At 36.6% G+C, this 72,089-nt stretch overlaps 1 protein-coding gene and 2 long non-coding RNA genes across 3 annotated transcripts; 2 read left to right on the plus strand and 1 right to left on the minus strand.

The window, feature by feature from the left end:
* Positions 1 to 5,086: 5,086 nt before the first annotated feature.
* LOC131164649 (uncharacterized) lies at positions 5,087 to 47,675 on the plus strand. Its single transcript, XR_009139308.1, has 2 exons — positions 5,087 to 5,499; positions 47,191 to 47,675. It is a non-coding gene; the product is annotated as an uncharacterized LOC131164649 (long non-coding RNA).
* Positions 22,789 to 24,416, plus strand: LOC131164650 (uncharacterized). Its single transcript, XR_009139309.1, has 3 exons — positions 22,789 to 22,915; positions 22,995 to 23,058; positions 24,130 to 24,416. It is a non-coding gene; the product is annotated as an uncharacterized LOC131164650 (long non-coding RNA).
* Positions 47,676 to 62,536: 14,861 nt separating the features above from the next.
* Positions 62,537 to 66,047, minus strand: LOC131164651 (MDIS1-interacting receptor like kinase 2). The gene is made up of 2 exons (XM_058122001.1): positions 63,061 to 66,047; positions 62,537 to 62,992 (listed from the first exon to the last, which is right to left on the minus strand). The coding sequence occupies exons 1-2, from the start codon at positions 65,858 to 65,860 to the stop codon at positions 62,691 to 62,693; spliced, it is 3,102 nt and encodes a 1,033-aa protein (XP_057977984.1). The 5' UTR covers positions 65,861 to 66,047; the 3' UTR covers positions 62,537 to 62,690.
* Positions 66,048 to 72,089: the final 6,042 nt, after the last annotated feature.

A 72,089-nucleotide genomic window follows, 5' to 3' on the forward strand; every position in this document is an offset into this window, starting at 1 on the left:
CTCCTGAACCTTCAACAAGCTTCAGGAGGATAAATATAATAATAATAATAATATTTAATTAATATTAATAAAAATATTTTTTAATAAAATAAAAATTAATTTTAATTAATTAATTTTTTTCTTTTTTTAAAAATTCGTTTAATTAATTAATTAATTTTTTTTAATTATTTTTTTTAATTTTAATTTATTTTTTTAAAATTTTTATTTTTTTTTAGAATCATTCTATTAATCTTTTATATCTCTTTTTGGGGTTTTTACAGATTTGAACGAGATATAATATAAAGTTATATTAAAATGTGTCCAAATTCACTCAAATTAAAATCCAATGACTAAAATCCATACTTTCGAATGCAACAACAATTATTTTCATCACTTGCACAAAAAAAATGTTTTGCCCCAGCTCTATATTATTATAGAGGGGAAGCTACCATCATTTGTTTGCATGTTGCCTTCTTTTGTGTAATATTTATATAATATTTTAAATGTTTGTTGAGAATTAGTATTTCTAAAAAGGCATAATCATAGGACTCCTGCATTAAAGATTTCTAATTTAAATCATAAGAGGAGCAAAAAGGAGTATGAGATAAGAGATGAACTAACTCCCATTCTATATATATATATAGTCTTGGCCTAGTTTAGGTCGCCAAGCAATCAAAAAAACATATTTTGGAAGATTATTGGGTGTCTTCTTTTTTTAGAGGCCAACTGTTTGCCTTTATATATATGTTGTGTTTAATAACATAGAGTCAATGTCTTCTTCTTTTAGAAACCATTTGTTTGCCTTCATATTTACCTTATGTTTAATAACATGGAATTGAAAGTATAGATTTGAATTTGCGTGGATTCAAGTAAAACACTGCTTAGAATTAATTAAATTAAGTTTCATACACAAATTCAAATACAAGCCTTAAAAGTTCATGTTTTTAAACTAAAAATTAAGATTTTGATAAACAATTATAGAAGTTAAACTCTTAAGAGGTGTACTGCCTTAGAGCATACTTCTAAAATCTCAAGAGGTCTCTCAATGATTTTGGATCATTTAGTACTTTTAAGCATAAGTAAATAAATTATCCACCATATTTATATATCATGCATGATCTTGGTGTTATTACCCTTGAACTACATATATGTGAGGTAATCTGATGCACAAAGGTTTTGCATATAAAAGATATCTTTTTACATATTTATTGAAAATAAAATTGTGTGCTCTCTTGAAACATTTATCTGTTAGAGATGAAGCTAGGAGACACAGCTGGAGACGCGTTATAAGCTAGGAGCTAAGTTAGAAGCACGGTGCATTTATCTACCATTAACCTCTCTGTTGTAACTTCCATTCATGATTGATTTTATTTTAATTGTGATTTAAATTCCAAGCCCTATAAATAGAGGGCTGTGGAAGTTGTAATATTGCGTGTAGAGAGTGTGCAGATAGATTGAGAAGCTAAGAGAGAGTAGAGAGGAAGAAAGGAGGAAGAGAGAGAGAGAGAGCGTGTGAGAGTTGTAATTTTTTCGGTGATAGTGAATATTTGGTGTATGCTCTGTGGACGTAGGTCGTTATTGACCGAATAATGTTAAAATTTTGGTGTCACTTTGATCTGGATGCTCACAGGTTCCTAACAAGTGGTATCAAAGCCCGGTTGAAGCAGAAAAACCAGATCGAAAGTGATCTTGGAATCAAAGCTCTATCTAGTTGATCAAAATTGTGTTTTGAGGTCACCATCGCATTCAGCTCGCCGAGACGAAGAGAACCGTGCAAGCCGGAGCTCCATTGGAGTTCAGATGAAGGCTCAACGCCATCACGCGCCCTGCCGGAGCAGTATGCTTCACCACGCGCCGGTGAGCAGTCCCTCACGCGCTGCGTGCGCTGCATGCATCTTCCACGCCCGATCCGCCTCGACCCGACCTAGAATCTGACTCGTACCGAATCAACCCAAGATCTGGTTCCTGACCCGGGTCTGACCCTCCACCTCAGCGCCATGTCAGCCGCCACGTTAGCAGGTGAGTGCCACGTTAGTAGAGGTGCCACATTAGCAGGTGGACCCCACTGCCATGTTAGCAGATGGGCCCACCCTGTAACATCAACTGCCACATCATCAGGGGCCCACATTGCCACGGAAACACCACGCCAGCAGGTGCCACGTCAGCACACCACGTCAGCCTGCCACGTTAGCAAGTTTGACCAATTTTGACCAAACTTTGACTGAACTTTTCAAAGTCATTTTGGGTCTGTTTTTCAAGCGATTTAAACCATTTCTAGGGTTTTCGATTGTTCTGGATCCAACCGCGCTATCCATTTGAGCTAATTCTATCTCTAGATCAGAAAATTGAGATATTGAACCAAAACAGCTCAAAAATCAAAATGTTCAATGGAAACAATTTTGGTTTCTTGAAGATGCAGATAGAAGATTATTTGTTTAGGAAGGAATTGTACTTACCATTGAAAGGTAAGCTAGCATCCATGAACAAGGATGAGTTGGAGTTGCTTGATTGAAAAGCCCTCAGAGCCATTAGAATGACGTTGTCGAAATCTGTGACGTTCAATATCAAGTATATAACATCCATCAAGTCTCTGATGGATGCACTCTCTAATATGTACGAGCAGCCTTCAGCCATAAACAAGGTATATCTCATGAAAATATTATTTACGATGAACATGTCTGCAGGTGAAAGTTTCAGTAGGCATTTGAATAACTTCAATGAGTTGTCTGATCAACTGGCCTCAGTCGAGATAACTTTTGATAATGAGATTTGGGCCATACTGATTCTCAGTTAGTTGCCTGAAAGTTGGAATGATGTCGTTACTTCCATCAGTAGCTTCACAAGAAAATCGAAGCTTGTATACGATGAGGTCATCAGTATGATTTTGACGGAGGAAATGAGAATGCAGTCGAACCATGGATCCACTTCGAGTTCAACCTTGAACATGGAGAGTCGAGGTAGAGGAACACAGGCATGGACGATCAAACAATCGTGGCAGATCTAGGCCCAGACGGTCTAAATCTGGAAATCCCAGAGGTACTCAGGACACAGGTTCCTATAGCACAAAAGTTATTAAGTGCTGGAACTGTGGAAAGACTGGTCATCACAAGAACGAGTGCAGGAGTCAGAAGAAAAAATTCTAGACGAGAGCAAAGACAGAAACAAATATTGCTTCTGAAAATGATGAGATGTTGATCTGCTCTTTAGAAAGCAAGCAGGAGTTTTGGGTCTTAGGCTCCAGAGCCTCATTTCATGCCACATGCTGCAGAGAATGCCTAGAGGAATACACACCAGGTAATTTTGGTAAGGTGTACTTTGGCAACGATCAATCTTGTGACATAACCGGCAAGGGAGTTGTGAAGATCAATATAAATGGGTCAGTATGGAAGCTGAAAGATGTCAGGTATATTCCAGACCTGAGAAATAATTTGATCTCAGTTGGTCAGTTGGTAGATGAGGGATACACGACAAAATTCATTGGCGATAAATGGAAAGTTTCAAAGGGTGTACTAACGATTGCGCGAGGTAAGAAAAGTAGAACAATTTTTTTAACCTCCAATGCCTCCATGTCTATTTTAGTTGCTGCAAGAAATGACAACAGCAACATTTGACACCAACGACTTGGTCACATGAGCGAGAAGAGACTCAAGGTGATGTACTCAAAGGAAAAATTGAGTGGTCTACAATCAGTGTAGATTGACATGTGTGAGGATTGTATAGTTAGGAAACAGAAGAGGGTTAGCTTCTAAATAAACACCCGTGGCCCAAAGAAGAAGGGACTAGAACTGGTCCATTTAGAATGTGTCGAGACACAACAGCAGAATACCGAGAATCCTCAGTTGGAGGAACTAGTGGAGCTGATCGTCGCACCACCATCTCCTACTCCAGCTCCGGAGCTTAGGAAATCTACTCGATCTCATATACTAAACAGAAGGTATATTGATTACTTACTTCCTACAGATGGAGGAGAGCCAAAATGCTATGATGAAGCATGTTAGGTGGCGGATATGAGCAAGTGGGAGCTTGCGATGAAGGATGAGATGAAGTCCCTCACCTCCAACAGAATGTGGAAGTTGCCCAAATGCCTTCACAACAAGTGGGTGTACATAATCGAAGAGGAGCATGACGGCTCCAGAAGGTACAAGCCTCGGTTGGTAGTTAAAGAATTCGAGCAGAAGGAAGGGATTGACTACACCAGCATCTTTACACTAGTTGTGAAACTGACAGCTATCAAATTAGTCCACAAAAATCGAGCAGACAGAAAGGTGGCAACTATAGAGAAGCTGAACTTGTGTTCAACTTCAGTTGGTCTTCATGCTTGAAGACATATTTTGAGCACATCACTTATTCATGATACTGATTGTCTCTGTCTCCAAGTGGGAGATTGTTACAGATGGAGTTAGAAGACACAGTTGGAGATGCGTTGCAAGTTAGGAGCTGAGTCAGAAACGCGGTGCATTTATCCACCATTAACCTCTCCGTTGTAACTTCCATTCATGATTGATTTTATTTTAATTGTAATTTAAATTCCAAGCCCTATAAATAGAGGGCTGTGGAAGTTGTAATATTGTGTGCAGATAGATTGAGAAGCTCCGAAGGAGCAGAGAGGAAGAGAGAGAGAGTGTGTGTGGGAGTTGTAATTTTTCCGGCGATAATGAATATTTGGTGTGTGCTCTGTGGACGTAGGTTGTTATTGACCGAATCACTTTAAAATTTTGGTGTCACTTTGATCTAAATGCTTACAGGTTCCTAACATTATCTAAATTTTAAAAATTAAACTACACCAAATGTATTTTCATATTAAGGAACCTCCTTAAAATGTTTTTTTTTAGAATTAAAATTAAACAACTAAGGGATCAAAAGATATATGCTTTTAGAAGGGTGCCTCTTTGTACACATCAAAAATCACATTAAACATCTTTTCTTTATAGCTATATAAATAATGTAATTTTTCTTTTGGATTGACCAAGAAGTGAATATGAAATAACTGAATTAACAAAAAAATGAGTTTGGGTAAAAATCAAATTCAAGTTGGAAAATAAAAATAAAAATTCAGTAAAGATAAAAATGGAACCAAACTGAATAAATTATTAATGGAAGAAAGGTTATCGAATTTATTCAATTAATTGGATTTCGGCAATTATGCTCACCTCTACCACTATTTTTCTCTCCCGGCCCGACAGCAAACACTAGCACTTCCATCATCGACCTGAACTCTTCCTAACAATTCTTCTCTACTCCCCAACAACACTGCTGTCGTCGACCACCATTCCGGGGAAACCGTCGCCATCTCCAATCTCTCCCACGCCCTCTTATGCATCGGTTTTTGCGAAGACGATATTCTCCTCACCATCGCCCCCAAATCCATCTACATCCCCTTGCGCTTCGTTGCAATCATCACTCTTGAATCGCGATCGCCGTTAATTCCTCTTATTCCGTTCGCGAGATTTCGCGACTCTGAATCTGAAGGTCGTCAATAGCATATTTACAAAACCATTCCCACTGATTTTGCCGTAGCAGGTATCACTATCTATTTAATTAATGTCTACTTTCAATTCATGCTTATATTTTAAATATAATAAAAATATGATTAATATTCTTTTATTGTTCATGTATTTATAATAGTGGCTCATTCAACTACAAAATGAAAGCTCTCTTTAATCCGATTTCGGTTTTTTTTTTAACCTATCGTTTATTTTACTCGCCATTTGATTTGAATCAGAAAAACTTCTCTCCCCTACATTATAGATAGATAGATAGATACTAATGTAAAATTTAGAACTAAAATATTATAAATAATGTTTATCACAGATATTTATATCCCCAATTGGTGCACAAAATGGAATGGAATACATAATTTGCGTATAAAGTGCAATGTTAATTATAATATAAAAATCATAAACAGCAAAGGCAACAATAACAATCCTAAGTCTCAGGAAGTAGGGTCGGTTATATGAATTTCTTTTCACCAATTCACTTGAACTAGGGCATTTTCTTCGGTTTACTCAAAAGCTGTTAAATTTTTTCTCACCACCTCACTCTAGGCTATTTTAAGTTTGCCCCTCCCTCTTCTTGTATAGTGATTTGCACGCTCCTCCTCACTGGTGCATTACTTGGCCTATGTTTTTAAGAGCCCAAACCACCTAGGTGGCCTCTTCCTTATCTTATCTTTTACTAGTGCTATGTGTCACGGACCCCCAAAATGGGACTCAAGTAAGGGCCGTGTGGCACTCGTTGAGAGCTCTCGCTCGACAAGTCAGCCAAGTCTCACACGTTCAAGCCTGCAATCACGAGCACCTGGTGAGTCTTAATACTCAAGAAAACGAAGGAACAATAGGATATCACACGAGCAATATATTCTTATACACCGAATAAGACTATAACAATCAGAGACATCACAATCAAAGGCAACAAAACACCTCAATAAAAGGGACTACTTATATTATTCAACAACAAGAGAATAATCATACAAATGATAACATAGATACTCATATATTCATTCCAAATCCCTGAAGAATACAATTATAGCAGTATCTCACTCCCCTTTTTCCCCATTACATTGTCACACCCTAACACTATGCCTAACTTATTGCAAACATGTTCATTTTTTAATTTATCTTTTAATATTTCACCACTCATCCACCTTATCATGTGCATTTTAACTGCTTTTACTTTTTGAACAGTTGTTTCTTAGTTGTTCAGCATTCTGATCCATATAGCATGACTGATCTTATAGCCATAACATAAAACTTCCCTTTTAATTTTAGTAGTATTGTGTGATTGCAAATCACACCTACAACACTCCTCTATTTTACCCAGCTTGCCCTACCTCATCAATTTCTCCCTCCACTTGCATAATAGATCCAGGATATCGAGATCTACTGGTTGTATTGAGTTCTTGATCATCAAGTTGATGTAAAACAACAAGCAGGTATTTAGATGGATCATTTCGACCCAATGAGGAGGCCTATGTCAAAGAATAGGGTGAATGGTTTATTGGGTCCGAAGCCCAAATTTAGTTAGTTAGTTAGTTGTTTAAGTATCTGTGTGTAGTTTGCTTGTGTTAGGATTATTTATTTGGGGGCTTGTTTGTATTCTAGGGGTATATTTGTAATGCAATGTAGTTTTAGGGGTATGTCTGTTGTTTCATGTGTTTAGAGGCTTTCTTATAAATAGTGTATGAAAGCCATGATATAGGCAGTTTTTTTTTTGTTTATAAAAATGTGGTGTTATCTGCATGTGCATGCATGCGAGGCATACACTATAATATATACTATAGTGTATATATATTATAGGTATTGGATTATAGATTGAAAAGAGGAATAAAAGGGATACCAAAGTAATTATATATTATAAATTAGAAAATGGAACAGAAAGGGACACTGGCAGTTCATGTGCATGTTCAATTATTTAAATAATAAGTAAAAACAATCATGTGCACTCTACGTTGTCTTCTTACTAGTTAACTGACCAACTCTCATAACTCATTTCTGAGCATCACCTAGAATAGGAAGCACTACTGCATGCTGGGGCTAAATCACCCACACTTACTAAACACCTTATCGCTTGGAAATCATCCATTGGTGTAACTGTGAAACTCGCATGTCTTTCCAATTGTCTAAGCTTTATAGTCAATTGCTTGGCTACTCCTAGAGTTGGCTAAGCTATAGAGTTAATCGCTTTCATGCGTCTTGAGTGCTTATCTAAGTTCAAGTTGAGTCTTTGCACTTTTTCTTGTGAAAAAAAGTTATAGGTAGCCCAAGTTTCAACCATAGTATGGGTGCTCTTCCTATTGTTCCCTAAGTCTACAAACATTAACCTTTTCGCTTGGGTAACTTTTGTCTCTTTTTTCTGCCTCTCCAATGCGCTGAGTAACCAAATTGCATCGGGTTCCTCCTCAACCTCATATCTTCTAGTGCCTTCTTTGCAATGGAAGCTTGTAAGGCAATAAGTGATGACTTGTGAGGGAAATCAACAACTTTGTGAGTGCCTTGATAGGAGAAGCATGTTAACTTACCCTTGGTGTGTTAAACGATCAAGACGATGAAGCTTCTTTTGAAGTTGATGCCTTGATATCAACTCCCCCACTTTTAGGTTTGCCTTTCTTAAAATATTTTTCATTGTTTCCACCTATGCTACTCTATTTGGACATGGTTGAACTCTCTCCAACGTAGTCAATTAAGCATTCTACGGAAGCATGTGCAGTAGGCAAGTCTTTAACTCTTTGTCGATGAAGTTCTGAACTTGCCCATGATTTTAACCCCTAAAGAAAATAGAAGAACTCGCCTTCCTCCAACATGTCTCGTATATCTAACATCAAAGCAGAGAACTATTTCATATACTCCTTCATTGTACCGGTGTGCTTAAAGTTTCGCAATTTATGTTGAGCATTGTACTCAATATTTTTATGAAAGAATAGTTCGTTGAGCTCTCTCTTTAAATTTGCCCAAAAATCAACTACACAAGGTCCATTTTCTATCTCATCATACTTGGTACGCCACCACAAATTAGTATCACCACTCAAGTACCCATGGATACTTTCGCCTGCTCTAAGCTAGTCTTCGCTACGCAAAAGTGTTGCTCCATGTCAAATATGAATTTCTCTGACTCCCTAGCGTTCAGGGCACTCCCACACGTTTTGGGTTTTGACACCTTTGTTCTTCCATACTCCATAATGTTGGAATTTTTCATAACAAGAATCATCTGGTTCATCTTGACATTCGCTATATGAGCCTATAGAGATTCTACCTTGCGTGGAGGTCTTTTTGACTTCTCCACCGAAGAACCCTGTTGATGTTTTTGTGATCCCTCCAATGCATCAACATGTTCAGCAAGTTTGACCATCTCCCATGGCCACATTTTTGGTTGTCTCTGCTTGAGCCTCTATTGCCTCAATTCTCTCGATATTGGTTGGCATTGTCTCTTACAAATGCTTCACGTAATGCCACTACGATGGCAACTGAATTCACACAGCAATAAATCAAGCTCTGATACCAAATTCCACGGGCCAAATACTTCATACCTTGTGAAGAGTTGTAGGACACTAGCTAAAGCACTCTCGCTTTAACTATTCAAATAAAGTATATCACAGTTTACCATGAGAACAAATTCACAGCAGTTGAACGAAAAGTAAGTGGAAGCAGGAGGCAATTCATGTAAGCACATGACAATCATGTGGTAAACTGGAAGCAATGTATTCCATTAACAACACCTTCGTAAGCAACACGTGTTTAGCGAGGGAGGCAAGTTGGCTAAGCATTTTTTAAAAAGCTAGTGAGTTTTATGAGATTGATGAATGCTCACCTTCCTCTAAAGAGCTTTATATGATATTTTTGCTTTGGCACTAGGAAACATCAAAATGTCGAGGAGTCATCCCATTCTACACCAAGGCATTGACATACTCAATTAACAAAACCTATACTATTATTTACATGATGGTAACACGTCCTATGCACACAAGACAAGCTGTCTCAGGAAAGCATGCCTTGGACATGCTTGGCTTGTGACACATGGGTATGGATGGCTCCAACGTTTCTCTAGAATCAATGGCAGCATTGGCAGGAGCACATGGTGGGTTTGGATCTACTTGATGAAATCAAATCATCTCCATCTTTTTGGTATCAATTAGTATGGGTGTGGTGGTGTGATCTTGAAGGGATTTTTGTAAGACGGTGCGTGTTGTGCCCGTGTTTGCATTCTAGAAATTTTAGTGAGATTTTTGTAGGTGAAGCCATGAAGGGAATGAAATTTGATGGTTGTGTATGTGATAGTAGTGTAATGGCGTAGAGCGGAGTGCGCAAAAGAACCATGATGTGCTTTTCTTGCTTCTGAATTTCTTGTGTATGTGTGTCTGCGCACGGTGATCCTTAATAGCTAGTTATGGCATTATTTTATATATTAATTTTTCTTATTACCCTATTTTGTGATGTGTTTGTCATTAGCTTCCTATCTTTATAATTCCTCAGATCTCTCCTTGTGATTTGTTTTTGATATTGGACTCTCATAAAAGTTTAGACCCATCTGTTCAAAATCATTATGGCATAATCAATACTTGGATTTCTGCCATGAATTTTGTAGACCGTGCATGTGTGATGTGTTTGTGAAAATATTTAAGTGAATGTCAACCGTGCATGTTTTTGATAAAGTTCTTTATAATTTTTTGCCTTGCATAAGTAAATATCTCATGATGTTTTTGTAAACATTAACTACCTATAAATATTCCCACCAAAAGTCTATTTATTCCATTAAATAAGGGAAAAAGGTTTTCTCTTCTATTTGATGCATCTTCCCTTTTCCCTTCCTACGACTGTACTGCCTATCAACTGGGCGTGTTTCTCTTTGTGGACCCTCATCTTCTAGTTGGGGAGTGCGTGTATATTCCACTTTTGGTCTATAATCTTGCCATCCCTCATTTCCTCCATAGTCCGCACCATCACCTCCTTGCCCACTACTATCGTCGGGGTTAGATCCGTCATCACCAGCATCGTCGTTGTCATTATCATCATCACCACTAGAGGGCATAGTGGATGAAGTTCCATATCTAGACCGAAGATTTATTAGTGAGTCATTACTACTAGATATTACTTCTTCCACCATCACCTGATTAACATCAATGCCAAAGTCATCTCGTATGAGAGCACATTCATAGCATGAAAGGTAAGCGAAAGTAGTAAGCAATTCACTGCATGGGAGCGCATTCACAGCATGAAAAGTAAGTGGAAGCAGTAAACAATCCTTGTTAGCAAATGACAAGCACGCGGTGTACATTGAATTAATGTAATTCATTAACAACACCTCTGTAAGCAATGAGCTTGGTAAAGGAAGCAAGTAGGCTGAACACGTTTACAAGAGTTAGTGAGTTTTACAAGGTTGATGAATAATCACTGTCCCTTAAAGAGCTATATATGCTATTTTAGCTCTGACATTAGGAAACATCAAAATATTTGAGGAGTCATACTCCTATTCTACACTATGGCATTGAAATAATCAATTAGCAAAACCTATACTACTATTTACATGATAGTAACTCATTTTATGCACACAAGGCAAGCAGTCACAGGCAAGTATAATGCCTTGAACACGCTTGACACGTGACATTCTCCCCTATTTATGTAGTTGACATCCTTATAGACTTTCATGGTAGGTACTTATCAACTTTGTCCACAAACAATTGCAAGTCTTCTAGTGAAATCCATCTGATTTCTTTGTCTTCGAGGCCTTTCCACTTCACTAAGTCCAAGGCCTTTCCACCTCACTAAGGACTCATGCCACTTCTTCCTTGATGATGTGAACTCTTTGTCTATAAGGATGACTTCAAATTCTCTTCTGTCAAGTTACCCTGTCTGCAGTGTGCTTTGGTTGATTGAATTTTGCTTGGATCTTTAATGTCGGTGTTAAATGGCTTGAAGCAGTTGATGTATAAAGGATACACTTTCATCCAAGTTGGAGGATCAACCTTGTAAGAGGTCTTTTCGTCTTTAGCCAACATGAGGATCAGTTCTTCATATTTACGAAGTAATCTCCTATCTTGACCTTGTTGTGACTTATTTGTTCTGGATGGAGCTTAATAAGCATCAAGTCGCCCATGTTGAAGTGCAACAGTCTTCTCCCTTGATCTGTCCACTCTTCATCCTCTTCGAAGCTTTCTCTAGGTAGTCTTGGGCGATCTCTGCACTTGATCTCCATTCTTTGGTGAAGATATATGCTTTTGGACTCTTTCCTCTATACGACTCGTCCACTACGTGAGATAACAATTGCTGTAAGCTTCTAACAAGTTCAAAAGGATTCTTGTTGTTTGATGAGATCTTTGGGTGTTGTAACAGAATTGAGTCACATTGAGTAGCTGCATCCAATTCTTCTGATTGGCGGTAATGAAATGACATAAGTATTCCTCTAGCAACTTGTTGAATTTATTTATTTGTCCATTTGTTTGCGGGTGGTAACTTGAAGAGATGTTAAGTTGTGAATCGGGGATTTTGAAAAGTTCCGTCTAAAGGATGCGTATGAATCTTGAGTTTCGATCACTGACGATGTCATAAGGAACACCTTGATATTTTACAATCTATTTTAAAAGCACTTATGTTGTCTTCCCCGTTGAACAATACTTGAAGAGGCTCTAGAAGCCTTGCAATGTTCTTCTACTCCACCGTGTCCTGTTGGCATGTGAGACAAGTTTGGTTATACTCATTCTTCATCATACATGTGTAACTAGTAGTACTCTACTTCAAACAAAGTGCGATGCCATCCTAGATGACTGCCCACATGGTGTCATGACACTCTTTAAGAAGTTTCTTCCTTAGTTCTTCAGCTCACATGGGTTCCTTTGAGTTGTGAAAGGATCCTAAGCATTTTTATATCGAGTTCCACCTATGACCCTTCTTCAGTAATCTATTAATGGGGCAGTTCTCCTCGAGTACCCCCTCCTTGAATTTTCGGCAATAGTTGGCAAATCCCAGAAAGGAATGCAACTACTTCTCTATTGTAGGGGTCTTCCAGTCTTAAATAGCTCTTACCTTCTCCATATCTATCTGGATATGACCTTGCTCAATCACATGACCAAGGAATTTGATGTTGCGCTGAGCGAAAAAGCACTTCTCTCTCTTTAGTAAAGGTTGTTCTCCTTCAGTCTTTTGAGCACCTTTCGTAGATGCTCTTTATGTTTCTCTAGAGTGGAACTATAGGCAACAATGTCGTCTAGGCATACCATGAGATACTTGTTGAGGTGCTCATGAAATACCTAGTTCATCAAGGTGCGTGATGTCACCAGTACATTCGTCAACTCGAACAACAGCACCAAGAGTTCACATGCACCATACAATGTCACACAGGTCATCTTCCATTCATCACCATCAGCTATCCTCACCTGATAGTAGCCTAATTGCAAGCCAAGTTTGGTGATGTACTTTGCAATAGGTGGAATGAGATACTTGCTGTGCAAGTCACCTGTTGAACGTGTGATAATCCACACATATTCGCATACTCCCATGATGTTTCCTTCAAAACAATAGCGGTTATCTTTTTTAACTTTGTGAGATATTGTGTCTAGCCTCACAACTTTATACTCATCCTTACATAGCTTGGATGGTAGTAGGGAATAAGGATCCGCTGTTGGCCTATGTCTTCGTCTAACACCAGTGTGGCAAGATATGTCCGTTATTGATGAATTTGAATAGAAGTGAGCGTGAGTTTCCCCTTTGTATTTCCTCTCTCCTCCCTTCTCCTTCCTTCTTCTCTTCTAATTTCTCCATGGCTGCAGAATCTTGTTGCTGCCCCTGCATCACAAGTTTAATCTTATCTTCAATATACTACTTACATGGTTGAAATTGCATTTCATATATTTCTTCTTGTTTCTACTTGTCCTAAATCTTGCATACTCAAACACTGTTCTCCAATGTTCTAATTTAGATTCTACCTTACTGTTGCTTTCAGCAATCAAAACAATATCACCTGAAAACAGCAGACACCATGGTATCTCATTTTGGATATTCATTGTAAGTTCATCAATTACTAAAGAAAACAGAGTGGGGCTTAAAGTGGAGTCTTGATGTACACCTATTGTGATTGGGAATTCTCTAGATTCTCCTCTTACAGTTTTAACGCTAGTTGTTAATCTATCATACATATCCTTAATAGCATCCGTATATCTGCTGCATGCTCCCTTCTTTTCTAAAACCACCAAAGAACTTCTTAAGATGCTCTGTCATATACTTTCCCTAAGTTAATAAAGCCGATATGCAAGTCCTGCTTCTTTTTGTGAACTTCTTCCTTAATCTCCTTAGTAAATTGATAGCTTATGTTGTCAATGTCTTAGGCATAAAACCAAATTGATTCTTTAAGAAAAACGTTTGTATCCTTATTTTCTGTTCATTTACTCATTCCTATAGCTTTATCATATGAATCATAAGTTTAATCCTGTGATAGTTATTTTTGTTTTGTATATCCCCTTTCTTTTTTGTATATTGGTATTAATTTGTTTTTCCTCCATTCATTCGCTATTTTCTTGGTTTCTATAGTAGTGTTAAATAGATTAGTTAACAATATAATTCCTTTACCCCTTGGATATTTCCAAACTTCAATTAGGATGTTGCGCCTAGTTGAACTATGAATTTTGAAATTGGATGATTTCTTTCATTTTCTTGAAATTTGGGGCTTTGGTTTGAAAAGTGAGGGCCCACTTGATGCAATGTGTTAAGGCTCGATAGTGTGACCTCGGTTAAATGGGGAGGAGAGATGTCTTCACTTGCCCTCGCTAGGGATTTTTATACTGGATGTCGAATTATTCGGATGATGGCCTGTGTGGTTGTCTTGTTGATTGAATATAACAAGAAGTTTCACGTACATTGAGTGTGAAAGTCGTTTGTCTTCATGAATTCATTATTGTTGGAACTGATATTTCATGACTATGAATGGCTTCCGAAAACCTTTCAAGTGTTCATGACATCTTGATTGAATGTGTGTTATTGACCGACTCTGTCGAGGGAGAGCCTCGACAAGTGCTGCTTGGCCTGTTAATTGAGTCTAAATTGGGGATCCGTGACAGTTGGTATCAGAGCACGATGTGTGTGAGCTCAGTGTTTGGAGCACTATGAGTTGAAACATGAGATTTAAAATTTTGCAAAATTAAACAATGCGGAGGCATGTAAGACAAGGGATGACTCGAGAATGGTGTGCCCATATAGTTTGAGGCTGCCAAAGAGAAAATTGATTTTGAAAACAGAATTGTGGAACTTGAGTAAGTCACTCTGTGTATAAGAATCCCTGGTAGGGAGTAGTTGAAAGCCTCGAGAATATGTTGAAATACATTGAGGGCATGATGCCATCTCCCATCTCATGAAGGAGAAAGACAAACAGAGCTTGCGGTATTCGAAAGGAGGATTGAGCAGTCGCATACTCATTGAGTGTGCGATGACATACATAATCCCAAGGGGTAGTGCCAATAGAGCTTGAGGCCTCCCTACGGGAAGCGGACCAATAAAGCTTGAGGTCTGCTAGAAAGTATTGAGTTGTCGCTTTGAGTAGGCTGAAACACATCGAGGGCGTGATGCCGTCCATCATCCCAAGGGGTAGTTCCAATAGAGCTTGAGGCCTCCCTACGGGAAGTAGACCCATAGAGCTTGAGGTTTACCAAAGAATATTGAATTATTGGAAGCCTTGAGTAGGCTGAATCACATCACCGATGTGATGCCATCCAGAATCCCAAGGGGTAGTGCCAATGGAGCTTGAGGCCTCCCTACAGGAATCATACCAATAGAGCTTGAGGCTTTTCAGAGAGTTTTGAGTTGTTGGAAACCTTGAATAGGTTGAAAGACATCGAGGTCGAATGCAATCCATAATCCCAAGGGGTTGAGTCAATAGAGTTTGAGGCCTCCCTACGGGAGTGAATTGAGATCATTACTTGTGTTACGCGTATAGAGGATGGGAAAAGAATCCATGACAATTTGATGGGTAAGTGAGCAGAGGACTTCCAGTAGGACTACAGAGAGATGGTAATGGTTCCCGCCAAGCACCTAGGAAAGTAGGCAAGGTGTCATGCCAGGTGCTAAAGGGGTTGGCCGAGCGAACGTTGCAAGCTTGGTAAGTCAAAATGGTAGAGAAAGGGTAATGGTTCACAACAAGCGCCTAGGAAAGTAGGTAGGTTGTCACACCATGCGCTAAAGGATTGGCAAGGTGAACGATACTTGCTTCGGTTCGTATGGCAGGGAAAGGATAATAGTTCACGTCAAGTACCTAGGAAAGTAGGCAGGGTAGGCAGGGTCAACACTGCACGCTTTGACCAAGTTAATATAGAGACTTGGAAGCCTCTGATGATTTGAACGATGGTATGATGCGAGATTTGGTAGATTTCAATGCCCAAAAGACAACCAACTGGAATGGATGAGTCGTATATCTTTTGGTTGTTAACCTGTTTGTTGTCGTAGTTACCTCACATAGTCGATGAGTCATACCCTTTTTTAGATCCTTAACTGTTAGTTGTCATAGTTAGCTCACACAGTCGATGAGTCATATCCTTTTTAGCCCTTTACCAGTTAGTAGTCGTAGTTAACTCACATTGTGGATGAGTCATTTATCTTTTCAGTCCTTTATAAGTCAGTGATTATATTTCTCTCATATCGTGGATGAGTCATATAGAGTAGAGACTAAATATGTAGAGTATAACTTGGTAGACATGTAGTCAATGATGAAGGTCATCAACAACAAGAGTGGGAAGTCTTCTTACAAATACATTAACAATATAATTCCTTTACCCCCTAGATGTTTCCAAACTTCAATTAGGATGTTGCCCCAAGTTGAACTATGAAGGCCCAACATCCTCGAATTTTGAAATTGGATGATTTCTTTCATTTTCTTGAAATTTTGGGGCTTTGGTTTGAAAATCGAGGGTCCACTTGATGCAATGTGTTAGGGCTTGACAGTGTGACCCCGGTTAAATGGGGAGGAGAGATGTCTTCACTTGCCCTTGCTAGGGATTTTTAAACCTAATGTCGAATTATTCGGATGATGGCCTGTGTGGTTGTCTTGTTGATTGAATATAACAACTAGTTCCACATACATTGAGTATGAAGGTCTCTTGTCTTCATGAATTCATTATTTTTGGAACTGATATTTCATGACTATGAATGGCTTCCGAAAACCTTTCGAGTGTTCATGACAGTCGAATTGAACGTGTGTAGGTTGACTCTGTTGAGGGAGAGGCTTGATGAGTGCCGCGCGGCCCGTTAGTTGAGTTTAAATTGGGGGTCCGTGACACAATGCACGTATGTTGACCTTTGAGGCCGTACCCAGTGCACAAGGCTACCACTTTGAGTGGGGTCTGGGTGAGGTGGATGTCGGCAAGCCTTACCCCCATTTTTGGAGAGGCTGCTCTCAAGTCTTGAACCCGAGACCACCCGTACTGAGGCGGAGGCACTTGCCATCGCACCAAGGCACGACCTCTATGTTGACCTTTGAGGATTGAATGAAAATTCCCATAAGTTTGAGTTTCCTGGCTCAAGACATAGGAGGTGACCTAGTAGCACAAACTGAATCTGAGGTGCTTTTCCTATGAGTCTCTTTTCATGAAGAAGGCAATGGTGTGATTGATCATCAAGCAATTTCATTCCGCTTTTTTCTTAGCTTCCTTTTATGAATTTGTGAGCATCATGGACTTCCAAAGAAGTTGAAATAAGCAACGTGCTAAACCTTGACTTTGATGCACTTGACTTGGCCTTTGAAATCTTGACTCTACTGGATCCATTGATGAACATCCTAGTCTAGTTTGCCCTAGTATACATGGTTATGCTCATCGTGTTTAAGTCGCATATTTCCAAAGAGATTGCTTGGATCTCTTCTGCCCTAGTGTGAGGGTTGAGCCACAATGCTTTAAATATGCCATCTCAGAATGGCTTGATGCTCGAAATTCAAACTCATTCTGCCCTAATGTATATCTTCTTGCATCATTATGACAAAAGGGTCTATGCAACTAGATTCCTAAATCAAAACTTTCCCTATCTTGGCAAGACTTGTGTCCTCGTGCAGTTGGACATCTTCTTGTGTCTTGGAGGAGCTTAAGGAGCCAGCCTAAAATGCTCATGATTGCCTTCAATCTTTCAAATGAATTCATGATTTTCTAAGGAAAAAATATATATATATATATATATATAATTTTTTATTTTCTTACCCAAATTTTAGAATCACAAGAAAGTAGAACATGAATAATATGATGAAGTGTCCCAATGATTTTGTATTATCAGACTTGCACTTAGCTATGTTAGCATAATAGTTGGTCTATTGGACAATGGCTTTACCCAAGGTTGAGTAGCATTACCAATGTTTTGATTCTAAAACTTAGTCCATCGAACACTTTTCCCCTATCCTGTTCAAAGTAATGATTTCTTCTGATGAGATTCATAAAGTTGCTAAGCCGCCCTTTCGGGTTTTGAACTCAACTTTTCTTTTCTTTTGTTTGCTCATTTCATTGTGCTTTTAACTTTTCATTCTTCCTTTGACTTTTTCATTTTGCTCCTTTTCTCATCAATACCCTCAAAAGTACCCTATTGTGTGTGTGTGTGTTTTTTTTGGGGGGGGGGGGGGGGATCTTGTGACAAGTCATGAAGAAATAAGTGCAAGATTCAGTTGGGTTCAACAAAGGATTATATTCATATTCGACAAAATAGTTGAGAGATGGTCTGCCATAATCTTGCCATTTGCCATTGCGTCAATTGAATTGTCATTTACTAGGGGCCCCAAACCCAAGGTTATTCTAGTTAACTAACTTTGGAAGAAATTGGTTTACTTGTTTAGGCTCAATGGACTAACAAGAAAAAGCATAATTCAACAAGGTTCTGTAGGGATTCACTGATTGGCCAAACGATCATCCCTTATCTTTAGTCCAAATATTAGCAATTTATCTAAGACAAATTATCGCACATAAAAATTAAATATAACAAGGCTTTATTTATTTCACATGTAGTTCTGTAGAGCTTGAGCGTACATGATTAAACACATCATTCTTGTCCATACTTGTGAGCGGCAGTGCTCCCAAGAAAATTCCCTCTTGACTTTCTGCATTTCTTCATCTTTGGAACTTCATCAATTCCCAGCAATAGTTTGAATGGGTGAAGCCTTCTACAATATTGGGTATTCCTCTGGTAATGTTGTTAAAGAGGCAGAATTATAGTTCCCCATCTCAAACACTTTTCCTTTTCAACAAGTTCGATTGGATCCTTCCTATAGACTATGTATCCTTTCTTTCCATGATCTTTGCATTTGGTGATCTATTTCTCTGCCATTGAACTCTTCTTTTGTCCAACAAATAGAGTTCTTAGAATCAAAACTCAGATTGGCCTCCTTGACCTAAGTAAAGCCATTGCCCTCAAATCTAGGAGTGAGCATAATTCGGCAAAAACAGAATTAATTGAATTAGCCAAGTAAATTTGGTTTGTTTGGTTCAGTTGTTAAAAATTTATTTAGTTCAGTTTGTTTTTCATTTTCATTGAATTTTTGTTTTTGATATTTTTCTTGTCTAAAGAGTTTAGCATGTTTGAGTTTGGATCGGTTTTGTTTTGGACTAAGCTCTTGGAGATTAAAGGCCATTGGGATGCACCTTAGGTTATTGGAGGAGACTTCAACATGGTTTTTTTACCCGCATGAAAGAAGTGGGGGCGGAGCAGAAATCAAATGTATGAGAGAGTTCTTAGACTTAACTAGTTTGGATGCCCTCATTGATCTCCCTCTTGTTGGTGGTATTTTCATTTGGTCCAACTCTTGGGACCCACCTTCCTTCTCTAGTATTGACAGATTCCTTATCTCAGTGCATTGGGATACCCACTTTCCCAAAACCACTCAGGAGCCCTTTTTACTAGGTCCATGTTAGATCATCCCTCTCATCATTGAAATGGGTGGAGTCAAATGGGGAGCACCCCCATTCTGCTTCGAAAAATTGTGGTTAAAGCACAATGGTGTCGGGGACCTCATTAAGCTCTAATGGTCCACACCATGGTGTTAAATTTCCACGAAATTGTCAAAATTTTTAGTTTCTATCACCCTTGAAATCGAAATGGTAGTCAATTTCCATCTTGCATAATTTCCATCGAAATCTGAACGAATGATTCAAAATTTATCGAAATCTCAGAGAAACTTGTTGAAATATTAACTTTGCAATGAAATTTCCTCGAATTGAAAGGAGAGATTTAGAAGTGAAGTGAAATTTCTCTCTTAACTTATTTTATTTATTTTTTATCAAAACAAAAGATTATTACAAGTGCTTTTGAAATTATATCAAAAAATAAACTTACAACAACATTTCATTTAACCATTTATGTCTAAATTATCATTATTTGTATAATAAATAATACTTAAATGATTTATGAATTTCATTTGAATTAACTAAATTTGTTTAATGCACATTATCTTACAAATACTTTTGATGCACATACAATATTGTAACTTTTCCACCTTATACACAACATAGATGTATTTAACTTGTAATGTATTAGTCCTAAAACTTGCATTATTATGTTTGTAACCATTTCTAAAGTTTCACCAAGAAGTCCATGCTTTACTACTAATTTCGGTTATTATTTCAAATCGAAATCGAAAATAAATTTTCGTTGAAATTTCTGTACTTTCAGAGCTTCAAATTTTGAGTTGAAATCAAAATTTAAGACCTTGGTCCACATTGCAAGTTAAAGGGAAACAACAGTAAGGGATTTTGTTCAATTAGTCTAGTGGGAAGTATCTACAAAATTCTTGCTAAAGTCCTTTCTATGAGGCTTAAAAAAGCTATTTTGGAAGTCATCAGGAAATATCTGCACGCCTTTGTGGTGTGAAGACAAATAATGGATACAACCCTCGTAGCAAACGAGGTAGTGGATACTTGTTGAAGGGAAAAGAAAAATGGAGTGGTGTGCAAACTCGATATGGAGAAAGCTTTTGATCATGTCAACTAGAACTTCCTTATCATTACTCTCAAGAAAATGGGTTTTCGGGAGCATTGGTATTACTGGATCGCTTATTGCATCAACACACCAAATTTCTATGTGTTATTCAACAGGAAACCCCTTGGTTTCTTCTGCTTCTCTAGAGATCTAAGACAAGGTGACCCTCTATCCCCTTTTTTGTTCATTGTGGTGATGGAGGTATTGAGCCTCATTTTGATTAAAGCTACAGCAGAAGGGCTACTCCAAGGCTATAGAGTTGGCAGACATTATAGGTTTATGAAGGTCACGCATTTCTTGTTCACTAATGACACTATCCTTTTTTGTGAGGATGACCCTCTCCACATTCTAAATTTGAGATGTATCTTGGCAAGGTTTGAGGTGGTTTTGAGAAAAAGTGAAATCATCCCGATGGGAGAAACTGTAGATTGGCCTCTCCTTGCTGGTCTTTAGTGCTGCAAAATGGGTGCTTTCCCTATTAACTGCCTTGGGCTACCTCTTGGCACCAAATTCAAAGACAAAGAAGTGTGGGATCCCATCATTGAGAAATTCAAAAAAAGGTTGGCTAGATGGAAGAGGAATTTCTTATCAAAAGGTGGCAGCCTTGCTCTTATCAAAAGCACCTTGAAAAATCTCCCTGTTTACTTCATCTCTCTCCTTCCCCTTCCAACTTTAGTTGCCAAGAGACTTGAAGGAATTCAATGTAGGTTTCTTTGGGGAAGCTTCGGGGGAGAATTCCAATTTCACCTTGTCAAATAGGGCATGGTGAAACAACCCTTGCATTTAGGAGGCTTGGGTTTGAAGCCCCTCCACACTTTCAATAAAGCGCTATTAAGGAAATGGTTATGGAGATTCATGGTTGGGTAAGATCACCTTTGGGGGGGAATCATTGCTGTGAAATATGGGCTTGATTATAACTGCTAGATCTCTCAGTCTTATAAAGGACCATATGGTGTAGGGGTGTAGAATTTCATTAGGAAATGCTGGAACGATTTCGCTTCTTGTATCAAGTTTAAGGTGGGGACATTGGAGAGGGGGGACAACATTTATTTTTGGCATGACTTGTGGTGCCATCATAAAGCTCTTAGTGTCCTATTTCAAGCCATCTTTAACTTGGCATGTGATAAAGATGCATGGGTCAGTCAACACCTTTTAACCTTATATCAGGGGCTCTTTTGAAATGTGGATGATTGGGAACTCAACCAGCTCATGGATTTCTATAGCTTTTTGATTTTTCTATAGCTATCAACCCCATAATAGCATCGATATCCTTATTTGGACCTTAGATGTGAAGGGGCCCTTCACTATTAGATCCTTCTACAGGAAGCTTTTCCATTTGGTGTCAAACGACTTTATTTTCCCTTGCACTCAAATTTGGAAGACTTCATCCACCACAAAAGTTGCCTTGTTTGCTTGGGAGGCAACCCATGGTAAGATTTTGACCATGGATAACTTGTAGAGAGGGGTCTGTTAGTTGTCAATAGATGTCCTATTTACATGATTGACCTAGAATCAATTGAGCACATCCTCCTTCACTATGCTTGGGCAAGGAATCTCTAGAATAAGGTGTCGACTCTGATCGGATAAAGTGTGGGTTATCTCTAATTCTATGGGAAGGGAACTTTGGGCCTAGAAAGGGATTCGAGCGACAAAGGCGAAGAGAATGGCTTTGCCCTCATTCCCTTGCAATTTTCTAGTGTCTTTGGAAAGATAGGAATAGGCGAGTGTTCAAAAATTCATCCTCAACAATCCAAATCAGCAGAATACACTGGTTTACTGTGGTCAATAACAGGCATGGTAGGACTATTATTTATGATTTTGATGTAATCTTTGATTTGTGCGACACCCTTTAGGGTGCTTGATTCTATGATGGCATTCCTTTGATGCCTCTTCAATATAGTTTCCTTTACTAATAAAACAAATTATATATTATGTATATTTTATATATTAAAATATTAAATAGGTTAATCGATTTAACCAAAACTCAATTCAGTTGGTTTTGGGTTTGGTTAATATGAAATTTCGGTCTGGTTCAGCTAACAGGATTCTTTAATAAATTTTTTTTCGATTAATCCAGTTAATTAACAAAATTAACCGTAGTAACTGAATGCTCACCCCTACTCAAACTTACAGAAGAAACTAAACACAATATATGTAGTAACCCGACCCCAAAAAAAAAAATAAATAAATAAATTTTTTTAGAAGATATTTTGAAAAGAGATATTTTGAGATATTTATATATAAATATCTTGGAGGAGATATTTATTTAGATTACTTAAGGGTTAAGTTAGGATTTATTCTATAAATTCTCTTATTCTCTTTCATTCTCTCATTCTCTCTCTTTCTCTCTCTCTCATTTTCTCTCTCTCTCATTTTCTCTCTCTCTCTCTCTAAGATCCTTCGCCGTTCGTCATCCGTTTCCAAAAAACGGAGGGTACTGCGTGGATCAGAAGAGAAAACTCTACACTTTTAGTGGATCGGATCGTCATTTCGGAGAGTTTCGGGTTTTCCCAAGAATCGAGGTAGGAATCTGATTCTAATTTTGATTGGATATTTGGATTGCAGTAGAAAACATAGTAAGGTTATGTTCTGTGGTTTTAGGTTTTCGGGATCTCGGGTTGTCGTTTTGGACCGTTTTCGTACGAAGTTTCATTTCGAATATAAGGTAAAGGGAATTTGATTACAACAGTTATTTTGGAAAACTAAACCGCTAAAAAGCTAGTTTATGTTATTATGTATGATTTAACTGCTTATTTGTGAAATTCTACCAAGTAGAAATGTTGGTTTGACGATTTTACGGTTTTTGGTAAAAACGAGGATTTCGACGTGTGATCTCCAAATTTTACAAATATTGTTTATTTTTGTTTATACTATAGTAGGAGAGGCTCGAATCCTTTATTTATTTAGTTAAACTATGTATAATGAATTTCTATCATTTAGCGGGTTTTTGTATTAAACTTGTGTGATATATGTTGAAATAGAAATGAATGTATTTTCTATACTACTGATATAGAATATGGGAATGAAATTCCAATTTGTTATACTGACAATGTGATAAACAGAGGCTGGTGATACACCGAGCCGCATCAGTAAACAAAGAGGGGTAAACCAGGTGGAAAGACGCCGGTTTGAACCTGCTGGAGTTATTTCTATACTATTGATATAGATTATGGGAAATAAAATCTTATCATATTTGTATAAATTGAATTTATGATACACGGAACCATAGCTTGAGAGTCCCGGAAGGGTTGAAAAATACTTTCTTTGCAGAGTTGAAATAAACTACTGTTATATGATACGGCACGATATCGTAGCTAGATGTACACGTGCAACCACACGTACTAAACGATGTGGGTACCAAGATGGTCGGCTAGTAGGGTGAAACCATTGGCTGATATTGGGCCAATGGGGGCAGTCGATCGTATGTAGGTACTCGGCAGTGTCTGCACGAACAGGGCATTGGACGAGTACTAGTGCACAACCCGAGCCACGGGTAAAACTGGTTATAGGGATATTTTGCTGTTGGTCATCTGATAAATCATTAAATGGTCGAAAGACAAATGTGGGAATTTTGTAATATGAATGATGATATACCTGATGCATTACTGTATTGAAAATATTTGATTTATATTCCAGATGTTGAATGAAAATATGCATGTATGCAGTCACACACTGTTGTAACTCCTTCTTCCTTACTGAGAGGTGTCTCACCCTATCTTACAACCTTTGTTTTCAGGTCCGTCCGTGCGTCGGTCCCTGTAGATAAAGGGACTAGGGTGGTTATTTTGGTTAGCTTACGTAAGCATCTAAATTTTGTATTAAACTTGATGAAAGTCCTTTTTGGAGGGTTGTAATATGACGATTACTCTAAGTCCAAATGTATGTAAATTATGGACGTATTAGTGAACTCTGGTATAAGGCTAGTAGTAATCCCAATGGATGTTTATGTTTTTCCGCGACATTTACATCATGATTATGTATTATTTACACCCGTATGTCCCTGTTTAGGGCGGGTTGTTTCCATATCTTGAACAGGTATAGGTATTTGATGTATGTGAGTGACACCTGAGTCCGTGTAAAGGGCCGGGTCGTTACAATATAAGTAGGATAATACTTATTGATGCAACATGGGATGAAATGATGCATTGTGCATTGAGAATTTTTATGAAAAGCTTATTATTAATAATAAAAACTTAACTTTTAACCTAGGCGATGCCCCCCCACCCTTTTCTGTTTCACATGTTTTTTAAAAGGAAGAAAACAATTACTAAATCATGAATTCATCTAAAATAAATCAACATCACATTTGCCCCCTCTGGTCCCTAACAACACAATCAACTGACCTTTAGTTAGAGAATTTGTATTAGTGTAGTGTATCCAAATTCTTGTCTTTGCCTCCACGACATCACAAGATCAAGTCATTCTGCAAGCCAACTACTATTTGCCTAGGATATCTCTGTCTGAGTTTGGTAGGACAAAACCTTCACTTGTGTGATCATCCAACAAAATTCACCCTTCAAAACCTATTATGCAAGTCGTTTCAACAAAACCTTTTGTATTGATCATAACTTGATTTGAAATAATTTGGGGGAGGGCTCCTTATGAACTCATCTATGCCCTTGGTTGGACTAAGCATTTCTCCTTGAGTTGGCTTCAAACATATCTTAACTATACCAAAATCCAACAACCCTTGCGAAATCTTTTAAAAGTAGTACAATACTCCATTGAAAACTCTAGTCCTTGGTTCAGAAAACGCCATGGTGATCCTCGAGGACATAGCATTTTATGTGAAACCATTCCTCTAGAGCATAATTTTGAATGAGCCCAAGTGCCCAACTAAGTGGGTTCTTGATCTGTTCCACTAAGAATTTTTTACATCTTGTGAAATTGAGTTAATAGTCAATCCATCATGATGCAGCAAAGGGTTTCCCCGTCTCCCTTCTTCATTTTCCTTTTTTCTTTCCTTTCATTTTTTTACGTTTTTTTTCTTTTCATTCTCTCTTTCTTTTCTCTTTTCACACGTCTTTCTTTCCTTCTCTCTTTCTTTTTCCTTTTCACTCTTCTTTCTTTTTAGGGTTTATTCCTCTCTGTTTAGCTCACTCTCTTCTCCCCTCCAAACTCTCTCCTCCTCCTATTTATAAGCAAAAAGGCGAGGCTAGGGTTTCTCTTAAAAATAGAAGGACAAGAGTGTCCCTAGGGGCAAGGTTAATTACATCATTGCCCCTAGGGCTTAATAAGCATGTTCTTGGGCCCTTGGGGGCTTAATTGAGCTTCGTAAGGCTGCAAGGAGTCCCTTTGAAGCCTCAGAGGGGCCTAGAGAGGCTCAAAGAAGCCTATAGAGGCCCTGTGAACCAACTAGGCCTAATAAAGCTGCAAAGGACCTTACAAAATACTTAGAGGGACCCTGAGAGGCTCCCTAAAACCCTAAGGGGGGTCTTTTAAGATCCTCAAAACACTAATAATTATGTGGGAGATCTTTGAGAGGTCCCTAAGCTGCAAATAAGGCCTCTAGAGGGGCTTAGATCTCTCCTAAGCCCACTGACCCAAAGTAAGAAACCTCTGGGTCAAAATGGGCATTGACATTACCAAGTTTCTAGTTCGACATGAAACGACTAGAATCCCAAACATCAAAATGTATGAGGAGGAAAGGACTATCTGCCTGTTGTTGATTCGGGAAGCAAAGGGAACTGGATGATGTTTTGCCAACTGACAAGACTCACACTCAAGATTAGACATAAAACAGAAGGTAGGAACTAGCTGTTTTAATTTGTCTGAGGATGGATGACCAAGGTGACAATGGATTTAAAGAGGTGTAGCAGTTGCTGTGTAGGTGAGTGTCACGTCCTGTGCCAATTGTCTTCGTCGTTTTCAGATATTGAATAATCACAAAATCAGCAAAGAAGATTACAAAACAATTTAGTTCCTTCGTAAGCTTACTAACTGATATGAGATTGAAAGGGAACTTAGGAATGTAAAAAACAGAAGAAAGAGGGATGAAGGGAGTAGGATTTACTGTTCCTAGCCCCTTAACTGTATTTGTAGACCCATTAGTAACAGTAACTTGAGGTAGATTTTTAGGATATTGGAGGATAGAAAATAAGTTGGTTACATCTGTCATATGGTTAGTAGCAGTAAAGTCAATAATCCTAGGACTAGTGGGAGAGATACCGGAAGAGATACAAATTGTACTATTACTTCTATGAGCGAAAGATGCAATGTGATGAGATGCTTGTTGGGATGTTTGATACTGTAGGAACCTTGAATACTATTCCTTCGAGATAGTTATGGTACGTTGTTCAACTTAACAAATGCCTGATGATGGAAACACAGTTTTGGGATTTGAGGACACCATCCCCCCCCCCCCCCCCCGAACCAACACACACACAACCTCGATACAACAGCAAATCAGAAATACACAGCGAACGAAAGGCTCTTGGGATTCCAAAAGTGACTTCTAGACCAACTGAAACAACCACAAGTGAACTTCTAGACCAACCAAACCAAACACAAACGAGTCAACTGCTGATTCAACGACGAACGAGTTACCAACAATTGGACATAGCAGTGCCACAACCTACAAAATCAATGTATGAATGCTGCCACTGCTCCAAGAGACTTGGACACAGCCTCAAGAAACCAACACACAGCTCTACAGTACCAAACAACCTCTATACAGTAGAAAATCAGAAGTACACAGCAAACAACATCCTCCTGGAATTCATGGACACCATCCCAACACACAATGTTTGACTACCGGAGCAAACCTCAAGCACACAATGAACAAGAAAGATAAAAATGAATCAAGAATACAGCAATACCACTATCTCAGGCCTTAGTGAACTCTATAAACATTGAACAACAGATTCAGGCATTAACAAGCAATCATTCCCAGAATGCCACACATGAGCAACTAAAAAAGGTGATATCTTTGGACCAAAAAGATAACTAACAACTTGGTATTATGGTGTGAGGAAGGATTCAATACGTCAAGGAGGAAACAAGGGCAAAATGGCTGCTCAAAAGTGTCTAATGCACCGGCATGGGGGTTGGCACTACTGGATTTCAACTGGCATGCGGTGGCGTTTGGAGGCTCCTCTGGCTGTGAAATTTTGAGGGCTGGCAGATCAGCAGGTTCTGTGGCTTGCTATGTGGTTATTGCAAACTGTGAGGTTCTTGAGGTGTTGAAGAGTGTCAGTGTCCAGGATTTTTCTGGTGACTGGAGCTTTTTCCGGCAGCTGCTGAACCTGCTCCTAGACTATGGCGATGCTGGTGACCCTTCTACAGCAGCAGGTTGCTTGGTATTGTGGTGTTTAGGATTTGATGTAGCAGTGGTCATGCAATTAGGGTTTAAATCGGATCTTGCTTTGATACTATGTTGAATAATTGGGTATAATGGAAGACCTTATCACAATGATAGGTCTTTCCCTCTATTTATAATATATGTCAAAGTACATGCCATTGACCATAATGCCCTTACTAACTCTCACTTGTTAACATGACACTCACACGCTAAAAATGCTAAATGACTAAGATAACCATCAACAGACTAAGACCTTTTGAAGTTTTTTTTGACAGCTTGAGAATCAAAACAAGTCATGAAAATACTTGATTTTGCTATATGATGCCTGGACAAAATGGGGTGTCTGCAGGCCAGAAATCCATCTTAGGCACTGTCATCTGAAGGGGAATTGCTGCCATGACCTTCGGTTGGGGGCCTTGGGGCTGAACTTAAAATCAAAACATTGCAGCATCGATCGAGGAAGTGAGGCCATTCATCTTCAGGGTTTAGAAAGATCAGGGTCCCCATCAATGTACATCTTCTTTGGAACTCATACTCGATTAAAATTGCTCTTTCTGCTCCATGATAACTTCCAACAATATATTCTAGTTTTTCCAGGAGATCCTCATAGTTTCTGACCTCTTCTTTGACAATACGGTCTATACCTTCATCATTTCCATTTGCCATTCTATGCATCACAGTGATATAAGCATTATCATCATCACTGTTGCTGCCGCTTGTACCATTATCATCAGTTCCATTGCTCTCAGTTCCCTGATCTGCTTCTTCTTCACCGTGTCCGTCTTCCTCACTGCATCCTTCTTCCTCATTCGCCCCTAGTGAAATAACAACAAATTGATCACAATGTTCATGGAGCACTCAATGATATAAGTTAGAACATAAAAATACTTGAATTAGAACATGAAAAGTTTTAATATCCTCTTAATTGAATTTTGTGTCATGAAAAGTTCTATGTTATTAAGAACTTCATGGAAGCTGATAGAAGAAATTGAGGATGGTCAACATATATGAAGAACAAACGCTAAGAGCAATATTGAAAAAGAAAAATGGAAAAAAAACCTTGCCAAGAAAAATAACCTTTCTAGTTATTTTTATTATTAGCATTGACAGATTAGATTGTAAAAGTCATGCAAATTTGACTGCATTTTGCCTAGAATGCGGTTCTGCCGCCTTAGCACAGCAACGAAAAACAAAGATTCTTATTTTTCCAGCATATATAAATCCAAGTACTCTTACGTTGCTAGCCATTGGTTCCTATTAAAAAATTATATTTTTTTGCAGAACGTGGGAGATCAATCTCTTTTGGTTTATATATCTATGTAATCAATGTTTGAAATAAAACCTATAAGATAATATTCTGTGTGAATTCCAACACCAGTGTAATATTCACGTAATCATGTATTTCTTACGGTGAGTTTAGTAAGGTTTCTTTGCACCTAAAGATTCCTTCACTCAAATGCCGGGTAATGAAATGCACTGGTATTCTTTTGGGGATAAAGAGGAAGCCTAATTACTAGTTGTTAATTGCAGTAAAAGTAAAGTGCAAAAGCATGAATTCCTTTATATAAATATAAGGGCAGAAGCTCTAGGTGGTACATCCCATAATGTAGCCAGGCATTTTAGTCTTCCTAGTTTGGCTAGGCTGTTTGCTGTAGGAGTCTTGCTATTCATTATAAGAAATTTATCACAAGATTTTTTCATAAGTGATGCATTGACATGCATATTAAGATCGTTATGTTCATTTTTCCCAGCATGCTATAGTGCCAGAGTGTACACAAATACCTCCAGAGCACAGGCTGGGCTTTTCACTTCTAAAGAATTTGAATTCTAATTGAAGTTCCAATTTGCATGGATAGACATAGCCTGCTAGACATCATTTGCTATAATTTTTCATCATCTGAATAAGAAATTAAGACTTGCTATAATTTTCTTTGTACTATTATTTTGTAGCATACGTGTTTTGTGGTTGCAAAGATCTTATGTTAAAGGCAAGGCAACTCCTCACAACATCTAGATTTGCCATGCTGTTGAGGGTACAGCAAATAGAATTGGATTTGTATGTTTCTTAATAGTGATAATAATTTTTTAAAAATCATTTTTCTGTAATTTTAAAGATTTGCTACTATGTTTTGGTTGGTTGAGCTGAAATTCTAAATAAGAAGCATCGTCCTTTAGAATGAAGACAAAACAATCAAAATCAAAATGAAAAAGAAAAAGTTGGCTCAGTCAAATCCTAATCACCTTGTTTCCTCTTCTTGAATCAACAGTATAGTCAAACACTTCTTGGGACCCTGACAGATAATTCTCAAAATCTCTTCCCACCAGGGACTCCAGGTGCCAGTGGTGGAAAACCAAAACCAGTTCTTTTATTTCTGTTTTTTTTTTTAGTTCCAAGTTCCTGTACTATTAAGGGGGAACTGAATTGCTAACTTCCATTTCGAGTTTCACAGTATTCATTTCTACAAACTGGTGTCACCATCCTGCAACAAGATTCATCTTTGAACTTGTGATATGGAACTTGACTCCTCGCAACAATTTCCTGATCATAAATCTCTGCAATGAAGTTTATTAAAAAAAAAAAAAATCGCTGCAATAAACTTAATTTCAACATGACTATCCCCACCATGGTTTTAAATAAAGGCTGCGACCGTTACATAACACCATTACGTAAAGGTTTTTTGGGTTACTGATACCGTTACACACTGCGAAATCGGTGGGAAGAAAAATCACGGCCGTAGCGGCCGTTATGGACCGCGACTATTACGTAAAGGCTGCTACGGCCGTTACGTAACTGCTACAAGACTGTTACACCAAAATAATATTTTATTTTTTACATTTTCTTCTCACTTTTTCTCTCTTTCATATAGCATTCTCAATATACCAAGTGGCAAGAGGGGAAAAAGATTATAATGAGGATGACAATGATACAAAATTTACTATTTCTTTAAACACTCACAATAGATGCATTAATTAACAATTTCAAAATATTAACTTGTTAGGAATTTTTTTTTTTATAATATTTGTAATGTGATATTTATGTTCTTTATTTTTTAACTTCAACCTTCTTTCTTTTCTAGCTATTTTATATTTATATTATTCGTATGTCTTATGTGTCTAATAAATTAATGGAGTGTATAATGTATTTTGTTTTATTAATTCATTTAGCACACATAAGAATTTATCACAGATAAGAACAATGAGAAGTATAAATACGTGCACACACGTAATTTTCTATCAATGGTGGTTTAAAACAAATGTAAACTTGTTGCCCTTACCAAATAACTTAGTTACTCGAACTAAAGGGTCCAAAATACACTAAAACTCTTTTTAAGAATGACTAAAAGCTTAAAACATGCAAATACGCTAATATGCACAAGGTCGTGCGTGCTTCAAAAAAATTCACAGCCGTTACACTTGCTTCCCGTTATGTAACATCCACTATTCTCGCTTCTTGTTACACCCATTACCGTTACGTTACGCTACCCACTACCGCGATTTAAAACCATGATCCCCACATATCCTTAGGTTCTTAATCACCTGCCTATCCCTTGCATTCACTAGTGCAAAGGCAACAGCCAACTTCTCACTGTGTAAACCTATGCTTTCTCCTTCTCCTCCTCCCCAATATCTTGTAACACAAAACTAGTCTCAGCCACATATTCTTTACTCCTTTATTCTGAGCTTAATCTCATCCAGCTTCCCATGAATATTCTTCCAGCTGGGGTGGCTCTAACACCCATTAAAAAATGTATGGACCATGCCATTCACTTCAATGTAGCTTGTTTGATTACCACTTGATGGTGAACCACAAATGGAGAACTTTAGATGTTTATTGGTTTAGGATTTTTATTTTAGGTTGGCATATTTTTTTCGATTTATTTGGAAGTTTGGCTAATTTAGGTTTGTTTTGTGGATGTACCATCAAAGAGTGTTTTTAAAGGTATTTTGGAGGCCTGCGTTGAGGCATGTCTTGTAGCGTTTTGGCGCTAAAATGCACTGAGGCATAGTTTGAAGGGCGAAAGTCCCGTAATGTGTACACTTTCTAGGCTGGGTCGTATGCCTCAATTGAAAAAATGCGCTTTTTATGCCTCTAAGAGGAAGGCGTATGCATTTTGTGATAAATGATTAAATTGTTTTAATAATATAAAAAATTAAAGAAACTGCAAAATAGGGCAGAATGCCCTTTGTCTGAGCTTCTGTCAACGAAGCGCCATCTTCAACAACTACTCCATCACTTCAACAAAGAGCCACCATCATTCTTCTTTGGCGAGCTCCTCCAGCGAGACGACTGCACTGCCATCTCTCTCTAACTGTTTGTCTCTTTCCCCCTCTCACTCGCCTTCTCTCTGGCAGGACAATTGGGTTGCCTTTGAGTCTTCCTCACTCTTGTCTTGAGTTTCTCTCTTTCTCAGCTTAGTTTTGATGGAGGTAATTGACTAGAGAGTAAATTATGAGAGGGGCAAACCTTTTATTTTTATTGGGTGGGAAAGCAACCTGAAGAAGGGCACATGGCTGTAAAGGACCATGTGGCAACGAAGACCAGCTTGGTTAATGAGGGCAACATGTAGAAGATAATGTGGCAACAACGATAGCTTGTTTTGATTTTTTTTTTTCTAAACTATTTTTTAAAATTAAAATTTAGACAACCAAATTTACAGTTTAAATAAAAAATCAATGTCTCAAAAGGCTTACGCCTCGTTTCATCAAGGGTAAAATGCCTTGCCTTACGCCTTTGCCTTTTAAAACACCCCATCAAAAGATACTAAAAAATCATAATGTCCATGTTAAAGTTTGATATACATACATCACTAGCTTCTCTATTATGTGGGTATGAAGAAACCGTAGCAGCCCTCACCGCCAATTTATCTTATAGATGATGACTTCTTGACACCAACAACACGCTGATCATGCCCTCCAACAACATGCTAATGGTGGCTCTCTCTCAGCTGGAAGCTCACGCTAGGGTTTTGAAGCACTATCGATCTTTTTGTGTTGTTTGAAGCTATATGCTAGGGTTCGAAGTTCCATTTTCATCTAAACAATCTATCTTCCCGCGAAGTTTTATAGACGAAGAATGAGGAGGAAGAGGCTTTCGCGATGCTCTCTTCTCGAGCAAGCATGGCAAGCCTTATCGATCACTTTCATCCTAAATCTTTTGTCTTGAAATCTCTTTATCTTGATGCCCTAGCCCTGAAATGGAATTAAAGTGTCATCTTATTACAACAACTAAACCCAATTTCTATTCAACTTACCAAAACTTCCTTTCGACTTTCGACAATCTTCCTCTCCAAACTCTTGTCTCTCCCTATGGCAAGCCATCTTTGGCCATCAGGGCTCGTTTCTTTCTCTAGAAATAGAGTACAAACTATCAACTCTCTCATTAACCATCATTAGACTATCAATAGGTTCTCTTCTTATAGGAACCTTCTTGGACCTTCAAAGGTTGCTCGAACCTTCTTGGGCCTTTAGAAACTGCACCAATGGCTGGACCTTCAGTGACTTTATCGATTCTCTCTACATATGGCAACCTTCCTGAACATTCATAGATTGCTCAAGCCCTTCTTGAGCGTTCAAATAATGTTCAAAGCTCGAGATATCTTTTTAGCCTTCGATTATGGCCAACCTAGTTATTGAAGGCGAGAGAGTTGCTTGGTTATGCTGAAGCGATTGGTCCAAATTGAAGGAAAAACCTTCGATCTGTGTTTAGACAAGGTTGGCGAGATCTTGTCTTTTCTTATTGTCAAGAATGATGCCTCCCAGAATAGGAAGGTTAGGTTTTCTAAAGAAGTGGTGATATAGTTTGTTAATGGTTTATCCATTGTCTTAAATTTCCACAAAATTGTTGAACTTTTCGTTTTCCGTCACCCTCGAAATTTTTGTACTTTTTGGAGCTTTAATATTTGAGTCAAAATCAAAATTTAAGACCTTGGGTTTGTCTTCTTTCGGTTGGATGCAATGGGGATTTTGTACTTGTCGATTGGGATTCACAAAGTAATGGATGTTGACAGGGGTGGCCCTGTCTTTAGGCAATTGAGGCGCCCGCCTAGGGCCCCCAAATTTTTGGGGCCCCTCAATTTTTTCTTAATATAATAATATAGTGTTTGGGCCCCAAAAATTTTTTAAATTAAATAATATTAATATTATCTATTATGCTTTATTCCCATAATTGACTTCCCAACTAACAAATAAATGAAATTATATTTTAAAATATAAAATAAATACAATTTAATTTTTTTTTTCAAGTCTTGTACTACCCAACTAACAACTTTATTGTATTTTAGATTATCTATTACTCCCATCTCTCTCTCGTAGTCTCTCTAAAATTTTTTTTTCATCTCTCACACTCTCACTCTCATCTCTTGGTCTCTCTATGATTTTTGCTCCGACTATTGTATTCATCATCTTTGGGCCTCCGATTCTCTGTAATTTTCATCAACTCAAATTTTGATTTCAATGTTTGTATATTATTTTTCTATTATTTTCACTCAATTTTTTTTTTTTCTATTTTTTCTTAGATTTTGGAAGCTTTGAGGTTAGAGCGTTGTATCCGGCAAGAATCCGATATTTCTAAAGTCTTGCTCACCAATCGATTTGCAATAATAATAATAATCAGGTTATATTGTGTCAATCTACTATTTCTATAGATTTATTAAATTTTTTATTTGTTTACATAATTTGTCAATTTATAGTTAGTGTTAATTTTGAAATTTAATTATGTCAACGAGAATATATGAATCCGGATATGAAAAACGAAGAGAGAAAAAAGAAGAAGAAGAATTAGTATCATCTCAAAAGGGAGCTCTTGATAAATTTATTTTTAATTTTAAGCAAAATATAAATGAGCAAGATGAAAATCCTCCAAGAAACGAGCAATCAATTCCAGAGATGGAATTAGAATCTAATATAATACTAATAATAATAATAATAATAATAATAATAATAGTGATAAAGATAACATTGATATACAAGAAATGTTCACTAATGATATTTCTTTTGAAAGACATTTTAACAATATAGAAGAAAAAAATAAATAATGATGATAATATTTATGATCCAAAATATTGGGAAAATATAGATACCAAATTACGAAATTTATTAGTTGAAAAAGGTTCTATTAGGGATAATGATTTAATTTTTCCAAAAGATGAAAATTCAAGACATTTTTCAAATATATATTATATTCGAAAATTATCAAATGGAGAGAAACATGATAGAAAATGGCTTATATATTCTAAAGATTTAGATAGGGTGTTTTGTTTTTGTTGTAAGTTATTTGGTCAAAAATTAAATAACCAACAACTAGCTAATGAAGGGTGTAAAGATTGGAAAAATTTTAGTACTAAGCTTAAAAGTCACGAAATTAGTGAAGAACATATTTTCAATATGAGTAAATGGGCTGATTTAGAGTTAAGATTGTTAAAAAATACAACAATTGATAAAAATATAGAAGAACAAATTAACAAAGAAAAAAAACACTGGAAAAAAGTATTATTGAGAATTATTTCTGTTGTGAAAACTCTTACTAAAAATAATTTGGCATTTCGTGGGAAAAATGAATGAATTTATCAAGAGAATAATGGAATTTTTTTAAGTTTAATTGAAATGATAGCAGAATTTGATCAAATAATGAAAGAACATATTCGATGTTTTCAACATGGTGAAATTCATAATCGTTATTTTGGTCATAATATGCAAAATGAATTGATAAATTTATTAACTCTTAATATTAAAAAGAAAATTATGAAGCAAATCAATGAAACAAAATATTATTCAATCATACTTGATTGCACTCCGGATGTAAGTCATCAAGAACAAATGTCTTTAATAATACGATATTTGAATCTTTCTACAAGTCCAATTAAAATAGAAGAACATTTTATAGAATTTCTAAAAGTAGATGATACGTCAGGAGAAGGACTCTTTAATGAATTAATAAATGTCATACAAAAATTTGAACTTGGTATTGAGAATATAAGAGGGTAAGGATATGATAATGGATCTAATATGAAAGGAAAACAACAAGGTGTACAAAAGAGACTATTAGATATAAATCCTAGAGCATTTTATACTTCGTGTGGTTGTCATAGTCTTAATCTAGTACTTTGTGATATGGCTAATTGTTGTTCTAAAGCTATAACTTTTTTTGGAGTAGTACAACGAATATATACATTATTTTCTTCTTCTACGAAATGATGGAAAATTTTAACCGAATATGTACCAAATTTAACTGTAAAATCATTTTCACAAACACGTTGGGAAAGTCGAATAGAGAGTGTTAAGGCAATAAGGTTTCAAGCTTCTCAAATTAGAGATGCTTTATTTCAATTAGAAAAAACTAGTGATGATCAAAAAACAAAGAGTGAATCTTATTGTATAGCAACTTATGAAATGGAAAATTTTGAATTCTTACTAGGAATGATTATTTGGTATGACATACTATTTGCTGTTAATTGTGTTAGTAAAAATTTACAATCAAAAAATATGTGTATTGATGTTGCCATTAATCAATTAAAAGGTCTTATTGTTTTTCTAAAAAATTATAGGGAGAATGGGTTTATACCTTCTATGATTTCACCAAAAGAGATTGCACTTGAAATGAATATTGAACCTATATTTCGTAAAAAACGTGTAATTAATAGGAAAAAACAATTTGATGAGAATGCTAATGATGATACAACACACTCAGCTGAAGAATCTTTTAGGATTAATTTTTTCTTATACATAATAGATCAAGCTATTATTTCATTTGAGAGTAGATTTGAACAATTTCAAACATATGAGAATATTTTTGGTTTTTTATATGATTTAAAAATATTAAAATCATTAGATGAGAATAATTTGAAGCAAAAATGTTTGACACTTGAGAATATTTTAAAATGTGGAACACATTCACATATTAATGGTTTTGATTTATTTTCAGAATTGAGAATTTTAAAAGAAAGTTTGGAAGAAACAAGTACACCAATTGAAACATTGAACTTTATAAAAAATGTGATTGTTTTCTAGATTCATTTATTGCTTGTAGAATTTTATTAACGATACATGTGACAGTAGCTTCTGCAGAAAGAGGTTTTTCAAAAGTTAAACTTATAAAAAATTATTTGCGATCAACTATGTCTCAAGAAAGATTAAATGGATTGGCTATGTTATCAATAAAAAAAGAAATACTTGAAAATCTTGAATATAAAACTTTAATTAGTGATTTTGCATCTAAAAAAGTTAGAAAAATTAATTTTAAATAAAAATAAAAATTAAACAAAATATTAAGGGTTCTTGATTAAATCATTCGCCTAGAGCTCCATATTGTGAAGAGCCGGCCCTGAATGTTGATTAGGCGGATGAAGGTGGAAAAGTATTTGGAGTTGGGGCTGGAGTGGAAAGGAAAGAGATTTTCAGTGTTTATTCCTGTAGGCACTAAAGGTGATGGGTGGCAAAGTTTTATAAGTTATTGTTTTGAAATAGAAAAGATTTTTCGTGCGGATTCTGGAGGTGTTGTTGCTGGTAGTTCTAAACGCCAAAGATCGTGGAGTCAGGTTGGTGCTGGAAGGAAAACAAAGGCATGGAGAGGGTTGCAGTAGCCTAGTTAATTTTGGACATCAGGGTGTGTTAGTTGGGAAAGAAAAATTTTGTTGTTGGTGTGGAGTTGCGATGCAACTGAATGAATCTAGGGCCATTGCAAATTGATCAAAATCAATCAATCAGAACATGGAGGAATCTAAGGCTCTGGATGGTGTTGTGATCATTTCAGAGCAGCTAGGGTTTCTTTTGAGGAGGTGGTTGCAAAAATAATTGGGCTAGGCTGCATGTTACTCGTTTTAAACTTGGCCCAAGTTATTGAAAAGGAAGGATATTTCCTTTTTTACTAAATTAGGACAATTATTTGTGCAGGCCTGATATCTGATATCTAGGAAAGGTTGATTCTTTGGATTCAATGGAAGGTTTTCTTTAAAATGGGTTTCCAGCAGAAGGGTCAAGGTGGTGTTCAGGCCCATGTGTGTACCTCCTTATTGATTCTAGATAAAGTGCATGTTCAAAATTTTGCTCTTGGATATCAGGAAATGAGTATTGGGGAGGAGGACTAAACATTCTGCTAATGGAATCCAAATCCACAGTTTTTCGAGATTTGAGTCGGAATGACCAATAAATTCAGAATTCTAGCAGCATCTTATATTTGAAACAAGACCATTGGGTGGGGGGGGGGGGGGGATGGTGTCATATTAGAAGGCGGTGTGGAAAAGAGTAAAAAAGAAATGTTGGGTTCGAGGGGAAATATGACAATAGGAGTCTTAATTTTGATAGATTTGAGGGTTAAAAGGTTTATGCTCATAGTAGGGCAGCTTGTATGGGTGCTGAAATGAAGAAGGTTTTTGAAGAAAAAAGAGAATTCTGGTGAGTCAGCGCGAAAGTTGTTAGAGCAGAAAGGAGAGTTGAGTATTGTGGAAGACTGAAAAAAAAAATAGTCTAAATGTAGTCACAAGGTTAGTAAAGGAAAGATGGGAAATAAATGGGGGGATTTTTCAGATTTAGAGAGTGATGATATTAGTGAGTTTGATTGTGGTGGTGGGCTGTTATTTGGATGAGATTCGAAAACAATATGGATTTATTTCTTATTCTTGTGATGAAGTAGGGGATTTATCATATGTCCATCTACCCCCATTAGAAGGTTTGGAGGGACTTTCTGTTTTTGATAACGATGAGTTGGTGAACAAGTTACAGAGTATGGAGAGAGTTTCACCTTCACCCACGATGGAGATTCCTAAGAAGGATTTAAAAGCTCAAAATCTATCCAAAATGGATTTACAGTTGATATTATAGGAAATGAAGTGCATGTGGATGGTGGTAAAAGTTGAACGATAAAGGGAAAATGGGAATTAGCGAATTTGAAGAGTTCGGTAATCCATGATGGAAAGGGTTTGTAAAGGGGGTTCCTTGGATAATATTGCTTAGTTTTATTTTTAATTTTTCATATTTATTTTTAATTTTTAATTTTTTAAATTTATTTTTGTTATCTAGTGGACTTCTTGTCCCCATGTGTTGTGCCTTCTCTTCTTTTCATCTACTTTTTTTTGCTATCAAAAAAATATTTAGGTTTATTTTGTATATTTAAGTACTGGCTTTGTTTTGTAATTCCATATTTTGTTGGGGTTTTTATGCAAATGTGTTAGTAGTAGTAGTGGTATAAGTGCTGGACATGTAAGTTATTGGACGGTTATTGTTTTGAACCACAATTCCAATTGCAGTTTATCTCTTTCTCTCGCATGTTCCTGTTGTTCTTCTTCTTCTTCCTCCTCCTCCTCCCTTCTTCTTTTTCCTTCTCTCTTATCTCTCTTCTTGTTCTGCTTCTCACCTCTTCTCTGTTCCTTCCCCATCTCTGTTCTTCTGTCCTGCTGCTGCTTCTCTCTTCAAATTGGTATCAGAGCCTGATTTGATTCAGTCCCAGACTTCCCTGTTGCTGTTCTTATTCTTCTTCTTCTTTCTGCTTCTCACCTCTTTTCTGTTCCTTCCCCATCTCTGTTCTTCTGTCCTGCTGCTGCTGCTGCTTCTCTTCAAATTGGTATCAGAGCCTGATTTGATTCAGTCCCAGATTTGCTTCTCTCTTCACAATTCTTTTTCTTCTTCACAATCACCATTACCCAAAAAACTGAAATTCTTCTTCTACCACACAACTGCATTCTACTCTAACAGGTTTCCTTGCTGCAATAACAAGTCAGAATTCGTAGGAAAATCTTCTTCTTCTTCTTCTGAGATTTGAAGGCAGATTTGAAGGCCTGCCAGCGTTCAGATTGCAGCCCTTTTGCTTGATCTTGGCTCGCCAGCTCTTGATCTGCCACCAGCTGGAACAGCATTGCTGGAGGTCCCTCACTGGCAGCCCACATGCCCTGCCCCCATGTGCAGGCCACGGACCTAAGGAAGTTGCTAAACTTCCCTTGTATTGCCCAGACTGGCAAGATATTGCTTCCAGCTTCGAGAATTTGAATTTTCGCCTGATATTTTGAAGCTTTTTGATTGAAAACTGAATTTTCAAGTGTGGTTCACATTTCTATGGATCAATTCAGCTTAATCTTGGACTGCCAGAGCTAATTTCTAAGATCTTCTTCTTCTTCTTCTTCTTCTTGGACTGCCAGCATTCAGATTGCAGCCCTTTTGCTTTATCTTGGCTCGCCAGCCCTTGATCTGCCACCAGCCGGAACGGCATTGCTGGAGGTCCCTCACTGGCAGCCCACATGCCCTGCCCTTATGTGCTGGCCACGGACCTGAGGAAGTTGCTAAACTTCCCTTGAATTGCCCAGATTGGCAAGATATTGCTTCCAGAATCAAGAATTTGGATTTTCTCCTGATATTTTGAAGCTTTTTGATTGAAAATTGAAAACTCAAGTCCGTTTCACATTTCTAAGGATCAATTCAGCTTAATCTTGGACTGACAGAGCAAATTTCTGAGATATGAAGGCCTGCCAGCATTCAGATTGAGGCTCAGCTGCTGTATTTTGAGACTTACTGCAACAAATTAGCCTATCTTCATGAGATTTTGATGTTGATCCGAAGAAATTTTACTTTGGTTGTTTTGTATATTTTGTTGGAAGGAAAAATTCAGTGTGGCAGCATCCTTCTTCAAGTTTTCTAGTGGAACAATTAAGGACCTTTGGTGATGGATCAATTGACTAAGATAGTTCAAAAATAGGTTCCATGGTGTATGTTGTTTGCAGATAATATTGTATTAATTGACGAAACTAGGGACGGAGTAGAGGCTGAGTTAGAATTATGGAGAGAAACTTTGGAATCTAGAGGCTTTAGGATAAGTAGAAATAAGACAGAATATATGAAATGTAATTTTAGTAATGATAGGAGAAATATTGGAGACAAGGTTAAACTTGCTGATGAAGAAATAAATAACACATGTAGATTTCAATACCTTAGATCTATTATGCACGCTGAAGGAGAAATTGAAGATGATGTAATGCATAGGGTTAAAGCAGGTTGGGTAAAATGGAGAAATGCTTCAAGTGTGTTTTGCGATCATAGAATACCCTTAAAATTGAAAGGGAAATTTTATAGGACAGCTATAAGACCAGCTATGTTATATGGATCGGAATGTTGGGTGACGAAGAAACATAATATCCAAAAAGTAAAAGTTGCCGAGATGAGAATGCTTAGATGGATTAGTAGTATAACATTGAAAGATAAATTAATGAATGAACATATTCGTGATAAGTTAAGTGTAGCTCCTATAAAAGATAAGGGAGGGACGACTCAGATGGTATGGACATTTGCAACGTAGGTCACATAGTGCACCTGTAAAGAAGAGTGACTTAGTTACTGTGAGGGCCAATAGAAGGGGTAGGGGTAGACCTAAAATAACTTGGGAGGAGATAGTGAGTAAGGATTTAATATCCTTGAATCTATTAAAAGAAATGGTTCATGATCGCATAAATTGGCGGAAAAGGATTCATATAGCAGACCCCACCTAGTGGGACTAAGGCTTGGTTTTGTTGTTGTTGTTGGTAAGGTTGCATAAACTTGACACTATATGGACTTCACAGAAATTGAATTAATGTTGCTTATCTATATGGTACTTTTTTGAATTTGCAATTGGTCGATATTTACTTTTGAATAATAATAATAATAAGAATATATTCTTACCTTGTCGACAATTCTCAATAAGTACTAGACCTACCGTTTAGTCTTAGACAACTTCCTTATAGTGCACTGAAGAAGAATAATTTGTACAATTTTTTTATTCTTCTAAGGTTAAGAGTCATGAATCTTCTCAAACTAAGGCCGTAGATTTGTCTTTAGTGACCTTAAACATTGTTGGAGCCTCCAGGCCAGAGATGGCTGCTCCAGTGTTTGTTGAAAATTCTTTGAACATGGAACCTATTGTTGAAAATCCCCTCTCTTCAATCTAGTAAACCTGTGCCTCCATCCCCAGCATCTTCTCCCTCCACATTTTCCTTGTCCAAATCTAATGAAACATTGACCATCATCCTACAATATGTACCGTTAGAATGCCACTTCATGCAAAAGCTTAAGCTGTTAGGTTGTCGGCTAACAATGTATATTAGGCCTTAGCATGGACCAAATGCATATTTGCTTGAACTATCAATAGATTTGGATATTAAATTGATTTCTTGTTTGGAGGACTTGTTACCTTATCAAAGGACATTGCAGTATTCTATGTTTATACTCATTGGTGATTGACAATGCAATGCAGATTGCGCCTCCTCTTGATTTGCCTACATGTTTGACTTTGTTCCTAGACATGGAGTTAAAGTTACTACGTCATTACTAAACTCGACATGAAGTTTTCTCTAAAAAATGGAGTTTGATGGAGAACCACCAATGGAGAATTTTAGATGTTTATTTGGTAGTTAGGGCTTTATTTTAGGTTGGGATATTTCTGATTATTTTATAATTTTGGCTAATTTAGGCTTATTTTGTGTATTTAAGTAATCTAGTAGGGGAAAATGTTCCCAATTGGGTGAATTGGAAGAAAGGGATTCATGTAGCGCATATAGTGCGACTTAAGGCTGCTTCTTCTTGTTGTTGTGTATTTAAGGACTTGGGGGTTATTTCGTAATTCCTTGTTTTATTGGGGTTTTTTTGTAAATATGTGTTGGTAGTAGTAGTGGTATAAGGTGCTGGACATGTTAGTTATTGGACAGTTATTGTTTCGAATCAGAATTCCAACTGCAGTTTCTCTCTCTCTCTCTCTCTCTCTCTCTCTCCTGCCAGTTCCTGCTCTCCTCCTTCATCTTCTTCTCCTCTCTCACCTCTGTTCTGTTCTTTCCCCATCTTTGTTCTTCTTCTGTCCACCTGCTGCTGCTGCTTCCCTTCTTCTTCTTCTTCTTATTCTTCTTCTTCTTCTCTTAAGTTGTTAGGTTGTGGGCCAATAATTTATATCTATCTTTAACACTCCCTCGCATGTGCAGTGTGATGGCACGTGGAGAGATAAACAAACAATAAATAACACCCATTACAAGGAATTCTTCTTCTTCTTCTCCTTCTCTCATATTTGAATTCTAATACTATCTTACATCACCACTTTTAACTAAAAGCTCAGGTTGTTAGGTTGTGGGCCAATAATTTATATCCATCTTTAACACTCCCTCACATGTGGAGCATGTTGGTATGTGGACAGATAAACAAACAATAAATAACACCCATTACAAGGAATAAAATAATTTTTAAACATCACACAATAAACGCAGGGAATAAGACTAGAACTTAGGGCCTCCTGGTAACCAGCTCTGGTACCATGTTAGACAATCACTTTATCAAAAAGCTTAAGCTGTTAGTTTATGGGCCAACAATGTATATCAAGCTTTATCATAGACAAAGCCCAGCACCTTCTTCACAGCCCTACTCTTCATTGTGTTCGTCACTCTTTCCACATCCTCCCACCTCTCCTGTCCTGTGTAAATGTTATTTTCTGAAAGAATCAGGGATTATGTTATTGCTTTTATTGAAGCTATGAATTCATAGTCTTGACCTAAATAAAATTTTGTATTTAAAATCTCGGTGATTCTAAAAAAATTTAGAACATGTAATGCTAATATTGTGTGGAATTCGATAGTTATTGACCAGTGGAAAGACAGTAGCTTAATGGAACATATATTATATATCGATAAGTGGAGTTTCTGAGGTATGCATTGTTGATCTGTTTAAGAATTGTTTTTTGAACTTTTCAGTTTTAGTTCAAGAACATTTCCCAATTGTTGTAATGAATTGTTCTTCAGGTTGGGATCGATGGATTTATTTTCTGATAAATCTTATGTTGTGATTAAGAAGTCACTTGGTTATGTGATGGAGGACAACCTGTATCCCCTAGGCCGCCCATGCGCCACCATAAGCTACCCCAGCCGGCAACTCCTCTAAATTCCCCCGTTTCCTGCATTATTTTTGCTACACCTCCACCCTCACTGTAATCTTCACCCCATGATCTACCATCATCTGGAACCCCATAGATGGAGGTTCATATCTAGCAGCTCGTGCGCTGGTCATCTGCTCCACACGCTGGTCATGTGCATAGGGATGTTGCTGGACTTTCCCTGATTTGCCCAACCTCGTGAGAAAGATTGCTTCCAGCTTCGGGAATTTGGATTCTGTCCTGATATTTTGAAGCTTCCTGAGTGAATACTGAACTATCAAGCTTGGTTCGCATTCCTAAGGTCAAATACAGCCTAATCTTGGGCTGCCCGATCAAATTTCCGAGTTTTAGTGCCTTTTCAGCATTCAAATCGAGTTCCAACTACTGTTTGAAGGCTATTTTCTTGAGGATCTGTAAATAGGAACCTGAGAAATTGCTGGATTTACACTGAAATTTGATGGTAAACTTAATTTGTGCTCAAATTCTTTGGGGAGGTGACCAAACTCTCATATTTTTAGACTATCTTTTGTATGACTCTGGAAAATTTGTATTGCATAATTCCAAGTTTCCTATTGACCTTTATTTTATTTTATTTTTTTTTCAAAAAAAAAATCTGCCCTTTGTTTGTTCATAACCATACCTAGACATTCCATGTTGCCATGTCATAATAGACCATATCCATTCATATGAGTTATGGTTTGTAGCTTCATGTGTGTGGATTGTAGTAGTAATTTTAGGATTCTTGTTATTCATAGTCAACTTTAGTCTTCCTCAACATCATTGCAGCATATTGCATTAACCATGGTCACCAACAAAATCATCAACTCCAATATCACTGAACTTGCACCAAATGACACCCAATCCTTGTCTATCTGATTAGACACCCTATAGGAGTCCATGGACCAAAAGTTTGAGCACCTCACACAATAGTTTGACCTAGCCTTGAAGATGTTAGGTAAACACCCTATTGTAGAAGTCATGGAGCCATAAATTAGGCACCCTGACGATACCCCATATTTATATGGTCAGCCCAGGGTATCCTTCCTACTCCAGGGGTTCATCTAGCACCTAACAATGAGTCAGGCTCCAAAACAGACTAGTAGGCCAGTTCAGCCCCTCCAACCTCAGGTCAATCTAGAGTCTAGGTTTGAGGAAGATAACCTTGAGGAGTTTAATGATGTAGCATACCAAGTTACCAACCTAGGCAAGGATGGGAGGACCATGGAGATGTGTTACAAAAAGGGTCATGGTGGATGTGTGTGCTTATGACGGGAAACTAAACCCAAGCTCCTTTTGGGATTGGGTATTGGAGATGGAAGATTTCTTCAATTGGTACTATATACGGGGTGAGGACAAAGACGGTTTGCCAAGATGAAACTTGTAAGACCAGCAAAGAAGTATTGGCAAATGGTGAGCAAATTGTGGAACAGTTGGGTGAACCTTCTATTACCCAGTGGGAAGCGATAAGACAACAGTTGAAAGAAAAGGACATCCCTCCCTCCTTTAAGAGCCATTTATTCAGTAAGCTTTTGAACCATAAACATATCGCTACTATAGCCAGCTACATTGATTGACTTGGAGAGCTGATGCTTAGGAGTGATGTTGTTGAGGTCACACATCACACTGTGGCTGGGCTTGTGAATGGTCTTAAGGAAGATGTCAGGCGAGAGGTTGAGTTGTTCTCTCTAGAGTTTTTAGAGACAGGTCATCATAAAGCTCTTGCCATCGAAAGGTACCTCAAGAGCTCCTGTACATCTTCATCTAAGGTTAGTGAGCCGCATCACTTCAAATCATTTCCTCAACCTAGGTCTACCATCCTTGAGTCTACCCTTAAAGAGACTTCTGTGAAGCAAATAGGCTGACATCATGTTCACTCCATAGTAATCTTTTGATGGGGATCAATGTGCACCTCGAGTATCACTCGCGGATATTGTGGCACGTGGACGACCACCCGAAGTCCACCATTGGATGTGAACTTTATTTGTAGCAATTGAAGCTTCTCTTGGAAGCAAGCTTGGAAAGAGGATGACAACTTTTAAGTCAAAAAGTCTCCGTCTTTCAAGAAGCATTTATTTCATTTTAAATTCCTAGACTCCACTATCATAATTATTTTAGTTCCTAGGCACCTATTTCTTATGACATACTATTTCCTAGGAGCCTCATTACCTATGTTTTAAATGTTTTATTTTACTTTTGTATTTTCTTTAATCTTTTAAGAAGCCATGTGCAAGTCATGTGCATGCTCATGTAAAGCTATAAATATGTCATCACTTGTATTGTAAAAGGGATCTTATGTATAGGCATAGGTGGGTTCTTGAGTTAGGAGTGACATCCTATAGCATTCTTCCTTAAAAAACTCTCAGATGCCAAATAGAGATATAGTACGTATGATAGAGAGCTTTATGTTGCAGTGTTATCTCTCCAACGTTGAAGATACTACTTGTTACCTCAAGAGTTTGTACTCTTCTCTGATCACCTTGCTTTGCAATATCTAAGCTCGCAAAAGAAGTTAAGTGCGAAGCATGCCGGTTGGGTAGAGTTCCTTAACAAGTTACTTTTGTTCTTAACCTTCGTTCTAGCGTTGAGAAAGTGGATGATGGGCTTAGTAGGGTGGCAATTATTTTCCACACCTTGAGAGCCGTGGTCATTGGGTTTGGTCATCTGAAGGACGAATGCTCCACTTGTCTTGATTTTGGGGTTATCTTTCAGGAGGCGAGTGAAGGCCACCGTAGGAATTTTGTAGATTTCATCATCCAGGAGGATTGCCTAAGTTTGGATTTTGTTCTTGGACTCCCCAAAACAGCCTAAGGACATGATTCCATATTTGTTGTTGTTGACAGATTCTCCAAGATGGCACAATTCATTCCATGTAATAAAACTTTTGATGCATCTCATGTAGCTAAATTGTTCTTTAAAGAAGTCATCAAATTGCATGGGTTGCCAACTCTTTAGTGTCTAATAGGGATATCAAGTTCTCTGGCTACTGTTGGAAGATAATTTGGAAAATATGTGGGCCTCACTTGTTTCCTTCCACTTGCCACGCCCAAATTGATGGGCAGACTGAGGTTGTGAATCGTAGTCTTGGTGACCTGCTTAGGTGTGTTGTGGGAGAAAAACAGGGCAATTGGGACTTGGTGCTACCTACTGTTGAGTTTGCTTATAATAATTATGTGAATAGGTCCATGGGTAAGAGTCCCTTTGAGTGTGTACTAAGTTACAAACGCCATGCACCCATTGATCTTGTTCCTTCGCAATTGGATGCCCTTGTTTCTGAGCCTGCTGAGTGTTTTTTCCCTCACATTCATGAGCTGCGTCCTCAGGTTAGGTGAAAAGTTGCTGAGTAATATGGATTATAAACTTGCTGCAAATGTGCATCGTAGAGCTAGAAAGTTCAATGAAGGTGATAGTGTCATGGTTCGCATAAGACTTGAATGCTACCATAGAAATTTATTTTAAAAACTCCATGCCTGTGCCATAAGTCCTTTCGTCATCCTTGAGAAACTTGGACCCTAATGCATACTTACTTGATTTACCTACTGATATGACCATTAGCCCTGCTTTTAATGCAGAGGATTTAACACCTTACTGAGGCACTTTTGAGCCTCTTGGTTTGCCATTTGATGCCCATGCAGGTTCAGCAGTTTGTCAGCCTCCTCCTATTTCTCGAATATAGGAAACAGTGGAGTCTATCATGGACGATGAGTTCACGACGTTTCCTGATGGTGGTTTTCTTCACTACTTGGTTCAGTGGAGTGGTCATCCCGATTTAGATGCTACATGGCTTGCCAAGGATGATGTTCATGACAGCGCTCTTGACTTGCTAGAGTCATATTTGCAGTCCCACTCCATGGAACAGAATTCTTTTTCAGCCAAGGTTAAATGATGAAGGACCAACTATATCCCCTAGGCCGTCCATTGGGAACACACATTTTAGGTGTAAGCTTATTGAAAAGGTTTAGGAAATATGTGTGGAAGACCTTTTTTGTATTTTTTTAGTGACTTCTTTTTTGAATTGTAATACTATCCTTACATCATTATGGCATTGAATAGTTTGTTTGGTAATGTACAATCGAAAGAGTCTAAACTTCAAATCCAACCTCTTGGTGAGATTGTTGAATTCTTGCTTCACTTTTGGAAGAAACTTTCAGAATTAGAGCAGATAAATAGAAAGATGCATTCATTGGCCATTTTATTGAAAAACCTCCTGCCTTTTACTTTAAAAATACTGCTGATGTTCTCTCTCTCTCTAATGAATCTTTCATGTTCAGATTTCAATATTTAGAAAACAGAAACTAAATTTAGAAAACGGGCCATGTGAGCAGAACGGATTTTAATGGTTTTGTTGTGTTTTGTTTTTGAATCATGCTTCCCTCTGCAATCTCAAAACAGAGTCTCAAAGTTGCCCACTCACCTAAAGGACATTCTATTTGTGGTTGTTATTGAGCCCCCATTTTTTTTTTTTTTTTTCGCTCAATTTTTGACAGATCCTATTACCAATAGAGTAAAATGAAGAAATGAGTATACTCATGAATGGCTGAGTAGTTTTACTAATATTGCAGATGTTAATGCAATACCTGAGATGTCTTCAGTAGTAACACAGGATGCAAAAAGAAAGAGCATCAACAGTAAATGCCCCATTGTCTACATCAGCAAATAAAAAATTTCTTCCTCTTCTTCTTCTTCTTCTTCTTCCTTTTCTTCTTCTTGTTCTTGTTCTTCAACACCAATTTCCAATTTCTTCTTCTTGTATCTCCATATGTTTTTTAACTTGCACATTCTAATGTAGACTTATTATTTGATGAAGGTTTTTAAACCGGTCAAACTTAGGTTAGTCAGAATCCATCACTGCCTCACCGGGTCAGTTTGGTCCAACTTCTATAACCAAATTTTATGGGAAGCGGTGTTCACCCAATTGTTTTGAACAGGACTTAAAAGCCTCTTGCTTTCAAAGAGAAAAAAATTAAAAAAAAAAAAAGAAAAGAAAAGAAAAGAAAAGGACTGGCCTGAAAGAAAGGGAAAGAAAAATAAGAATAAAACGCATTTTTCACTATATTTTCCCTCCGCATCAAATACTAATAAAAATAAAATTTTATAAGAAAAATTAAATGTGAATGACTCATAAAATCATATTTTTATCCATTGACTTGGTATATTTTTTATTTTCTTATTTATTTTTCTTGATAACAAAAACTTAGTATGATTATTAATAATTTTTCAATCTTGTTTATCGTGCCGACTATCAAGACTATTTATATTGTAAGTTTTTCTAACTCAAATATGACAAAATCTAATGAATACGGTTATGTTCTGTTTAATTTGCATAATCTCTATTCTTAAGAATAATATAAAATAAAAATAAAAATTATGTAAGGAGTAATAATTTAAAAAAAAATTATGCAGGCAAAATCTTATGTTAATCCATCCAACACAAGAATGTAACAAAATGTAAAAAATTTTATTCTTCTCCCCGAAAAAAAAAAAAGGTTTGAACTTTTCTTCAAACTTCGTAAATAGGAAATACGATGGCTCTTAGCCAATTTACAAAATAAATTTCTATTTTATTTTCTTTTTGAAATAATATTATTAACCTAAACATACTCTAAACAAATAAAGAAGAACATACTCTAAACAAATAAAGAAGAAAAATCATATTTCACAATTAATAGACTTTAACTTTTAATGACATGCCCCGATATACATGTGATTTTGAGCACAATTTTACCATAATTAAATGCATATACTATATATGTTGTAAAAATGAGTAAACATGCTACACTCATATTTAAAGTATAAAGTAAGATTGTGTTTGGTAGCATGGATTTGAGCAGATTCATACAAAGTTCAATGCAACTTTAAATTACATATTATTCAAATCCCAAAAAAGCTCCAAATCCAAGGTCTTTCAAAGGTAAGGTACACATAGTCTTTTACACTAAATTTTTTAGTTTTGAATTTAAATATATGTTAATTTGAATTAAGTGAAAGTTAAAATTTTAATTTGAAACTTATAGTCTCAAAACCTTTAGAAAATTAAAATTGAAACTACTGTTTATGAAACAAATTTATAAAGACCCAACCTTATGAGCAATTAGTACATGCTTTGATAATAATATTTTTAATTGAAGTTAAAAAATATTACTTGGAATAGAAAGTCCAAGATTTATATATATACACTTCATAATATATGATCTCCCCAACTTGATTAAAAGTTAGAAGTTAGGTAAAATAAAGGTGTGCGTGAGATATGTTGTATAATCGTACAATACCTTTAAAATTAAAAGAAAATTTCATAAAATAACTATAAAGCCAGCTATGCTTTGTGATTTGAAACGTTGGGTAAGTAATAAATAATATGTACAAAAAGTAAAAGCTATTAAAGTGTGAATGTTGAGGTGCATGAGTGGTATAATATTAAATAATAAAATAAGAAATAAGGGAGAAGTGACTTATGGATGATTTAAAAATTTTAAACGTGGGTTTAGTAAAACATCTGTAAAGAAGAGTGAATTAATTATTATTTTTTAACATTAAGAAGAATAGGGATAAGTTTAAAATAACTTTCTCTCTCTCTCTCTCTCTCTCTCTCTCTCTCTCTCTCTCTCTCTCACCAAAGGAGGGTGACACCTCTAATTATTTATTGATATGCCCTCACTTTTGGCGAATGAATATCGTGGTTACAAGACAAGCATTGAGAGTTTATAGATAAAAAAAAATATTAACGGTCTTCCAAAAACAATACCAACAACCAACCAAAACAGAACTATAAATCTAAACAAAGTTAAATAAGAAACAAATCTAAATAGACCTATTAAAAACAAAAATAATAAAATAAACTACAATCAAAAAATCTAAACCAATCAAATAGAAATCGAGAGGATGAACTAATGACGAAATGAAATGAGACACAACCTATCTGTAAAGACCCGAAAAATTAAAATGATTAAAATAATTAGAAAAAATAATAAATAAAATAATAACTATAATTAATTAATTAATTAATTAAAATTATTAATCAATTAATTAGTTAAACATTATTAAATTGATGAATTAAATAAATAAATAGAAAAGAATAGTATGAAGAAAAAAACTAATTGAAATAAGATATATATAAAGCTTCTTCAGGAAGTTTCATCCCAAAAATGAATTTGGGATTCAGTCTGCGCCTTCTCCAGTTCTCTCAGTCTCTCCTACTCACGCTCGCCTTCGTCTCTCTCTCTCTCTCTCTCTCTCTCTCTCTCTCTCTCAATTTCTCGATGGATTTGCTGCTGATCAGGAAATAGAAGGTGTCGTTAGATTTCTAACTCTGCCACCGACATCTCTATTGGAGCGGATTTGTCGTGGGAGCAGCATAAGCACAATTCCTGGGGTAAGATAAGTTTTCCCTAATTTCTTAATTTCTCTTTAAATTTGCCGCTAAATCGACGATCGGACACCACCACGTGGTCCTAGTCGCGATTGTCGTCATTTTGACTTGAGTAAATTTCCAATTTGAGTTTTCTAAACCCCCTCCAAAGCGAGAGTGAAATTTGGAAAATTAGGTAAATTGGTTATATTTTAAGGTATAACTATTTATTTGAAATTTATGGTCATAGGAAATATTAAAATAGTATTTTATTTATAATTAATTTAATGAAATTAGGATTTTTTATTTAGGGTTCGAGTGAGCACCACAGACATTTTTCGGGATCCTGCCGGCGTAATTCAAGAAGTCAGGTAAGGGGAAATTATATATTAAATCAGGTTTTATGAAATAAAATATAATGAATTATGTTATACTTATGTATATGTTTTGGTATAGGTTTTAAAATACCAACTATGTAACTTATGTTTTCTGAACTTATGACCGCTTATTTAGCTATGTATATGTGAAAATTGACTAATGCATCTCATCTAGGCCCAGACCTTTGAGTTTACATGTATTGTTGGGGACTTTACTTTATAGTACAGGACTAACTTATAATTTTAATATTCTATCATTACTTTTCTTGGGCACGGGATCAATATTAATTTTAGAGGAATTATTGAGTTTGTACTACCTTATCATATATATTACATTTTACATTTTACATTTTACACAATCAATCAAATTAACCTTTCAAGGTAGTTTGGTATAATTGCCAAAAATTATAAAATTTAAAATTTAAAATAAAAATTTAAAACTAAAAATAAAAAACCATCAATATGTTTTTTCAATATTTTTAAAGCTAATATAAGCTAAAAATTTGATCGAACAATTGCTCATTTTTTTCCCATTGAATCAAATTATGATTTAAAAATAAAATAATATTGACATAATAAAAATAAAAAAAATTAAAATTAAAATCATTGTAATAAAAATAAAAATTATATACTTATTTTAGTTAATTATATTTCAAATTTCAATTTTTAGTCCTACAAAAAAAAATTTGTTTTACCTTAAAACTGAAAAATAGTAAAATTATTAAAATTACTTATATTTTTTTTCAAATTTTTATAAATTTTATGAATAAAAAATATTTAATTATATTTAGATTCACATGATCATTTTTTATTTTAATTAAAAATTATGTCTAAAATTTAATTTAAGATATTAAAGCATTTTCATAACAAGTTGTCAAAATAGTTAAAAAAATCATAGAAATTGGAGTTTTCAGTTTTTTTCTTATATAGTTAAAAATTGATAATAGAAACCAAAAAACAAACCATACAAACAAAAACATTATCATGATCTATACAATATATTATGAAAAAAAAAAAAACTCATAACAAAGTTTTAGCTCTGATACCAAGTTGTTCCCAAGGTATAATTTAGTAACCTAATTTGTCCTTGTATCATACAACCATCCATGATACTATACAATATAAGGGTCCGACCCTGTAGGGTTCACATATACCCTATACACAATCACTTACACAATATATGCAGCGGAATAATTCAACCTATTATATCATAACACCATACCATACCAGAGCATATACGAAACCAGAATCTAAGTCTCATATTACAAAACATACCCTCGAGCGCCCACATAACCCAAAAATGACAACTCGGCCAAAGATCAGTACTTACACAAGTACTTAGACAATGCTAACCAACAACCACACTCCTGAAACGCTAGGACACTAGTGTCAGCTACTTGAAGGACCTGAAAAACATTTGTACGATTGGGGTGAGACTGTGACACCTCGATTTTCATAAAAAAAAAAATTTTTTAAATAATAATAATTAACACATCCACCACATTCATAAATCCACAAATCGGCCACGTCAACAATCCTACTACCATTCATACGACCCGACCCGCATTAGGTATCGTAAAAAGTTATTTTATTATACAATCTAACAGCGGAAGACAATATATACATATCAGTCAGAATACAATACCCAGAGTATCCATATACACAGTACTATCTCATATCCAAAACAATATAACCCTAGGGAATCACACCTCCCCAGTCCAAACTCACCCTGTATATTAGGGTCCCAGCTCCCTATGATCACGGAGCTCTACCACCTGGCCTATCTTTATTTCCTAAAAAATTTAGATAATTTGGGTGAGACACAGCTTAGTAAGAAGGAATAAATTATTTACAATGTGTGGTCATATGAGTACAATTATAATACACTTTACTTTTCAAATCACCATTTCATATGAGAAAATACACTGATATACACATTATCATAATCGTATAGATATACAACACAAGCTTTTATAAGCTTTAAAATCATTTCTCAAATTCAATAATTTCCAACACATATTTGCCGCGAAGTTCTGTAGAATAGGGAAGATTACCCGCCCATACATGTAGCTTCCCTTTGCCCTAACACGTTATGCAACCACGTATGGCCACATCTAATACTTATCAGGGCACTCACCTTACTCAGCAAGCCCTCAGGAGGAGAGTTTCACTTCGCCTCAAATATATATATTATTAACTCACACGGTTCTATTTCTCAATTTTATCATTCTTTATTTCTCAATTTCCATTCTTTCTTTCATTTCTCATTTTAACCAATTTTATCATTCTTTCACTTTTCATTTCCACTTTACTTTCCGACTCATGAGTATCCTTGGTATCAAATACCAACATCGAGTCTGTAACTCATGGCCACCCTGAGGATCTTTCTATACACGCCATGCTTCCCCCCATGGTCAAGGTTGTGCGGCCCGAAGGCTGGATCTAACCACGGTTGGCCAACCCGGTTAGATCAAATATCATATCACATATCGCGTCTGTAGTACGACTGGCCGACCAATAACCCTGATCCAGACTCAGGGGGCCCAACAACCCTACACAATGGCACAGTTGAATGTCACACCACATGCTCCAAGAGTCCGTGTGGTTGCACTAATACCACTCGCAACTGTACCGTGCTCAATATCATAACCATCTAATAGGGTTTACCACCACATACTCGCAATCATTATGCGGTATTGGCATTTTATCATTCATATTTAACGTATTTCCACATTTCTCATTTTCATATTACAGAATTAACATTGCAATATTTTCATAAAACATACTCACATTTCAATATCAGTATTCTCGACACATTTCATCATTTAAATGATATTTTCTCAGTTTATAATTCATCTCGTCTCATACTATCATATACATATATTATTTCACAATTACTCCATATTTCTCAAAACACATTTTCATATCTCACCTTTCTTCATTTTCTCAGAAAATACATTTCTTGCACATTTTACTTTCATCATTTTCCCACATTTCAATTCTCATATTAAAACACATTTCAGTATCACATATTTCACAAGATAAATCATCTAATTCAGTTTAAACATTTCTCAATATAAATCATATGCCACACAAATTTCATCTAATATTTATTTCACAATAAATTTTAGGTAAAATAACATGTCATTTTCACATATTTCTCAACCCATAATTTTCATAAAGAAACTGTTATAATTTATTCCGCTTACCTAACTTACTGAGTCTCGCTAGAACCCAAAATTTCACGCCCTTGGCGCCTGAAATTTAACTCCTGCAATTTAGATTTTTCCCAAATTAAATAATCTATTTCTCCAAAATAATACTCATCTAGCCTTCCCTAGGCTCCATATACCTCAAATTAATATTTAAACTATTATTTAACATCCCCACTTAATTTTCTGAATTTTTCCTGTGGGTCCCAAAATTACACCCACGGTGCTCACCCGGGCCTTAAATTTCAAAATCCTACTTCAACCCCAGATGCTCAATATTTTAAAATTTCTAAATTAATGCTAATTAATTAAAAATAAACCCCTTAATAACACCCGTACCCCAAATTTGGGGTTTTAGCTCGACACCCCCACGAGAATTTCATCCCACTAGACTTGTAGAGAATCATCCCTAGATTCTCGTGGTGGTGTCCATTCGTCATTTGGGCTTATAATTTGTAAGAAATTAAAGAAAAAAAGGAAAATGACTTACTTCAGGGAATATGCCTACGCCGCTCTTACCACCAATTTGCTCCGATAGAAATGATGGCAGCGGCGAATGGAGTCCAGTGGTATCTTTGGATTTTCAATCGGGCAAAAATCCATCACGAAATCAAGGAGAGAGGGAGAGAGAACGTGAGGAGAGAGAGAAAACTTGCAGAGCTGCAAGTTAAAAGAAAAGAAAAGAAAAGAAAATAAAGAAAGAAGAAGGAGAAGAGGATGGGGCGGCTTCTAGATTTCCTGAAGCTTCAGCAAGCTTCAGGAATGATTGTTTATAATAATAATAATAATAATAATAATATTTAATTAATATTAATAATAATATATTTTATTAATAAAATAATAATTAATTTTAATTATTATTTTTTTTAAATCCGTTTAATTAATTAATTAATAATTTTTTTATTTTTTTATTTTTTTGGAATCATTCTACTAATCTTTTATATCTCTTTTTGGGATTTTTACAGAAACACTTCTTAGTAAGGGAAAATCAGGTTATATCGTTGTGTGGTACATAAGTGTTATTTTAACAATAAAACATAACATTCCAAAATTCCAGTATTTTCATAATACAATTCTAGTATACATACGATACAAAGTAATATAGTCATTCCAAAATTCCAGTATTTTCACAATACAATTCTAGTATACATACGATACAAAGTAATATAGTCTAGTGTCGTCACACTCTTCGGCCTAAGTCGGCCTGTCTGGTGGTATTTCACACCCTTCGGCAAAAGTCAGTGCCCTCGATAACCTAGCATAGCATAAGCCTCCACAGCATTGAACTGGTGCAGATTTAGTGTTTTCACACCCTTCGGTATAAACCAGCCTGTCTAGTGGTATTGCACACTCTTTGGAAAAAGCCGGACATCTAAGCCTACGGTAGTTAACCAACTCGGCCGCCTATGGTATTATTTCGGCACGCCTCATATCTCAGCATTCGGTAGTTAACCGACACGCTTTGATTGTCCTCGACCTTTTGTATTATTTCGACTCGGCATTTCACAAAACCTAGAACAATTTTGGAACTCCTGCTCTTATATCTCATTTCAACAACTCATAGCCTACAATAATTAACCGACTCAGCATTTTCACAAAACCATCATTCAATACATTAGCTCATTCCACACTTATTTGGGTAAACAAATAATTTCATATCAGATACTCCGAAAATAAAGTTTAACATAATCAAAAGTACGGTCATCTATATATTACAATTTAATCATATATATAATTTTCCAACAGAAATGGAGATGATACTTGAAACCCTCATTTTCCAAAAAATCGTAAATCCGAAAATCTCGTAATTTCACCTAATAGATTTTCCCAAATAAGTAACCAAAACATCCGTAGAATCGCAAACCATAGTTTTACCAATTCAGATTTCACAAATAATTGATATAAACAAAAATCCCTTACCTTTCCCCAAAAACTGAAACACGAACTATACGGCTCCAAAACAGCGAACCAAGTTTCCAAAACCTAAAAACTGAAGAACAATACTTCAACACAATCCTACCTACTACAGATCTACCGAACCAAAAAGAGATTTAGACCGTTACCTCAATTTTAGGATAAAACCCAAAAATTCTCGAAACGAAGATTTGATCCGCTATTATCGTAAAGATTCTCCTCCTGATCCATGTAATAATGTCGGATCGTTGATTTGGGTAATAGATTTCCTGAGATCCTAGAGAGAGAGAGAGTCTCCTTCAAATTCTAGAGAGAGGAAGAGAATTTGAGTTTCTTAGCAATAAAGCAACCAAAATATCCTATTTATAGACCCTTGACTCGGTCCAATTCATCGACGAGACGGCTCCTTCGTCGACGAGTCATCTAAGCATTTCGTCGAAGAACTGTTACCTTCGGCGATGAACCCTATTATGATATTTTACAACTCGCTCGGTATCTCTTTGTCGATGAGGCTCTGAATTTTGGCGACGAACAGTATAAGGGCTTTCGTCGACAAGAACAATGGCTTCGTTCAAAAAGCCTACTAATTTTACATTTTTACCCTTTACTTATTTATTTAATCTCGACTTCTTGGGTCAGGTTCTTACAACCATTGTCTCCCTTTTGTTTCCCGTGTCAATAAATGGGTTGACCTTGCAAGTCCTTTCATGTTAGTCCATTTGGATGTTTGGGTTCCTAGTAAAGTTATGTCCAAGCTAGGTTTTTGGTACTTTGTAACCTTTGTGGATAATTATTCAAGGATGACTCATGTCACGCCCCGAACCCCAAAATGGGACCCGTAGGTGATAATGTAACCTAACCTGTCCCTATATCATACAAATCATCCACAAATACAGAACAAAGGATGAGGGTCCGACCCCGTGAGGTTCCGAGGCACCCTAAACACATTCAATCACAATCATGTATGCAGCGGAAAAAGTATTTCTATATCAACATATGCAGTACCATACCAGAGTCTATACATGAGCCAAACACAACTCTATTAAAACGTACAACGGGTGCCCAAATACAACCCAAAATGGCAACCTAACAAAATTACAGTCCTAACACTTACCCAAGCGCTAACGCAGTACACCGGCCACTACGCTCCGTACACCAGGACGCTAGTTCCGGTTACTCAAAAGACCTGTAAAAATGTACGTACAGCAGGGGTGAGACACCTCTCAGTAAGGAAGAACGCAGGTTATATCGGTATGTGGCATTTGAGTGTTATCATGATGCAATATACACGCAGTTAAATGCAAATCCAGTACTAATTTACACAGTGCGTTCACGCACATATACGGCGGCCATTTTTACGCAGCCCCGTCCCAATACACATACATGATCAGTAACCCGGTGTCGTCACACCCATCGGCCCGAAGCCGGTCTGCGACAATCCAGTGTTGGCCCGTAGCCATCCCGCGAAGCACGGCGCCACCGGCACATGGCTAGTCCTTGACTCCTATGGCATCGTAACGACACTAACTGGTGGATCCACACCCTTCGGCCTGATCTGCCGAAATAGGCTCACGCCCTCAGATATAGAGCTAGTCACTCTTGCCAACGTGACAAGCGATAAAAACACGCCCTTGGATATAGAACCAGTCATTCTCAATACCTGGTTCACTTTGGAATCGCGGTCCCATCAGCAATTCAGTACATCACACACACATGCATGCTCATATAACCAAACAAACCACACTCGTTTGGTAATCTAAATCATGGTTTTCCAAACAAATACAATTTAAACAAAGTCAAGGCACGGCTATCCATATATCACAGTATAAATCATACATATACTCGGTTTTCAACAAAACTCGACATTCAGCCCGTCGCCCCCTTTTTCCCAAAACTGCAATAATGAAAAACCCATAGTTTTCCCCATTAGATCCCCCCAAATGAGTAGCCAAAAGACACATAGGACGGTAGACCACAGTTCCACTGAGTTCGATTTCAAAAATAACCAATATAACACAATTTCCCCTTACCTTAACCCTGTATAACAAAACCCGAACTCCAAGGCTCCTAAACAGCGAACCGAGTCCCAAAACCTACAAAACACAATACAGAATATACGCACAAGACCATCATCTACAAAACTACCAGATCAGAAATGAAAACCAAGTCTTACCTCGATTTTTCACCAAAACCCTAAAACCTCCGAAACGAGATTCTAATCCGTAAAAGTTGTAGAGAATCCTTCCATGATCCTCGTGGTAACTTCCGTTTCCCGATTCTAGAAACGATCGGCGAAGAAATCTAGAGAGAGTAGAGAGAGTTTAGAGAGAGAGATGAGATTGAGTTTACTTAATGAAGAAGTAATAGAAATTTCCTTTTATAGCCCTTTGACCCGGCCCAATTTCGTCGATGAAATGGAACCTTTGTCAACGAATCTTTCACTGAATTCGTCGACGAATCGATGGCCTCGTCGACGAATCCTGATATTTCTTGATTTCCAGACCTCTCGGCTTTTCCTCATCGAAGAGGCTCTAAATTTCGTCGACGAGAAAAGCACACACTTCGTCGACGAAATCTGACTTCGTCAATGAAGCCTGGTAAATTCCAATTTTGCCCCTCTCTTAATATTTAAATCCAATTATCACGGTTTGGGTTCTTACAACTCAGCTATGTTTTATGAAAGATCGTTATGAGTTATTTTATATATTTTGTGCCCTTCGTTCTAAAATAAAGACTCTGTTTGGTTTTCCAGTTCGAATACTTTGGAATGATAATGCTAAAGAGTATTTCAGTTCACAATTCACTGCTTATATGACTCTGTTTGGTATTGTTCATCAATCATCATGTGCCCACACTCCTTTACAAAATGGGGTTGTAGAGAAGAAAAGTAGACATTAAAAAATTTTGCACCTTACTTTATCAAATGCATGAACCTAAAAGTAATGTTATACTTACTACTTGCGATTTGATCAACAGTGTGCCATCCTCCGTTCTTAGTGATAAAATTCCCTACTCCATTCTCTTTCCTAATTCACCTTTATTCTCTTTACCTCCTTGTATATTTTAGTGCCATCCTCCTTGTATACTTACTACTTGTGCTATAAAATGTGCTTTTTTGGGTTACTTATATACTTAAAAGGGATATTGTTGTTATAATCTTGCGCTATATCGCTTCTTTTTTTTTTTTGTAGATGTTACCTTCTTTGAGTCTACATGTTACTACTCCCAATCTCTGGGTGTTTCTAAGCTTAATGATCTAATCTTCCATATTCTAGTTTGTTGTCCTTGCCCAATCAACCATCTAAGTCTCCATGTAGTTTGAGTCCTTCTCATCATCTTGATCATCCTATTTTGCAGGTGTCTTCACGACGGAGGCTCCAAGGAAGAGAGTCCCATCTAACTCTTAGTACCGCGCCCTTGGTTTCCTCATCTAATGAACATATTTCTCATGATGTTGATCCTACCATTGTTGTCTAGAAAGGTAAAGACAGATGGACACATGTACCTGGCATCCCATTTCCAACTATGTTTGTTATGACCTCTTATCATCCTCCTATTATTGTTTTATTATTGCTCTATCATCTATTGCCCTTCCTAAATCTATATTTCGGAGGCCTTAGCCCACCTTGGGTGGAAGAATTCTATGGTTGAAGAGATGAATGCTTTATAGGATAATGGTACTTGGGACTTGTTATCTTTTCCTTATGATAAGTCTGTGGTTGGCTGTCGTTGGGTATACACTATGAAAGTCAACCTTGATGGTTTTGTGGCTGGTCTGAAGGCCTATCTTGGGGTATACTAAGGTGTATGGTTTGGATTGTTCTTACACTTTTACTTCGGTTGCCAAACTTACATAAGTATGTTTGTTCATTTCCTTGGCTACCTCTTGTCACTGGCCTCTACATTAGTTAGATGTGAAGAATGCCTTCTTGCATGGTGATCTTAAGGAGGTCTATATGGAGCAACCACCTGGGATTGTTGCTCAACGGGAGTCAAGCTTAGTGTGTCAGCTCAAGAGCATGGTTTGGTCGTTTGAGTGCCTTAGTATTTGAGTTTCTTCTTCGATGGTGCCGTGAATCATTCTGTGTTTTATCATAATACTTCATTGCGTAGGTTCCTTCTTATTGTGTATATGGATGATATTGTTATTACAAGACATGATGATAAAGATATTTAGAGTCTCAAACTTTTCCTACAAAAAAATAAGTTTCAAACCAAAGATTTGAGACTGTTGAAATACTTCTTAGGTATAGAAGTATCTAGATCTCGTATGTGAATTGTTTTGTCATAGAGGAAGTATATTCTTGATTTGTTGGATGAAACTGGACTGTTGGAATTCAAACTGGTTGATACACCCATGGATCTTGATAGCAAGTTAGTGCCGAATATGGACGATTTGTTGCCTAATCTTGGACAATACCGATGGCTTGTTGAAAAGTTGAATTACCTCACAATCACACAGTTGGACATATCTTTTGCAACAAGTGTCATGAGTCAATTTCTGGATTCTCCGGGGACAAGTCACTGGGACACAATAATTTGCATCTTGAGATATCTCAAAAGTGCACCTAGGAGAGATCTTCTATATCGAGATTAGGGTCATACTTATATTTATGGATTCACATATGTAGATTGGTAGAGGTTGCCTTTCGACCGAATATCCATAACTCGGTATTGTATCTTGGTTGGTGGTAATTTGATGTCTTTGAAAAGTATGAAACAAACTATGGTGGTCAGGTCAAGTGCTAAATCAGAATGTAAAGCTTTGGCGTACACTACTTGTGAACTTATTTAGTTGAAGAACATGTTGGAAAAATTGGGTTTTTTCACATTCTAAGCCTATATAGTTGATGTGTGATGATCAATTTTCTCTTCATATTGCCTCCAACCTAGTCTTTCATGAGTGGATGAAATACATTTGAAATTGATTGCCATTTTGTTTAACAGAAACTTGTGCAGATGCACATTATTGTTGGTTATGTGAAGTCTGATACGCAACTTGCCCATTTGTTTACCAAAACTCTAGGGCTAGGATGATTGGTTCTATTAGAGATATACTAAAAGAGGTTTTAGATGAATCAACGGAAGATGCATGACTAGTTAAGCGAGTTAGTGCCCCAACTCCCAAGTACACCCAAAAATTAGTTAAAAGCATATGGTTTAAGACACAACAATAATTTAGAAACATGGTTAAACTTTGAAAAGTATAAAGAGACAAGAAATGATGGAAAAAAAATGTTAGCAAATATAAACTTAGTGCATATAATAATTTGCATAGTTCGACTAGGTAGTAAAATGGGGAAATGCATTCAAACTTGTTAGGGCTAAACAAAGAAAGAGTGGAGACCTAGGTAATATCAACTGTATAAGAAATGATGATGATAGTGTTTCGTTAAAGAAGAATGTCGACTTATTTTAGTTTCTTATTTTAATGAAAATCAAGTAGAAGGCTTAACTTATAATAGAGAAAAGATGAAAATTTGAGACTTATATGCTATTATTTAATGAAGTTAAATATGCATTAAATAGGATAAAATGGAAAGTCATAAGGTTAGATAGGATCCCATGAAGTTTGGAAATGCTTAGGATATAAGTATATAGCAAAGTAATATGTTTTTTAAGTTAATAATAAAATTATTAAGGACTAAGAAAATGCCAAAGGAATGAAGGAAAAGCACTTTGATGGCTAATTACCTATATACAAAAATAGAGGAGATATTCAAAATTATAATAAGTATCATCGAATGAATCTTGTGATTTATGAGTCACAAATTGAAACTTTGGGAAAGGTTAATTAGACAAATACTTTAGCTGGAAATGATGGTTCCTAGAAATAAGTTTGGTTATGTTCAAGAGATCAATCATAGAGGCTATATATTAAGAAGAATTATGAATAAAAAAATAGATACTTGGCCATGGTTTTTATGTCCCAGAAGAAGCCTATTGTAGGGTTCTGTGGTTGGTTCTAGAAAAAAATGGAGCAGATAGCAGGTATATAGATGTCATTAAGATATGCATTAATAGGGAGATTCAAGGGAGCTTCGAATCTACAGGGGTTATCAAAGGTCTACCTTGAGTTATCTAAATAATTCAGCATTTAGATTCAAGGATTATTCCAGGTTCAGAACCCTGCTTAACTGAATTCAGCATTAAATGCTTGATGCTTAATTTTTTCAAGCACACCCTTAGTTGGCAATACAGCCTTCCTTGTACAGCAATATAAAAAAGAACATAGCCTTCTGCACAAATTATACATGTACAAGTTGCACTAGCATGACTTTGTGAATTTATTCATAAGAAGATGATATTCGGGCTGCTAGTGCCTGAGAAACATCATGCATAGTTGGCCTATGTGCTGGATTGACTTGTAAGCATGCAATTGCAAGCTTTGTGATGAATAACAAATCCCCCTTAATTTGATTTGTTGGAGGTGAAAGGCGTTGATCCAACATCTCATTCAGCAATATTTTATCCATCGCTAATGAAGAAATGAAATCTCCAGGATGAGCTCCTTTTATCACTTCCAATGCTAGTACTCCAAAGCTGTACACATCACATTTTTCTGTGACCTTCATAGTGTATGCAACCTCTGCAAAAAGAGAGACACGTTATCATCATGTATCCTTGTTCTGTTTCTTTTTCTAAACAGTCATTTACCTGGTGCCATGTATCCATATGTGCCTGCAGCTGCAGTCCAATTCGATGAGTCTGGATTCAGAAATTTGGCAGTGCCGAAGTCAGAAACATGAGCCTCATATTCGGAATCAAGCAAAACATTCTTGCTTGATATATCTCGGTGAACAATAGGTGGGGAGCACTCATGATGCATGTATGACAAAGCATATGCCACACCTTTAATGACATTTACCCTCTTACTCCAGTCCAATTCTGTTGCTTCTGTCACCGTGCTCAATAGTCTTGCCAAGCTACCTCTTTCAATATACTCATAGACCAAGAGCATATGTTCTGCATGTGAACAAAATCCATGGAATTTCACAATGTTCCGATGTCGTATTTCTGTTAAAGCTTTGATCTCGTTTCGAAAGACTTTTTGATCTTTCTCCTCTCCAATGCATTGTGAGTGAAGTTTCTTCACAGCAACCATATGATTTGATGACAGCTTCGCCAGGTACACGTTTCCCTGGCTTCCCTCTCCAATGCAATGTGTGGCATCAAAATTGTTAGTTTCTTGAATTATTTCATCATACATTATTCCACCAAAAGTTTGTTCCTCCAGAAGCAGATCTTCATTTACCATTTCTTTTGATTCTGATTGAGCATTCCTTTTTCTCTTTTGAAAAATGAAAAAGCTTCCAATGAAAGCAAATAAAAGCAAAACTGCTCCCAAAATAGGGAGCATGACCAACAACAGAAGTTTGACACCCTTCTTCTTGCCTTGTTGGTGGTCAAATGAGGAATTGCAAGGTTGCAGGCCTCTGACATTGCCGCACAAACCTCTGTTCCCTTGTAGTGCTTCTATGGGAGCATCTTGAAAAGCTTTACTGTTGGGAATTGGACCCTGCAACTCATTATTTGATATGTCTAAATATGACAAGCTAAGCATTTCTTCAAAAGCCCCCGGAATCTGACCTGAAAGCTTGTTGTGTGACAGATTCAACGTCTCCAAGCTCTGCAAGTTTCTGATTTGTGATGGTATTTTCCCTGTTAGTGAGTTATGACTCAGATCTAGTAGAATTTGCAGCTGAACTAAATTACAAATATATGATGGTATTGTGTCGCTTAATCTGTTATTGCTCAAGTTCAGACAAATCAGCCTCGAGCAGTCACCAAGTTTTCCTGGTATTGAACCACTCAAATTGTTTGCAGACAGGTCTAGTCTCTCGACATTGGAAAGTGATCCTAACTCTGGAGGTATCATGCCAGAAAGTTGGTTATTGCTCAAATATAGCTGTGACAAATTAGTCAACTTCCCAAGTTCCTTTGGAATCTCCCCAACTAAATGGTTTGAAGAAAGATCAATTAAACCTAGTTGAGATGAGGTTCCCCAGTCAGATGGTATTCTGCCTGTAATATTGTTGCTTGCAATCCGCAGTGTACGTAATTCTGGGCATCTTCCCCAGTTAAGTGATATTTCTCCATATAATTTATTAATACTCAGATCTATGAGGGAAAGGTTTGGATGGATGCCAAAAACTTCTGATACATTCCCAGTTAGTTGATTCTCTTGAAGCCGGACTCTGTACAAGCTTGTGCAGTTTCTCAAGCTTGTGGGAATTGGACCTATGAAGTGGTTGTCATACGCAGAAAGGTTCCTAAGTAAACCCCCTTGACAAATATGTTGAGGCAAATAGCCAGTGAAGTTGTTTGTATCCAGTTGCAGCACAGCCAACTTTGATAAATTTCCAATTTCTTGAGGAATGGAACCAGAAAGATGGTTCGCTCGAAGATGTAAAGTCTTTAAATTGCTCAAATTACCAATGGAAGCAGGGACAGAACCAGTGAGTTGATTCCTGCTCAATTCTAGCCGAACAAGAAAGTTCATGTTTCCTATTTCTTGAGGAATGGAACCAGAAAAATGATTGTCATAGAGATGCAGAATAGTTAGGTGGCTCAGATTAGCTAATGATGCTGGCATGGAACCCGAAAAGTTGTTTGTGTGAAGGCTCAGAGAGTCAAGTGCTTTTAGTAGTCCAATTTCAGGCGGTATAGAACCATTTAATGAATTATCGAACAGGTCCAGCGTTGTTAGCTTTTCAAGGCTTCTAAAAATACTGGATGGTATGGGACCTGCAAGAGAATTGTCGCTCAAGTACAGCTCAACAAGGTTGGAGAGATTTCCCAGATCCGGAGGAATAGAACCAGAAAGTTGATTATGATACAAATCTAGCTTAGCCAGGTTGCTCAAAGCTCCCAAAGAAGCTGGAATAAGACCATTAAAACTGTTGTTGTACAAAGAAAGATCAGTGAGACGGCTTAACTGACCAATTTCTCCAGGAATTGAGGCATTTAATCGATTATTAGCAAGGTGGAGGACCTCAAGATTTGTTATCAAGCCAATTTCTGATGGGATTTTCCCAGTGAACAAATTGAAGGAAAGATCAAGAAATACCAGTTTGGAGAGGTTACTGATCTGTGGAGGGATGGTACCATAGAGCTTGTTCGTGCTGAGATTAATATGCAAGAGGTTTGGAAACAGCGGGAAGGAGAAGTTATGGAACGTGCCTTCCAAACCCAGTTCCGGGAGGATTATTTCTGTGATCCTTCCAGCAGTGTCACAAGATAATCCAGACCATGTGCATGGATTCGCTCCTGTTCTGGAGGCATTGCTGGGAGGAAGATGACTCCAGGATGGTAGAAAACTATGAGTTTGGTTTTCCAAGCTGGCTTTCCATTTGAGCAGAGCATCTGCTTCTTCAGTGGAGGCTGTAGCAGTTCTGTTTAAAGAAACGAACAGAAAACGCAAGACCAGGAGAGCAAAGAACAGTCTCTTATCCATGGGAAGAATGAACCTATGCGGGTTTTGGTTTGCATATAATAGAGCTTTGTTCAGTTGTTCTGAATGACACCAACACCTTTGGCAATTTTCTCTTATCTGTGGCTTCAACTATGGTAATGGACTGTATTCTATTCTCGAATTTTCCTTTTTCAGTTGTGAGATTGTATAAAGCTAGAAATATAGACATTTTCCTAATGAAAAGAGGGGGAGATTCCGCGCGTTTGAAAGTTATTAAGTATGTTATAAAGTTTTGGCATCTTTGGTAGTGCTGTTCCTTTTAAACTATTATCGTTTGGTTACTTTATTCTGCATTATTGAGATGACACAAGTCCCCAGAGTGTCATTTCCAGATGATGGTGATTCCATTTTCTCCCAGCAATTTTCCAGATGAGGATAATTGATCTCATTTTGTTTAGTTTTCCGGAAGGTTCCTACTTGAGTCATTTGGCCAACTGTTCTTGCCAAAACCCCTATAGCCAACTGACCCTCCAGAAAGTTTTGAGTGGGCTGGCGTTTAGTTTTGTACAATCAGAGTCTCCAGGGACACTCATAAGTATTGTTTGCTTTATACTAAAATAATCATTTATTTTAAAATATTTTTTTAGAAGAATACTATTTTCTGAAAAAGCATTTTTTTTAGAAAAATATTTGTAGGATAAAGTATTTATTTTATATAATTTCATATTACTTTTTGGTAAGTACATTTTTAGGAAAAAAAATACTTTTCTATTTAAGTGGTTTGAAGTTGTGAAATGTGAAGTAGAAAAAGTCAAAGATATGGAAAGCTGAATGACCTCCAGGACCCACGAAAGAAGTTGGACTCAGAAAAAATTGTCCCCTCTCTCTCTCTCTCTCTCTCTCTCTCTCTCTCTCTACTTTTATACCTCAAACAGTTCAACGATAGGAATATGTCTTACTCGAGTAATTTGGAAACGGTCAGGGACATGTTTTAAATTTTGTAAAAAAAGTATATAATTATATTATCTATATATTATCTCGATTTTAGCTTGAACTTTGGAGAATGTCCGTCGAGAGGTCATCAAGGATTTCCCAAACTTTCATCTACCTCTCGATTGTTGGAGGATTTAGGAATAATAATCACACACAAGTAAAATATAAATATATAATAAAAATAGAACACTAGATTTAAAGTGGTTCGGTCCAATTTGACGTATCCACGGAGCATACCAATCTCACTATAAATCGGGAGAATAAATTCAAGGAGGATGAGCAACTACTCAACTCAACTCTCTCTCTCTCTCTCTCTCTCTCACACACACACACAATACTATGTTCTTCACACACTCTTCCACACAGCTCTGTCTACACACAACGCAACACAATTTCACACACACACACACACACATCTTGTAACACCCCCACCCCGAGGGGCCTGGGATATTAACTTTTTTCTACTGATTTACAGCGGAAGCAAATAAACTCTATTATTATTAAATCAAAGCACTAATTATCCATATTACAATTATTTATTTTAAAAGAAGAAAAATTACATAAGCATAAATATCTAGCATTATACTAATATTTCTAAACAATCTTTATTTTTCTATCCCCACCCGCATGCTTGCTAAGCCTGATTTCCAACATGCTCTTCAGAGTTATATGAAATAAAAATATGATTGGAGTGAGACGACGCTCAGTAAGTAAATAAGATTATTATTAGTGTGTGGCAAAAATGAACTTTTTAAAAATTTCGTAAAACAATATTTATTATAACTTCAAAACTATCTCTAGAATAAATATATATTTAAAAATTTCTACATAAAATTTTTACCATCAACTATAATAGTAAAATTTTATAATCATATACTATAACTGTTAAATTAAATTTTTAACTTTAAAATTGTATAAATATTTAACGATAAATATACATATACTTTTCCTTATACATTTTCTTTAGATCGTCATTTAAGCACTAAAATGATCATTTTCATGTAAACTTATACTTTTCCTTCAAATCATCAGTAACTTTGTACACGTAATTAAATATGTATACACATATATTGTAAAAACCACTCTTAGGCCTGTTTGCCGTAAGTCATGTTTATCCCCATGACTGGGTTGTGCGGTCCGAACACTGGACTTAACTGGCTGCCCGACCAAACTAAATCAACGTACGTAAACTTTAAGTGAGATTTTCCTTATTAAGTTCTGGTCCGGAACCAGGTGTGCATTCAGGAGAAATTCACTAACATAAATAATCACTCTGTAAACAGTGTGGATGTACTCTAATCCGTATAAACTTTAAGTTGCGGTACCGAGCATCTGTAACTTTGAACTTTCGTTGCCATAAGGGGTTTTAAAATCATCTTATTATAATTTATACAATTTAAAATACTATCGTGAAAATCTCATCTTTACTCATATTTTCATAAAGAAATGTAACGTAAAAATAAACTCATGCCATACAAATTTTGTGTTAGAAATATATATAATTTTATTTTTGAATAGAAATAAATGCTGAAAATTTACCCGAAGGGATTAGAGCATTTCTTAACCCAAAAATATATGCAAGTATATTAAAGATAGAACTCGTATAATTAAATACATGTAAAAATAAACTCATGAAAATTTTGTATAACTAATTAACATAATTGAAATTTACTTATAAAATAAACTCGGATATGAATTTAAAAAAAAAAAAAACAAACATAATCAAAATTTTCTTACAAATAAACTCGGGTATAAATTTTGAATAAAAAAACTAACATTATCAAATTTACTTACATTCTTCTTTTACCGCGCTACGAACACAATTACTATCTTTAAGAAATGAGATCGGAAAGAGTGGGTGACTAAGAACTTATTTAAAAATTCTCTCTCCACCATAATTTCTTTCACTCACTAATCCTTCTCTTCCTTAGAAAATTGTTATGAAAAATGAAGGTTGAGAGCTCCCTATTTATAGGAAAATTTTGAGGAAAAAATGAAATTTATAAAAATGTGGGGAGATTGGTGAAATTATAATTTTAAAAATTAAAGAATGGGCAAGGTATGGGTTGAGTATGGGATAGGGATGGAGGCCATGTGGGAGTGCTTGCCACCATTCCCACTAAATGAATTTTTTTATTTATTTATTTACTTACCTAATTAATTAATCAATTACTTAATTAATTATTTTATTATTTTTTTTTCTAATCATTATTATCATTATTATTGTTATTAATTTAAAACTACTTTTAGTATTTATTTATTTTATTATTTATTTTTGAACAAGAATTAAATTTAAATTTTGAAAACTCATGTGGGCCCCATATGGTCTTGTGGGCCCCACGTAGTCTTGTGGGCCCCACACAACTTCGAGACCCAAATGGATCGTACGTAACTCCAATAATCCTCATACGATTTTATGAGCCCTATATAGTTTTAAGACTCGTGTAAACCTCCATATGGATTCGGGACTCATGTGGGCCCCACATAATCTTGTGGGCCCCGCATAGGATACCTATATTATTATTATTTTATCATATATTTCTGCAAATTATGTTAGTCAAAACACTATTTTATGTATATATACTTATTACGTGTACAAACAGTGTCTATCCTATTTATCCTATGAAATTCCATTTTGACCAGGCCGACCTCCAGGGAGCGACTGAGCCGCAATGGTCTCTGAGCACTCGCTAAGACAAGGTCTTTCTTAGGCATCAAACATGGAATCAAGGATCCTACAGAAAACACTTCTATTATGATATTAACTTAATGACCATTTTTATTTTATTATAATTATGCTTTAATCATATATATATTTTTGGGTCATCACACATCTCATTTATAGTCATGGATGGGGGGTGCAAGTCAAGGGTAGTTGGATAAAATTCAATCATAGTGGGTTGGGTTGGTGGCCGTTGTTCTCCAAAAAGCGGTGGGGTTGGTGGTTGTCGATGACTCCACCTTCTGCAACTTAATAATCTCCCACTTGGAGATGGATGCACCATCTCAACCAGCGTATAGGTAAATGATGTGTTCATATTTGTCTTCAAGCATAAAGACCAACTGAAATTGAGTACAACTTTAACTTCTCTGTAGTCACCACCTTCGTCAACGTGTTCGCTGGATTCCTACTACCTTGATTTTTTCAAGTGTCAACACTCTGTCCTCTAATAGAGATCTGACGAAGTGATATCAAAGTCCAATGTGTTTGGTTTTGGAATGAAATGCAGAGTTCTTTCCTAGATGTATCGCACTTTGACTGTCACTGTACAAAACATTTCTCACCTGCTTTATTCTAAACTCTGTCAACAAACTTTGAAGCCAAATCATCTCTTTACTGGCTTCTGTCACTACTACGTACTCAGCTTCTATTATGAATAGGGCAATAATATTTTGTATCTGTGACATCCAACTAACAGTTGTGGTGCCAACAGTGAATACATATTGTGATACCTTGTGGAAGAAAGACTTAAAAGGATTGGATGTTACTACCCATATCAACAAAATGCACCTTTATTTTTAGAGTCTTCCCATAAGAACTTCACGATTAAGCGTGCTTAGCTTGGAATAATCTTAGGATGGGTGACCTTCTAGGAAGTTTTCTTAGGAAGTGTATTAGTGAAGACAAAACACACTGAAAAGGGCACGTGTTGGTCTGTGGAGCCAGTAATTAGTCCAATAAGTTCTTCCCTCCTATTTTCTGGTCCAGGTAGAGGAGGAGATGTGCAGTATTCCCTGGCAAACCCAGGTTGGGGTGTTACACATATCCGGTGGTGCTTCTACAATGATCAACTTCACCAGCAAAATTGGCATCTACATATCCTTTAATTTTCAAGTCTCCTTTGCCACAATATAAGCATTTATCAATAGTGTCATTAAGGTATCTTAAGATCCATTTCACTGCTTCCCAGTGAGTTTTTCTTGGATTTGACATAAACCTGCTGACAGCTCCCACTACTTGGCTAATGCCTGGTTTGGTACAAACCATGATGTACTTGAGACTTCCAATAACTGAGGCGTATGGTACCTTAACCATGAAATCCTTCTCTTCATCTATCTAGGAAGTCTGATCCTTAAAGAGGCGGAATTGTCTAGCCAATGGTGTATTTACCGCTTTAGTGCTGCTCATGTTAAATCTTTGTAAAACACGGCTAATATACTCTGACTGAGATAACCACAATGTTTCCTATTGCTTATCTCTGGAGATTTGCATTCCAAGTATCTGCTTTGCTGAACCCAAGTTTTTCATGTCAAACTCTTTTGACAATTGCTGTTTCAATTTTCCGATCTCTTCTATATCATGTCCTGCATTTAGCATGTCATCGACATATAACAACTGAATAATATAGCTAGATTGATACCTCTTGAACTAGCAACAATGGTTGGCGTTGTACTTTCGAAAATCATTCATATGCATAAAGCCGTCAAATTTTTGGTACCATTGCCTTGGAGCTTGTTTGAGACCGTACAAGCTCTTCTTTAACCTGCACACAAGATTCTCTTTACCTTTCGCTGAAAATCCTTCTAGTTGGTGCATGTAAATTTCCTCATCTAGATCACTGTGAAGAAATGTCGTCTTCACATCCAATTGCTTAAGATGCAGGCCCTTTGAGGCAACAATGCTCAATACTGATTTGATGGTTGTTAGCTTCACAATTTGTTCAAAGATGTCGGTGTAGTCGATTCCTTTCTTCTACTTGAAGCCTTTGATTACCAACCGAGCCTTGCACATCCTTGAGCCATCATGCTCCTTTTTTATTTTGTACACCCACTTGTTGTGAAGTTCCTTCTTACCTTTGGGCAACTGAGCTAGTTCCCACATTTTGTTGGAGGCTAGAGACTTCATCTCATCCTTCATCGCAAGCCCCCACTTGCTCGAATCTCCCACCTGTCATGCTTCATCATAGCATCTGGGCTCTCCTCCATCTGTAAGAAGTAAATAATTCATATACCTTTTATTTGATACATGAGGTCGAGAAGATCTACAAAGCTTCGGAGCTATAGTAGGAGGTAGTGGTGCGACGATTTGCTCCACTAGTTCCTCCGCCTGAGAATTCTCGGCATTTTGCTGTTGTGTCCCGACACCTGGGACATCATCCATGTCTACATAGGTTGTTTCATTCTGAACTGGTTCTATGGGTTCTGTTGTGTGTCTTTCTTTGTATATCACGTTTTCTTTAAAGATTACGTCTCTGCTTCTGATCACCTTCTTGTTTTCATCATCCCAAATGTGATACCCATACTCATCTTCACTATAACCGATGAAGGTGCATTTCCG

This window comes from Malania oleifera, chromosome 9 (assembly GCF_029873635.1).
Source record: "Malania oleifera isolate guangnan ecotype guangnan chromosome 9, ASM2987363v1, whole genome shotgun sequence".
Classification (NCBI taxonomy): Eukaryota; Viridiplantae; Streptophyta; class Magnoliopsida; order Santalales; family Ximeniaceae; genus Malania; species Malania oleifera.

Bases quoted from the DNA above. Each gene is read 5' to 3' on its own strand.
- LOC131164651 (XM_058122001.1), bottom strand. From the start codon at position 65,860: ATGGATAAGAGACTGTTCTTTGCTCTCCTGGTCTTGCGTTTTCTGTTC. The intron at 62,993-63,060 runs GTAAATGACTGT...CTCTTTTTGCAG, and splicing joins ATATGGATACATGGCACCAG to AGGTTGCATACACTATGAAG.